We start from the raw sequence: 70,147 nt of genomic DNA on the forward strand, positions 1-70,147 counted from the left end.
TAAAAATAAAAATAAAAATAAAAATAAAAATAAAAATAAAAATAAAAATAAAAATAAAAATAAATAAAATAAAAATAAAAATAAAAATAAAAATAAAGGAAATTGGCTGTGGAAGTTTTGCCTATGGAAACTGAGAAGGAAGCTAACTGGAGGATGCCTACTCTGATGGACAGGGACTGACCGTGGCTTCTCTCTGCTCTGCCTTAGCACCGGAAGCAAACAGCTGTATCTGTACAACGCAGTGCAGCAGTGCGTGGGAGCAGAGTTGTGCCACTCTGGCAGACAGGAGTGGGGTGCTTCACCCTCATCTCTCCTGGAAAGTGATGCAAAAAAACGTACCTCTGTCTGCACCCATGCATATGGGTCTGCCTATTTCCTCATCTAAAGAGACTTGGGAAGAGCTTGCTACCTCCTAGGAAACATGGTCCCAGCCCAGATTGACTCACGCCGGCAGCAGACTCTGGGAGGGGTTTCTGGGCCAGATGACAGCTCCCCATCAGCCAAGCTGTGGGCTCCCAGGCAGCACAGCAGGACCTCACAGCCTGAGGAAAGAGCTCCTGTGCATGGCAGGGCTTCACAGCGCTCCAGCAGAGAGGAATTAGCATGCTTTAACCTCACCCCCCTCTCTTCTTTATTAAATGGACATATACACAGACTGTAAATAAAAGAATTCACCAGGGAAATTACTTTCTGTGTCACTAACTTTTCTACAGACTCTCTTTCCAAAGGCCTGAAAAGACTGATACTGAGCAAACAGGCAAAAATAATTAACCTCTTTGCCCTTCCAATTGATCAGCTGTGACCATCCTCCCTTTTCTTTCGCTAGTCATTTTTGAAATGTAAAGTAAACTTTCTTATAGTTTACTGCTGGTTGCTGCATGGGAAATGATGAGAACTATTGATGAAGAAAGAGCTTATAATTAATGATCTGAGATCTTCAAAAAGCCAAGCCAAAGGGTCAGAGACGCAATCTCAGCCCTTAACATATGTCCAGTAAAAGTGACCAGCTCAGGGACAGAGCCCAGCATCCCACTGGCAACAATCTGCTCTGGCAGGATTAAACCCTTAATCATTAAATATTTTGCATGCAGAAAATCAGTTCCTATGCTAAAATGAAACAGTTTGAACAAATACAGGTTTGTGTTTCTAGTGACCCAGCTGCACAGCTTTGTAGATATTCACAGGTAACATGCAATGTACTTCTGCCTGTACTCTATATCCCTTTTAACACTGCTTATTAAAGCGGGGGTGGAGCTAGTTCTAAACTTGTGTTAAAAATAAACCTCTCAAGATGCCATAGATCTCTCAGTATTCAAAAAAAAAAAAGACATTTTCATTCCAAAATCTTCTTCTGAAGATTTTAACCAATGAATTGTGGAAAAGGTTGGAAAGTATTTTATAATAATTGTTTCATATGAAATTTAATGCTCTTTCACTGATGGTTATGTGCTATGACCTAGGCTGATCTGTTGTGTATCATCTTAGTTAAAAAACCTACATGAATGATAGCTCCATTCTTCCAATACCGCCTTGACAGTTCACAGAAATATTCTGCATCCAGTTTCTAGCCAGAGAAAAGGCAGAGAAAATCAGAGGTCATATAGACAACTGTGATGACAGCAGGGTTTTGCTTGATGTCCCACATCTCTCAGATGGTAATGGCACTAAGCATTTTGGACCGTAAGGGCTGCTGAAGTGAGGAGGGAAATGGAGCCTTGCTTAGGGTCACAGGCAATGCTACTTTCTGGAAGCAGAAGGGGTAACCATGGCAAGCAAGAAGCTTAGCCATGACCATGGAAATTACTTTCCTGAGAGTGTATCACAGGTCCTGTCTGCAGATCTGAGGAAAATGGTCTTGGAGAAAAGAGACAAGGGGAGTGTAGATTTGGATGATTTGTTATCTAGGTTGTGTGGTTGTCTGTCAATCAGGGCAGGGACATAGGAATGTCATGTCAGCCACTCCTCCCAGCTTTGTGTCGTCAGCGTACTTGCTGAGGGCAGACACTATTCCCTCATCAAGGTCGTCGATGAAGATGTTGAACAAGAGCGGACCCAGCACCGACCCCTGGGGAACACCGCTAGTCACAGGCCTCCAAACGGACTCTGCGGCGCCAATCACCACCCTCTGAGCTCGGCCAGTCAGCCAGTTCTCAACCCACCTAACTGTCCACTCCTCTATCCCACACTTTCTCAGCTTTGCTATCAGGATATCATGGGAGACAGTATCGAAAGCCTTGCTAAAGTCAAGGTAGATGACATCCACTGCTCTCCCCGCATCTACCCAGCTGGTGATGCCATCATAGAAGGCAACAAGGTTGGCTGAGCACAATTTCCCCTTGGTGAATCCACGCTGACTACTCATAACCTTCTTCTCTTCCAGTTGCTTGGAGATGACATCCAGAACAAGCTGTTCCAACGCCTTTCCAGGGGCAGAGGTGAGACTGACTGGCCTGTAGTTTCCCAGATCCTCCTCCTCGCCCTTCTTGAAGACCAGAGTGACATTGGCTATCCTCCAGTCTTCAGGCACCTCACCTGTTCTCCAAGACCTTTCAAAGATGATAGAGAGCGGTTTGGCGATCACCTCTGTTAACTCCCTCAGCACACATGGATGCATCCCATCAGGGCCCATGGATTTGTGTGCATTGATCCCACTCAGACACTCCCGAACTACTCCCTTGTCAACCATAGGGGAGCTCTCCATTTCCCAGACTCTTTCTCCTCCCTCCAGGGTCCAGGAGTCCTGGGGGTGAGTCTTTGAAGCAAAGACCAAAGCAAAGAAAGCATTCAGTATCTCCACCTTCTCAGCGTCCCCCATTACCAGGACACCCCCCTCGTTCCGCAGGGGACCCACATTATCTCTAGTCTTCCTTTTACTGTTCACTTTTTTTTTTTTTACATTTAAAAAAAAAAAAAAACTTCTTATTATCCTTTATCTCTTTTGCAGGCTTCATCTCCACGTAGGCTTTAGCCTTGCTCGTCACATCACTGCAGGTCCTGACAACACTCCTATACTCCTCCCAAGAGGACTGGCCCTTTTTCCAAATTTCCTAGACCTTCCTCTTCCTTTTGATCTTGTCAATGAGTTCCTTGCTCATCCATGCAGGTCTCCTGCCCCTCCTTCCTGATTTCCTACTCTTAGGGATGCACTGATCCTGAGTTTGGAAGTACTGTTAAAAAGGAGTGGTCAACCAAGTTAAAAATCAAGAAATATCAAAATGTATTAAGCTGATGCTACATAATATGGGAATATAGTGTTTCTTTAGCAGACATGCTGGTTCACCCACATCTGGCTCTCACCAGAACTACGGAAAACAAGCATATACATAATTTACAAATACGACTCTCCAGAGGGAACTTGAGTAATTCAGCTACCTAGCTAGTGTTCTGAAGGCTAGGGTGGGACACAGCTAAGCCAAAGCCTTCTGCAGACACAGGGCTGAACAAGGCAGACAAACACTATAGCAATAAACACAAGCAGCCTTGTGAAGAGGCCGACTATAGCCATCAGTACCTGAGTACACCAGGATTCACTACTGACCCACGCTGTGTCACCCGGAGCTGCAAAGCACAGAGGGGAGTCTTTTGATGTGTGAATCACAGAATCATAGAATACCCGGAGTTGGAAGGGACCCACAAGGATCATCGAGTCCAATGTGATATTACTTTAAGATGGGTATGTTATCTGTGATAAGCAAGGCACGTTGGCTATACTGCTTTGGCTTTAACGTAAGAAAAAAACACCCTTACCCCCATATTGAACAAGGAGAAAAAAATATTATTTTCTGGATTTGATCCTCAGTGAGTTAGAATTAATTCTAACAATTGCAACACTGGAACTGTAGTCCCAAATTACAGGAAACAGGAAGGACAAAAGAAGTTGTAATCACGAATTACAGAAAAGGAGAAGGACAAAGTAAATTGTAATCCCAAACTACAGGAAATGGGAAGCAGGAAAGGAAGAATCACAGAATCACAAAATCACAGAACGTTAGGGATTGGAAGGGACCTTGAAATATCATCTAGCCCAATCCCCCTGCCGGCGCAGGAACACTTAGATCTGGTCACACAGGAACACATCCAGGTGGGTTTTGAAAGTCTCCAGAGAAGGAGACTCCACAACCCCCCTGGGTAGCCTGTTCCAGTGTTCTGTCACCTTCACCGTAAAAAAGTTTTGTCTCATATTTAAGCAGAACCTCCTATGTTCCAGCTTGCACCCATTGCCCTTTATCTTATCATTGGGTGTCATCGAGAAGAGCCTGGCTCCATCCTCCTGACACTCACCCTTGTCCTGGTTTCAGCTAGGACAGAGTTAATTTTCTGCCTAGTAGCTGGTAGGGTGCTGTGTTTTGGATTTAGGATGAGAATAATGTTGATAACACACTGATGTTTTAATTGTTGCAGAGCAGTGTTTACACCAGGCCAAGGACTTTTCAGCTTCTCGCTCTGTCCTGCCAGCGAGCAGGCTGGGGGTGCAGCAGGAGCTGGGAGGGGACAGACCCAGGACAGCTGACCCAAACTGGCCAAAGGGGTATTCCATACCATCTGATGTCATGCTAAACAATATATAGGGGTGGCTGGCCAGAGTGGGGGGACCAGCTGCTTGGGGATAGGCTGGGCATCAGTCAGCGGGTGGTCAGCAATTACATTGTGCATCACTTGTTTCGTACACATTAGTAGTAGCAGTACTACTACTACTACTATTATTATTATTATTATTACTATTATTATTATTATTATTGTTATTATTATTATTATTAGTGTTTTCTTTTCTGTCCTAATAAACTGTCTCTATCTCAACCCACAGGCTTCATTTTCCTGATTATCTCCCCCCTCCCAAAGAGGGAGGGGGGAGGGTGACTGAGCGGCTGTGTGGTGCTTAGCTGCCGGCCGGGTTAAACCACAACAGTCCTTTTTGGTGCCCAACGTGGGACATGAAGGGTTGAGATAATAACAGATCTGACCAGAGTGTGTTAAAACAAGATTCTTATAAGCATTACATCAGTTTAATAGTTGTTAATCACAATGCCGATTTTTGTGATCTCAAGTCTGCTGTGTCTGCTTTCCGAACTGAGTTATATAGCACATTACTTTGTGTTTGTGTTCCCTGTTGTGTTGCTTATTACTTCTGGGGGTTGGTACAGGGTTACTGTTTTGCTGTACTGTGTAACACTGGCTTACAATATGATAAAATTACCAGCCAAGAGACTAATCTGGTATTTGTACTCAGCATTGTCGTCAACTCCATACTTTGGGAACCCTACCTCAGAAACTATTAATAATTACACCTTTCATGCTTTTTCTTCAGGGAGCCAATCTATGGAGGGGTCAGGGGAAGATGTTTTTACCCACTTGTTCACTCTCACATTCTTCTCCTCCAGGCGAGTTATGGTAGGTTTCCAAAACTTCGAATATCCTTGGGATGTTCAGATCAGCATGTTCTTATTGTTATGTCTCCTGAATGCACCTCAGGTTTTGTCTAAGGTTAAACAAATACTTAAGATTGTCATCCAGAGATCTGTCCTGAGGCAGGATAGTTATGAGTGGCAGGGAGAATGGGAGGATATGGGCAGGCATCTAGAGCAGTGGGCACCTCCAGTGCTTTGGAAATTCACCCCTGAACAACTGAAAAATCCTAAAAAACTGATAGAGTGCTTGAAAAATGTGTGTCCTCACTCTGGCAGTACCAGACATACAGAAATCACTGCAACATGCTGGGGCTTGGCCTATGCTTACCGGGCTGCATTCAATGCCAATATAAACCCAGTGACAGACCCTGTGGCCACTTCCACCCCTAAGACAGGCCCAGTGGCCACTCCAAGCCCTAAAACAGGCCCCAAGGCTGGGCCAGAGAAACAAACTGTACCAGTGTCAGTTGCACCTCTAACCAAGATGAAAAAATGGGTTATAGGATCAGATCATTTAGAACGCAAACTCCTGCTAAGACTAGGTATGGAGAAGACAAGGCCAGGCCATCAGAGGAACAAGAGGATGAAGATGAAGACGTCGCAAAAACAACAGTAACTACCCGAAACCTATACCAGCATGAGCTACGAGATGTGCAAAAAGATTTTGGTCGTTGTATAGGCGAGCACCTTGTCACCTGGCTGCTCCAGTGCTGGGACACTGGAGCCAATAGTCTGGAATTAGAGGGCAGGGAAGCCGGGCGGCTGGGATCCCTTGCTAGAGATGCAGGTATTGACAAAGAAATTGGAAATGGAGCACCAGGCTACAGCCTCTGGAGGCATCTCCTGTTAGCTGTGAAGGAAAGGTATCCCTTCAAGGAAGAACTTGTATGTCTACCAGGCAAGTGGACCACTATGGAAAAGGGAATCCAGTACCTGAGGGAATTAGCCATACAGGTGGTTATTTATAGGGACCTAGACAATGAACAAATATCCACGGATCCAGATGAAGTCAAGTGTACATGACCCATGTGGCGGAAGTTTGTACGGAGTGCACCATCATCATATGCCAGCTCATTGGCCGTAATGACCTGGAAAGACCATGAGGAACCCACGGTGGAGGAATTGGCTAAACAACTCCAGCAGTACGAAGAAAGTCTCTCCTCTTCCCTACAGGTCTGCGTCTCAGCTGTGGAGAAACTCTCTGCAGAGGTCCACCAACTTAAAAATAATTTATCTTCCTCCCCACCTGTGCAAACCAGTGTCTCAGCTATCAGGGGTAAGTGTCCTTCTGTGCAAGGAAGACGATATAGTGGGTACACACCCCGTGCCACCCTGTGGTTTTACCTACATGATTGTGGAAAGGACATGAGAAAATGGGATGGAAAATCTACCTCAACCCTAGAGGCATGGGTATGTGAGCTGCAGAGGGAAACAATCAGAAAAAAAAAGGCATTCTCTGAGAAACTTGCTGCTCCAACTTCCAACGGGCAGTCCTCCAGACAAAGAAATGAAGATTCTGGCCAGGATTAGAGGGGCTGTGCCTCCAGCCAGGGGGAGGAAAGGGACAATCGAGTTTATTGGACTGTGTGGATTCAATGGCCTGGCACATCATATGCACAGAAGTATAAGGCTTTAGTAGGCACCTGTGCACAGTGTACTGTAATGCTATCAAGCTATAAAGGACGAGAATGGACACATCTGTATTCATGGGGTGACGGGGGGTTCCCAGCAGTTAACTGTATTGGAGGCTGAAGTGAGTCTAACTGGGTATGAGTGGCAGAAGCACCGTATTGTGACTGGCCCGGATGCTCCACACATCCTTGGCATAGACTGTCTCAGGAGAGGATATTTCAAGGACCCAAAAGGGTTCCACTAGGCTTTTGGCATACCTGCCTTAGAGACAGAGGACATTAAACAGTTGTCTACCTTGCCCGGTCTCTCGGAGGACCCTTCTGTTGTGGGGTTGCTGGTTGTCGAAGAACAGCTGGTGCCAATCGCTACCACAACTGTGCACCAGCAGAAATATCGCACCAACCGAGACTCCCTGATTCCCATCCATAAGCTAATTTGTCAACTGGAGAGCCAAGGAGTGATCAGAAAGACTCACTCACCCTTTAATAGTCCCATATGGCCAGTGCGAAAGTCTAATGGTGAGTGGAGACTAACAGTGGACTATCGTGGCCTGAACGAAGTCATGCCGCCGCTGAGTGCTGCAGTGCCAGACATGCTAGAATTCCCGTACGAACTGGAATCAAAGGCAGCCAAGTGGTACAGCACAACTGATATCACTAATGCATTTTTCTCCATCCCTTTAGCAGCAAAGTGCAGGCCACAGTTTGCCTTTACTTGGAGGGGAGTCCAATACACCTGGAATCTGCTGCCCCAGGGGTGGACACACAGCCCTACCACTTGCCATGGACTGATCCAGTTTGCACTGGTGCAGTGGGAAGCTCCTGAACACCTGCAGTACATCAATGACATCATTGTGTGGGGTGACACAGCAGAGGAAGTTTTTGAGAAAGGGAAGAAAATAGTCCAAATCCTTCTAAAGGCTGGTTTTGCCATAAAACAAAATAAAGTCAAAGGACCTGTACAAGAGATCCAGTTTTTAGGAATAAAATGGCAAGACGGACGTCATCAAATCCCAAAGGATGTGATCAACAAAATAACAGCTATGTCTCCACCAATTAGCAAAAATGAAATACAAACTTTCCTAGGTGTCGTGGGGTTTTGGAGACTGCACATTCCAAATTACAGTCTGATTGTAAACCTGCTCTACCAAGTAGCCCATAAGAAGAATGATTTCAAATGGGGCTGCAAGCAACAACAAGCCTTTGAAAAAATTAAGCAGGAAATAGCTCATGCAGTAGCCTTTGGGCCAGTCCAAATAGGACCAGGTGTAAAGAATGTGCCCTACACTGCAGCTGGGGAGAATGGCCCCACCTGGAGCTTCTGGCAGAAAGAGCTTGGAGAAACTCGAGGTCGACCCCTAGGGTTCTGGAGTTGGTGATACAGAAGATCTGAGGCCCGCTACACTCCAACCAAAAAAGACTTGCCCTTTACAAATTTATAAACATTAATAAGTTCACCCCTCACTCTCCTCTTCTCCAAGCTAGAGAGACCCATCTGCCTCAGCAGTCTCTCAAGCTCCAAGGCCTCAAACCTGTTGCATAAGGCGAGGCTGGTAGGGAGGGGGGTTGCCCGCAACGCCAAGCAGGGACCTGCTTCTATTCCTCTTCTTCTCCTAGGTCCCCTCCATCTTCCCGACAGTGACAGGGCAGGGGGGTCCACCACTATTTGGGGTGCCTCATCCCGGTGCCTTTCTTTCAGGCCTGGCAGGTAGTTGCTCCATCAGTCTATCTCCTGCTCACACTCCCTGATAGCCCTTAACCACTCCACCTCCTCCTTGAGCTCTGCCACCAGGCTGACCAGGCCATCCACCTGCTCACACCTCACACACACGGTGTCTCTGCCACCCTCTGATGGCAGGAACAGGCTCAGGCACTTCCTGCATTCAGAGACCTGAACTGCCACATTTTTGAGTGGGAAGTCAGTCTGGGTTGCCACAGTCTTCCTAGAAAGAGCTTTCTGCCTAGTGCAGACCATGGCTGGTTTAGCTATAGGTAGACAGCCGGTAGATGAGCCATTCTCCCTGTCCGAGTGCGCCCTGCCTCCGTGCACTGCTGTGCGAACTGATGTGCCATGCCCTGACTGACATGCCACGCCCTGTTTGCCTGTCCTGGCAGGGGCTCCACCACCCTCTGGGGGGCATCCCCCCAGCGCCATTCCCTCTGGCACACCAGGTAGTTACTCCACCAGGCAATCTCCTGCTCACACGCCCTGATGCTCCTGTGGTGGTTTTACTTGGGTGGGCAGCCAAGTTCCACCATGGCCGCTCTCTCACTCCCCCTCCATAAAGAGGAAGGTGGAGAAAACACACAAATTGCTCAAGGTTTGAGGTAAGGATGATTTAATTAAAGGGAAAAGGGAGAGGGAAAAAAAAAAAAAAAGGCTGCACAGAAGCACAGAGAGAGGAAAAAAAAGTTACACTCTACTTCCCATCAACGAGCAATGTTCGGCCACATCCTGGGAAGTAGGGCCTCAATACCTGTAACAGTTGTTCAGGAGGACAGGCCCTTCCACCACAAGAGCCCCCCTTTTTATTGCTGAGTGTGACATCATGTGGTATGGAATATCCCTTTGGCCAGTTTAGGTCAGCTGCCCTGGTGATGTCCCCTCCCCATCACTTGCCCACCCCCAGCCTGTTTGCTCTTGGGGGCTTGGAGGGAGTCCTGATGCAGTGCCAGTATTGTGCAGCAATAGACACAACACTGGAGTGATACCAGTGCTGTTCTAGCTACAAGTTCAGAGCACAGAACTGCATGGGCTGCTGCAGGGAAAGTTATCTCCATCCCAGAGATCCCAGAACAGCTCCTGTGTCCCAGCACAGCTCCTCAGTCTCTCCACCTCCTCCTTGAGCTCAGCCACCATGGCGAGCAGACCTTCCACCTGAGAACAGGCGGTCTCCCCGCTGTCCTCCCCCGGCAGTGGCAGGCTCAGGCACTCCTTGCAGCCATAGGTCTGAAGAGCCACGTCTCTGGTCAGGCCCTTCATCTGGGTTGCCACAGTCTTTTTGGAGTGAGCTCTCTGTCTAGTGGACACCATGGTAGCTGGGTGATCTCGCACACTGTCAAGAGTTGGTGCAGAGCTCCCACACCCTGCCACAGCAGTGTGTACTCACTGCTGACCCCTCCCTCCTCACAGGAGACCAACGTGTCGCTGCCCTCCTGGAGGCGTTTTCTAGGCATGGGCACAGTCACCGTTTCCCTGGCAATGCCCACTCCCTGTCAGCCCGTCTTTCAACTGGCAGGTGCTGCCTGGTTGCGCTGCTGTCCCAGGCCAGTCCTGGTGAAGCAAGGGCCAGAGATCCCCCTGAACTCATGGTTCGGTACTGCGGCTGCTGCTGCACCGGCCCCGAGGTGGCTGACCTTGACTACTGAATGTTGTGGTTTAACCCGGCTGGCAGCTAAACACCACACAGCCGTTCGCTCACCCTCCCCCCTCCCTCTCTGGGATGGGGGGGAGAGAAACGGGAAAGTGAAGCCGGTGAGTTGAGATAAAGACAGTTTATTAAGACAGGAATATAATAATAACAATAATAATAATAATAGTGATAATGATAATAGTATTAATAATAATAATGTGTAAGAAAACAAGTGATGTACAATGTAATTGCTCACCACCCGCTGACCGATGCCCAGCCTATCCCCGAGCAGCCGGCCCCCCACCCCGGCCAGCCACCCCTATATATTGTTTAGCATGACGTCAGATGGTATGGAATACCCCTTTGGCCAGTTTGGGTCAGCTGTCCTGGGTCTGTCCCCTCCCAGCTCCTGCTGCACCCATAGCCTGCTCGCTGGCAGGACAGAGCGAGAAGCCGAAAAGTCCTTGGCCTGGTGTAAACACTGCTCTGCAACAATTAAAACATCAGCATGTTATCAGCGCTCTTCTCATCCTAATCCAAAACATAGCACCCTACCAGCTACTATGAGGGAAAATTAACTCTGTCCTAACTGGAACCAGGACACTGAAAAAGAATGAGGAAGTGACTGGAAGGGAACCACCACACTGTAACCTTTATACTCATTAAGGCTAATTAACATTTTAAAAATCACTCCCACCTATAGGGAAATGATACAACAGCTGCCCCCAAATCTATAATCTTCTGATCCCGTAATTCCCTTGCCTAGAAGAGATAAATTATGCCGATCAGAACAACCAATCAGAAACTGTAAAAGGAAGTAATTTTGCAAACAGCTATGTATAAATAACCATGCTTCTAGCTGAGAGTGTGCTTGCTTTGCGAAAGATTGCTAAGAACCTAATTCTGAATTAGAATTCAGGGCGGAATTAGAATAAAGACCTTCATGTGGATTCTGACTCCATGTGCTTTTTGGCTAGGTGAACCAGGCACGAACCTATTCCCTACTAGCGATAATAGAATTGCTTGGCCCTTTACAAAGAAGGAAAGAGATTTTTCCTAAGTAGTCTACAGCCAGAATTCCTCTGAAAACAGGTAAAGTTCACAGAATAATGGGATCATAGAATATCCTGAGTTGAAAGAGATCCATAAAGATTGTTGCATCCTCTCAGTGAAAAACCTTTTCCCAACTCCCAGCCTGACCCTCCCCTGTCCCAGCTCCATGCCATTCCCTCGGGTCCTGTCACTGTCCCCAGAGAGCAGAGCTCAGCGCCTGCCCCTCCACTCCCCTTGTGAGGGAGATGCAGGCTTCCCCTCAGCCTCCCCTCCTCTCGTCTGAACAAACTAAGTGACTTCAGCCACTCCTCATACATCTTCCTCTCTGGACCCTTTGCCATCTTTGTAGTCCTCCTTTCTACACTCTCTGATAGTTTTATGTCCTTCTTATATGGAGGTGCCCAAAGCTGCACACAGTGCTTGAGTTAAGTCCGCGCCAGCACAGAGCAGAGTGGAACAATCCCTTCCCTTGACCAGCTAGCAGTGCTGTGCCTGATGCACTCCACGGTACAGTTGGCTGCCAAGGCATACTGTTGGCTCATATGCAATTTGCTGTTGACCAAAACCCCCAATCTCTTTCTGTGGGGCTGCTCTCCAACCTATCATCTCCCAGTCTATACATATAGCCAGGGTTGCCCCTTCCCAGGTGCAGAATCCAGCCCATGCTCTTGTTAAACTTCTTATTGTTGGTGATTGCCAAGATGTCTAATTTGTCAAGATCTTTCTGCAAAGCCTCTCTACCCTAGACAATTATATTATATACTTGTCAAGATGGACCTTTTGCCCAAAATGAATGGTGAGAAACCATACCAAAATCTTTAATGGAATAAATATATAGATATATCAACTGGCTTCCTGTGATCAGTTAGGTGGGTGACCTTGTCATAAAAGGAAATAAAGTTAATTTTAAGAAGGACCTTTCCCTCATGAACCCCTGTTGACTGTGACCAGTGACCACATTGTCCTTCAGAAGTTTTTCAATAACTCACAAAATAGTTTTCTTCATAATTACCTGGCACTGAATTGAGACTGACAGGCCTGTAACTACCAGGATCTTCTTTCTTGCCCGTCTTGAAAACCGGAAAAACGTTTGCCATCTTCAGACAACTGGGACCTCTCCATATTCTGAAGACAGTTGAAAAATAATTGAGAGAACTCTCGCAATGACGTCGACCAGCTCTCTGAGTACCCTCAGATGAATCAATCGGGCCCCATGGGCTTATATGCATTTAGATGGCACAGCAAATTCCATGCAAGTTTGGAGTTGGCTGAGAGTTTATCGTTACCACAGTCATGGTCCTCCAACTCAGAGCCCATCACTGATGTTGAAGACAGAGGCAAAGAAGGCATTAAACAACTTTTTTACCTATGTCCCTCTTTGTAAGGTGACCACCCTCATCAAGTAAAGGACCAATGTTTTCTCAGGTCCTCCTCTTGCTGTTAACATATTAAAAAAAAAAAAAGAAACTTTTTTATTGTATTCCATAGTACTGGCCAGCTTCACCTCTAATTGAGTTTTGGCTGCATGAATTTTCTTCCTACAAAGGCGAAGAGCATCTCTGTAGTCCTCCAGTGTCACCTGACCTCACTTCCTGCAGTCATACACTTTCTTTTTCCACCTAAGCTCTAGATGAAGATCCCTAATCAGCCTGCTTGACTTCCAACAATTTGGAATTGCCTGAACCTGTGCTCTTAAGAGGCGGTACTTGAGAAGTGACCAGTACTGATGGACCTTCAAAAACAGGTTTCTTGGAGACTTTACTAACTAGTTCCCTGAGTAGCCTGAAGTCTATTCTCCTCAGTGCATTGAATTTTTGGTGGCAGCTTTCCTGTTATCATTAAAGACTTTAAATTCAACTACTTCATGGTCACTATGGCCAAGATGGCCACCAATCACCATTTCACCCATGAGACCCTTTCTGTTCACAAGCAGAAGATCTAGGAGGGCTACAGTTTGTATTCTAATGCTAGTTAACACATTTTAAACAGCCTAACATTTTATATATACATGCTTATTCAACTATATATGTGCATATGTGTGTATATAAAGAAAGCAACAAATAGAATAATAGAATCATAGAATACTGCAAGGCATTTACAGAGGACCACTGTATTTTGAAATACATAGAAAAGAAGCTCCAATCTTTGAAATTGAGAAAAACATGACTGATTTGTGACTACTCCCTTAAAAACCTCCCTAGTGGAAACTAAACAGACAAAAAAAGTAAATATATGGCATAGCAATGGTACCCAGAGATAGAACAAAGAAATGCAAACAATTATTTCATATAATTTAAATGTTATTATTCTTAGACTATTAATATTTTTATTACCAAAATTAATCCTTTCATTAGCTCATGTAAGATTCATACCCCATATTTTTTTTTCTTTCTTTAGCATAAGATTTTTCTGAGTTATCTGCAACTACAGAAATCAATACTTTTAAACACCTAATGCTGCAAAACAAATTTAACCTACACTTTCCAGTCTTTATATTGCATGGATGATTATTTGTTTACCTGCCTTTTAATTACATTAAAAATGCAATGACCAATGGCAATCCTGCATTTTAGGGAGATGTTGCAATTTCATTAAACACCTTAAAATTTATTGCTTATTTGCCTCTTACTGTAGTTACTGAAAAGATAGTTGTTCTTCAGTAATTACTGGTAGGCCAATAAAAGCCTGTTTTTCCTCTAGTTATGGGTCAAAGTTTTATACAGAAAATTAAAAAAATAATAATAAAAAAAAGTTATATATGCAGTACAACTCTCCCTGCCTTTTGCAGAAAGATCTGTACAGACACTGCAAGCCAATTTGCTATTTAAATGTGAGATGAGAAACAAGTGCTTGTAACAACTGCCAGGTGCCAGAATAGGGAAGGGTGGTAAAAAAGAGCTAACTGCATTCAGCAAACTGTTCAATACCAACCCTATCCACTCACCACCACCACCCAAAAAAAAAAAAAAAAAAAAAGAGTAACTGGCTTGTTCTGTAAATAACAGATGCAGCCAGTCAACCACCAGCCGCAGAGAAAGTGTTACCTTACCATTTCTAGCTACTCATTTTAATTAGTTATAAAAAGGCCTCACTTGAAGAGAATAGTTTCTTTAGATCACTCTTCTTTATGTCACTCTTATAGCTACCTGGCAGTTTCTCAGCTTCTCTCAGATGTTTAAAGGACCATTATTATGGGCAATAGCAATAACAGAAGGCTGAGTCTTAAACCACTACAAGGCTTAATTATTAAATGAGCCTTTTACTTTCATTCTATGATATTAAAATTTTAAACTAAGCACACTGAAAATTATTTGTAAGGGAAGATGGTCTCAAGAGTACTGGAAACCACAACCCTTAGACCCAAGACACAACTGAATTTCAAACCTTCCCCCCACCCCCACTGCCAAATTAAAACAAAACAAACAAACAAACAAACAAAACCATTAGAGCATTGTTCCTTAATAATATTACACCACTTAAAGATAAGGAAAGAGTTCTCTCCCCAGCTTGGTACAGTACATAACCCTGTTCTACAGTAAAAAGCAGGTAAAATGGGGTTCATGAGATGTTGCAGGCAATCTGGCTTACTTGCTGGGACTACTTATGTGGGTTTACATATATCATTTATATTTGTTGGATTCATTATGTATTAGCAAATTAACTCTTCAATTTATTATGATTCTATGATTATGAAAGATTTAGTACCTCAGTAATAAAATATACATTCAGATTATCTTTGTTATTGGAATCCTTTTTCTTCCTCTCTTTTCTAGCTTTTTAAAAATTCAAATCCAGTTCTTGTCTTGGAGCAATAGATTTTTAAAAATAAAATGCATACCCCAAGAAGGAGCACAGAAAAGACACAAAATTCTTCATGTTGTATTGCATTCAGGCTATGACTATTCACTCCTCTTGGATTCTACTGGAGTGAAGACTTGCCACTTTCAAGTTCTGGTTACTGACTCTATCTCGGAATTACTATCCTACAGCTCCATGTAATCAGAGAGTACTTTTGCAAACAACAGCCAAGTATCTCCACCTAAAGTTATTACAGAGTATGTGAATTATTTTGTGTAGTGCTTCCTCATCAGCTTCAGGCAAAAAAAGCAGTTGATCACTTTAAAAGGCAAAGCCCATAGAGAATGCTTACATGAACCTCAGAAGTGAAAGCCAGCCCCTTTTAGTCTGAGTAGAAGGCAGTAACAAGCAGCTGGTGGCAAAATCATCCTAAATCACCACAGATGCTTACTAAATAAACATGTATCAACTAGACATCTGGAAGTGGTGTAACAATTGGGCAGCAGCCATTTGTGAAGTTTCCATGAGGGGAAAGCAATTTAGCAGGTTTCACACATGTTCCGTGAGAGAGGTGAGCCACTGGAGCTCAGTGGGAAAACTGCTCTGTAGACACAACAAATGAGGTGGGATTAAGGGTCTGTTCTTATGGCATATTTATGAATAGGGTGAAAATACTGCTAAACAAGCTCACTTCCTTATAAGAGCAAATCTAGCTATGGGAACATAATCTAATTGTGCTAAGAAAGCTGTACTACCATGCAAGGTAGTACCTTTGTTCGCTATCTCTGGTGCAGTGCTACTTTGAGCTGGGATTTTAATAGTGCCTCTGACTAGACTGTCTACTGCACAGTGCTTATATACCTTGGGAAACAAAACCTGCTATTTTCTTAGAAAAATGCATTATCAGAAAAGCCTGATTATCAAAGGTAAGCATTGCGTAGCATTTTATCAGATGCTATAACCTACTGGAAAATAGTTGGCTATTTCAGTGCTGTTCTGCAAGATTGCTCCTGAGGGTTGCTCCAGTAAAGCTGCTTTGATAAAAGTCTGCTCTGAGGTAACTTTTTCGGGAAATCAGGACATTTCTGAAACACTCCATGAACATATATACTTTATGGCATGTCTACTCCTGTGTGTGAAATCAGTCCCACTTAGGACGTGTGCTATAGCCTTTTAGCACATACCATCCATGCCGATACTTACTAATGGGAGGATCATAACATTTTTCAGATGTGAGGTGACCAACATCAGACATCTAATTTATGGATACAAAAAGACACTTATCATAGCCTCACAACAGAAACTGCCATCAACAAAGCCAAAATAATTTCCAAGATATATATACTGTTTCAAAAGTGGGTGAAAGCTCAGGAAGGTGGCTACATATGATCCTCTAAAACTACCTGAAAGAAAGTTGTAGCAAGGTGGGTGTCTCTCTTATCAGGTGACAAGTGATAGGGTAGAAGGAAGTAGCCTCAAGTTGCACCAGGGGAGGATTAGATTGGGTATTAGGAAGAACTTCTTAATGGAAATGGTGGTTAGGCATTGGAATGGGCTGACCAGGGAAGTGGTGAAGTCCCTGTCTCTGCAGGTATTTAAGAGATGTGTGAATATGATGCTTAGGGACATGGCATAGAGGTGGACTTGGTAGTGTTATGTGATGGTTTGAGTTGATGATTTTAGAGGTCTTTTCGAACCTAAATGATTCCATGCCAGGAGGACTGGAACTAGATGATCATTAAGGTCCCTTCCACCCCAAGCAATTTTTATGGATTTTATGAATCTCTTAAATTCTTGTAAAGCAATTTGGCATCAGTTCCCTGGAGCTGGTTTAGCTACCTGCACAACACAGGTGCTGCATTTCAGAGATGCAGCATGCCTAACTGTTCTGGGGCTCATCTATGGAATAAACAATGGAATTTTGAGTATCCCTGTGGTTTTGACAGAGGATATTTTCCCAGACTGACCGTTCAAGAAAACCTAGTCTCCTGAACCCTTCTTCACAGCAGTACGGTTAGTACCCTGAATGGATAGATGCACCTTGCTGCTTGATGAAGGACTCCAACAGCAAGGACAGATTATTTTTTATTGTATAAACAAGGTGTAATCTTTAGAGGCAAATGGTAAAGCAACATGCTGTGCCACTAGGTGGCAAAAAGTGCACATGGAAAGCAGCAACACGTTTCTGAGAGGACAGCTACTCTCTTTACTGAAAGGAATTTGTTCCTTCTTGGGCAGCACAGGCTGGAAGGAAACAAGGCGGTGTGAAAGTCCTGTCCAAGCATGAACTGGTCTTTTGAAAAATCTCTGCCTAATTATGCACCTCTCTCTGCACAGAGCTGGGTTTCTCTTGACTAAGGACCTTGTTCTAATCTTAACAGAAACATTGAACATGGGAAATATAAAACAACTCATGTTGTAAAACTATCTACCACAAAAGTTTAAAAAAGCCTGCAGGTGGACCTGCCACGGAGGTCATGGTGAAGCTTCAAAGACAGGGCACAGCAGAGATAGAGAAACTGTAAGAGACTGTGAAACTCTATGGAGGGAGCAAAAGAAGGGGGCAGGGGGAAGTTCTCATCCCCTGTGAAGGAGTTACTTTGCAAGACCCCTTGTTTGCCTATGGAGTGACTGTGGGACACACCTCTGTGGTGGTTTTACTCAGGTGGGCAGCTGAGCTCCATCACAACCGCTCACTCACTCCCACTCCTCAAAGGGAAAAGGGGGAGAAAATACGATGAAAAGGGCTCAAGGGTTGAGACAAGAACAGGGAGTTCACTCAACAGTTATTGTGAAGGGCAAAACAAACTCAGAGTATGGAAATTAGTAAAATCTATTGGCTATTACTAACAAGCCAGAGAAGTGAGAAACAAAGGAAAGAAACAAAACCAACTTCGTCCCACCCACCCTCTTCCACCTCCTCCCCCTGAGCGGCAGGGGGGAATGGGGGCTGCAATCAGTCCCTGATACTTCGTCTCTGCCGCTCCTTCACCGTCACTCTCTGCCCCTGCTCCATGCGGGGTCCCTCCCATGGGATGCCGTCCTTCTGTCCTGGTTTCAGTTAGAATAATTTTCCTCCTTGTACCTGGTATATTGCTGTGTTTTGGATTTAGGATGAGAATAATGTTGATAACACACTGATGTTTTAATTGTTGCAGAGCAGTGCTTACACTAAGCCAAGGACTTTTCAGCTTCTCGCTCTGTCCTGCCAGCGGGCAGGCTGGGGGTGCAGCAGGAGCTGGGAGGGGACAGACCCAGGACAGCTGACCCCAACTGGCCAAAGGGGTATTCCATACCATCTGATGTCATGCTAAACAATATATAGGGGTGGCTGGCCAGGGTGGGGGGACCAGCTGCTTGGGGATAGGCTGGGCATCGGTCAGTGGCTGGTGAGCAATTTCATTTGAATCACTTGTTTTGTATACATTAGTAGTACTACTACTATTACCATTACTATTTTCCTTTCTTTTCTGTCCTAATAAACTGTCTCAATCTCAACCCACAGGCTTCATTTTTTTCTGATTCTCTCCCCTATCCCATGGAGGGAAGGGCATAGGGTGAGTGAATGGCTGTGTGGTGCTTGGGTGCTGGCCAGGTTTCAACACAACACCTTCCCAAACTGAGGCCACAGCTTCCTCCAGGCCACATCCACCTGCTCCACCGGGGGCTCCTCCACCCATGGGCTACAGGGGGACAGCCTGCTCCGTCGGGGGCCTCTCCATAGGCCACAGGGGAACTTCAGCTCTGGCACCTGCAGCACCTCCTGCCCTCCTTCTGCACTGAGCTTGGTGTCTGCAGGGCTGGTTCTCACTCCTCCCTCTCCCAGCTGATGTTGTTCCACAGTTTTGTTTGTTTGTTTGTCTTCCCTTTCTTAAATATGCTTTCACAGATGCACAAACAGCAATTTTTGGCTCATCTCTGGCCAGCATATGGTCCCTTTGGAGCCAACGGAATCTGGCCCTTATCTAACATGGGGCATCTTCTGGACTCTTCTCACAGAGGCTACCCCTGCAGCGCCCTGCAGATAAAACCTTGCTATGTAAACCCAATACTCCTATAGGAAGAGATCTTCTGCCATTCCTCTGGCAAATTTGGGGAGGGCCCTCTGCACCCACACGGCCTGGAGCACGGGGACACCTTCAGCCGCTGTCACCAACCCAGCGACAGCACTGTGGCAGCACAAGTGAAGAATGGCCCCGCAGGAGCTGGACGTCAGGGGGGACCTGTCCCTGGATGTGGGTACGGTGCTGCCCTGTGCCCGGGAGAGTGTCGGGGTGAGCTAGGACAGCTGCCAGATCAACCACAGCCATGCGGAAGTAATGCTGTGCCCCTGCCAGCGGCGGGAATTAGAGGGAACGGTCAAATGAGTAGGGGAGGGGAGAAGCAAACCCCGGAAGGGAGAAGAAGATGAAGACCCGCACTACATGACATGGTTTATTAAATGCCAAGGTGGGTGACAGAACTTGGAATTAAAGGCAGGCTGTTATGTGCACAGAACCGCCGCATTCATGCCAGCATGGCGGGGCCAATGACTGCTCTTGCTCACTGCCTGGAAACTGCCCGAATTACGGGGCAGAAGGCAAGTGCTCGCAGTCTACTTCCATCTTGGTAGAACTATGGCTTGTTTTCTGGACTGGGACTTCGTCTGCTCCACCTTCATCTGATCACTAATGATATCCAGCTGTGAAAATAGGGAAACGCACAATAAGAGGGGAATGCTGAAGGAAGGAACACGTTTTCACCTCCAACTACAAGCATTTCAGAAGTTACTGAAAGAAATTCCACAGGCTACACACAGAACATCTAAAGGGAACCTGCAAAGGACTATTGCACACCAGTGTTAGACTTAGTCCTCTGCAGCCCTCTTCATCCTCAAGTGTCCCTACTCCCTAAACATTCAAACTAGGCATTTTTTTGAAAACTACTCCTAAAATACAGCTAAAACTACTCCTAAAATACAGAAGGCCCTGCAGAGTGACCTGGACAGGATGGTTCGATGGGCAGAGGCCGATGGGATGAGGTTCAACATGGCTAAGTGCCGGGTCCTGCATTTTGGCCACAACAACCCCATGCAGCACTACAGGCGTGGGGGAGAGTGGCTCAAGAGCTGTGCAGAGGAAAAGGATCTGGGGGTGTTGGTCGATGCTCGCCTGAACGTGAGCCAGCAGTGTGCCCAGGTGTCCAAGAAGGCCAACGGCATCCTGGCTTGTATCAGGAAAAGTGTAGCCAGCAGCACCAGGGAGGTGATTTTTTCCCTGTACTCTGCTCTGGTGAGGCTGCACCTTGAGTACTGTGTTCAGCTTTGGGCTCCTCAGTGCAAGAAGGACATCAAGGCCCTGGAACGTGTCCAGAAAAGGGCTATAAAGCTGGTGAGACCTCAGGGGAGACCTTATTGCTGTCTACAACTACCTGAAAGGAAGGTGTGGGGAGCTGGGGGTCCACCTCTTCTCTCAGGTAACTAGTGACAGGATTGGAGGGAATGGCCTCAAGTTGCACCAGGGGAGGATAAGGTTATAAATGAGGAGACATTTCTTCTCAGAAAGAGCAGTCAGACATTGGAGCTGGTTGCCCAGGGAGGTGGTGGCGTCACCGTCCCTGGAGGTGTTCAAGGAAAGGTTGGACCTGGCGCTTAGGGACGTGGGTTAGTGAGTGACATTGGTAGTAGGGTGATGGTTGGACCAGTGATCTTGAAGGTCTCTTCCAGCCTTAATGATTCTATGATTCTATGATTCTGTACCAGTGCAGAGAACAACACTATATGGGCTGCCGCAGGGAATGTTAACTCCATCCCAGACAGACCCAGTACAACTGGGGCAGGTGCCAGCTCAACCATGGCCACAGGGAAGTAATGCAGTGCCCCTGCCAGCCAGGCACGTTCTCGATGCCTCCTGAGGAGCCCTGCCCCATCGCATGGCCCGAGATCCCCATCCACGCTGCGGAAGAACGTCAACTGAGGCACAAAGAGCTCTTAAGGCAGGAGCCAGAAAGTGCCGCAGTCACTGCTGGACTGTGGGGGGGTGTGGCCCTCCAACTTAAGAGGACACTTGTGACGCCCCTGGTGATGCCCATTGTGACACAATGTGCCACCATCGCTGAGACGCAGTGTATGTGCACCCCTGCCAGCAGGAGTGCTCAGTGCTGTTGCCTCTGCTGTGGGAGCAACAGCGCTGCCCTGGCTGGGAGCCTCGGTGCGTCCCTGCCCTGCCTGGGAGCACCAGGCCACAGCCGCTGCTCGGGGCTCGGCTCCCCTGCCCCTGCGCCTGTCCGTGTCGGACCCAAGCAGGGCCCGCAGGGCTCTGGTGGCCCCAGGTGGGCTTGTGCCCACATCCTTGCTGCAGCATGCAGAGGCTCCTGGGGCTCCTCCACCGGGGCCAGGAGCATCCGATGCCCAGCAGCACTTCCCTGTCCAGAGACAGCGATGCCCACCAGCTGCCAGAGGAGGGCCTGCACGGGCTGCACCGCGCGGCCGCCCGTGGCGACCTGGCCCGGCTGAGGCGGCACTGGTGGCTGAGGAAACGAGGCAAAAACCGTCGAGACCAGGCAAAGCGGTGAGGGGCTGGGGGGTGCGCTTAAAGGCTTGGGGTGGGATCGCTCTCCCGTGGCGTGCGAGCTTCAGCCTGGTGCCGCTGCGTACGCGGCTCTGGCACCAACCCTCCTTCTGCAGCAGGTGTCAGCAAGAGCTGAGGCGATGGAGGGCTGAGGCTGGGCGTTGTCCGGCCAGGCAGCCTCTCGCCCTGAAGTCAGTGGCACTGGACATAGTCGGGAGCACATGCTCCTACCAGCCCTTGGCAAAGCCTTCAGCCCCGTGCAGAGAGACGGCTGAAGCCCAGGGCAGAGTCAGGAGCACGGCAGCAAGGGCACCGCCTCCTCTGGAACCCTGGGTCAGAGCTTATGGGTGTGACCCGTTCAGTGACAAACTGGATCTGATTGATACAGCAGTGCGCGACGGGTTAAGAAGAAGGTTACTCAGAGGCATAGAGTGGTAACCAGGCTAGAGTAAGAGAAAGTGGGAACCACTAAGGAGGAGTTGTTAGGCTCGGATGGGCCTATAGAGGGCTACGCGTGATCAAAAGGAATGCACCAACCAGAAGTCTGTAACTATGTTTGCCAGCCACGTGCAGCGCGTGGAGGGGCTCAGAAAAACTATGTAAGATCTGGCATTGGGACAATAAAGGGTCTCCATTTCTCGACTATCTTGGAGCCCGTGTCGTCATTCCCTTCAAGAGCTGATCACTGAGAGGGCTTTTCCCTCTCAGCTGGCAGAGGGGAACAATCCAGCTTTGCTTGGAATTGCTGGGGCGGCTCGAGCGCTGCTTGAAGGGTGTGCTGCCGACCGCCACTGCCCTGTCCTCTCCCTGTGGGGTTGTTTAGCAGCCGCTCGGGCATTAGCAGTTCTCTCCTGTCCTGTGGGTGATCAGCGTCAGGGCATTCACCGCCCTTCTGCCGCTCGAGTGATTGTGGAAAAACTTGGAGACTTACACTGACTTCGCACTCTTCATGGAGTTCCACAGCCTCCAAAGCTTACGTTCTGCTTGGCATTGGCAAGTGGAGACTTGTGGCCCTGCGCGTGTTCCACAGCCAGAAGTGATTTGGGGCATTGCCTGCCTGTGGAAAGCTAATTTATTTTGGTTTTAGGACACCGCTGCACCTTGCTTGTGCGAACGGCCATGCAGACGTTGTTCGATTCCTGGTGCAAGAGAAGTGCCTGCTGAACCTTTGTGACAACACTGGCAGATCGCCACTCATGATGGTATGTGGAACACGTTACTCTGCTCTAAGTGGGGCTTTATCAATTGTGCTTCAAATGACAAGTGTCTTGCCGCATTCTTCACACCGACCTGTAGAGAAACATGAAAGTTGTAATCGGCACGTAATAGGCATACACTAGCTCATCTCGGAAGACGCTCTTATCTTCCAGCACTGGGAAGCTGCTGTAGCTGTGACAGAGTGAAACACGGCACAAGTCCTTCCTTTTCTTTGTGTTGTTTGCAGGCAGTGGAGAGCCAGCATGAAGAATGCGTGGCGATTCTGCTAGAGCACCGTGCCGACCCAAACCTGGAAGGTTACAGAGGCAAGTCTGCCCTTCACCTGGCTGCCGCAGCTCCTAACACGTCTCTAGCAGAGATGTTAGTTGAGCATGGTGCACACCTTGAAGCAAAGGACTGGGTAAGTTTTGAATTTGGGCAGCACTGCTCTTTGGGAAAGGCACTTAATTCGTCTGGGTTGTTCTGACGGGCATTCTTTATCCTTTCAGGAGGGAAATACCCCGCTTCTTCTTGCCATCTCCAGCCATCATAAAGAGATGGTAAAGTTTCTTCTTCAAAAAGGAGCGAAGTCGTGTGATAAAAATGAGTTTGGAAGGTGAGGCATTGCTCCAAAGTGCATGTGGCTCTCCTTAGCATTGTCACTGGAATGAACAGGAGAAGGAGAGTCAGTGTTGTCCAAGAGACAATGGGCATCAAGTGAAACAAGAGGCCTTCCCACAGCTGCTTAGGAGAAACCCTCTCAGCATGAGGAAGGTTAATCAGGGGAGCAGGTGGCACCAGGGGTTTGAGCAGCCTCCATCCTATGAGGCTTTGAAGAGCAGAGTGGAAGAAGCCTTGAGCAACGTGCTCTGGCCTCGTGGCTGAGTCTGCTCTGGGGAGGCGGCTGGCCAGGAGCTGTCTGGAGGTGCCTTCCAGCCTCAGTCCTCCAGCACTCCCCTGTGTGTGGCTTTGCTTTCCCTGTGCTTGTAGGAATCGGGGAGGGAATTGTTTGGGGAGGAAACAGGGATTAGAATAACAACAACACAGAGCCTGCAAATGCTGCTATGTTTCATACCATCTTTTGGATGCTTTAGGACTGCTCTTATGCTTGCCGCTTCTGCTGGGGAAATGGATGTAATAGAGCTACTTCTTTCCTACGGTGCCAACATTACTTGCAAAGATATCGCTGGCTACACGGCGGTGGATTATGCTCTCCAGTCAGGACACGTTGGGTGAGTGTTTTGTATGTCGCTGTTAGAGCGGCTGAGTTGTCAGAGTGTCCGTGCTGATTTGTCACCCTCTGCGGTAGCTGCAGAAATTTTAATGAAAAGAAAATTAGAAATCCTGCTTGTGTTACTACACCCAGTTCCACACCACTGAAAAGGAAAGAGGCACTTTTTCTTTCAGTGTTACGTCACTGTTAGAGCGGCTGAGTTGTCAGAGTGTCCGTGCTGATTTGTCACCCTTTGTGATAGATGCACAAAGGCTTAACGATATCTTCAGACCTTTCTTGAAGCTGGGCTCGGTGATGTCTTCTCATAAATCACCTTCCCAAGTCAAGAGAGGATTTGGAAGTAGAGGAGAACTTCCACCCACAAGGCTTTCTTAGAAATCCCGCTTGTGTTGCTAAGCCCGATTCCGCTCCACTGACCAGGAAAGAGGCACCTTTTCTTTCAGTGGGGATCTTACCAGTGTCCCTTTAGATAAACCCTCAAAGAGATCCCTGGTGGTGTAGCAGGTCCACCATCATGGGGAGACTGACACCGCACACAGACAGTTCTGAACTGGTTCCAAGTCAGTTGCTGTCCTAGGCAAGAGCAAGGATACTAGGCAAGGATGTTTTGGATCTGACTGCCTGTATGTTCTCTCTTTCTGCGTGTAGCCTTTGCAAGAAACTGGTAGAACATGCACGCTGTGAAAAGACGGGACAAGCTTCTGCTGGCGCTGCACAAGACACAGCAGTCCCCAGCAGATTCTGCTCTCTGAGGACTGAGCGTTTTTTATTGAGCGCACTTGCTTTGGATGGAGAAGGTAGGATCCTGAAGTGTGGAAGAGCTGATGAGGACAACTAATGTGGCCTGATGTCAGACCGCTTCCCGTATTTGGGGGCAGGGCTTGACTGGCAGGGAAAAGCAGAGTGCCAGGAATGCTCACACTGTCTCGCTTCGTCCATCCCTTGTAGGTGCCCTGCCAGCTGTAGGAGCAGAGCAGGAGGAAGAGGCTGAATTGCCCTGGGATCGCAAGGTACTTTCTGTGAAGGACCCACTGGGCTCCCATTTGGCTCGCTTACTTTGGGGCAAGTTTACCTCTGGGCTCGCTTACCTCTGTTGCTGCCTCTGCCACTTGTTTGTGACTGGGGCCCTTGAACTACTTGTGCTCCAGCCCAGCTGCTCAGTTTGCACTGGGTTGGTGAAACTGCTGGGAGAACTGGGTCTCGCTGCAGCTGGCCTTTCAGTTAGAGTTCCAGTCTAGGGGAAGCATATTCTACATAATGAAGCAGCAAAGATTATTCCTGCTGCTTAAAATCTTCTGAGCTTCTCAAAGGAACTGGCCTTGAGTGGATTATTGCTTTTGACCATATGCCACCAGCCTTCCAATAACCTTTAGATGGACGATTTTTAGGCCAACAACCAAGGGATACTAGAGAATAGCTCATACAAAGAGCTGCTGATCGTTGAAGCTAAGAAAAATGGGGAGGGTTTCCCAGCTGTGCAGATGCCTGGTACTGGTGTGCTTCCGACCCTTCATTTCACTCAGAAGACTAACCTAATAGTAGAACGAAAACTAAAAGCATGGCTCATATTCTCATGTTCTCACTGACTTTTTTACACCCACGGAACCCCCTTTCTTTAGGATCAAGACAGACAGCTGCAGCTAGAGCTTCCTGATGTTCTTCAGAGACTATTCATGTCAGAAGCCACACCTGAATATCCTGAGAGCCAGCACAGTGATATGGAGAAAGGCATACAATGCTTGCGAGCGCAACTGAACAGACTTAAAGCTGAGGTATGGAAAGACTGCACTATAGGGATAAATCTCAGCGTGGTTGCCCTTTCTCTTCCCTTCTTCCCCTCTCTGCTGGTGACCAACACAATGGGCTCTTTGGGGAGCTTTTCACAAGCAGGAGGGGCAAGGCCGTGCATTAGGAGCCACCTTCTGGTGGGTAGGTATGACCAGAGTAGTTTACTGTCTGTAAAAACTGGCTTCTAACAAAGGTTGGTCAAGCTCCTAGGAGACCTGGGCCTCGCTGCAGCTGGCCTTTCAGTTAGAGTTCCAGTCTAGGGGAAGCATATTCTACATAATGAAGCAGCAAAGATTATTCCTGCTGCTTAAAATCTTCTGAGCTTCTCAAAAGGGCTGGCCGGGAGTGGACTGTTGCTTTTCACCATACTTCACCAGTGCTCTGGTAACCTCTATGTGGCAATTCTTAACGCCAACAACGAAGAGATACCAGAGAATAGCATTGAGGGCTTGCAGCTCTGCTTTCAGCGTGCATTCCTTGGCCGCGAGCATGTTCTCAGAAGCAGCAGGGAGATTCCAGGCCATGCTTAAGCTCTGGCAGAACGAAGTCTGGCTTCTGCTTTACAACTGCTGAAATGCCATTGGAGGCAACAATAGTTCTGCAGATTCCATTCTCCACTGCCCGCCTTTATGCGTAGGTAGAAAGCCCCTGCCCAGTCTCTCAGGCTATGTTCCAAGAAGAGAAAAAACGTTAAGCCTTCCCTCTGTTTTAAGAAACAGAAACCCTCACAAAGAGCTGCTGATAGTTGAGGCTAAGAAAGATGGAGAGAGGTCCCCAGCTGTGCCTGGTGGTGGTGCACTTCCAATCCTTTGTTTCAGTCAGAAGACTGACCTAGTTGTAGAACCTAATGAGTAAAAGCACAGCTCATATTCCCATGTTCTCACTGACTTTGTCATGCTCGACCACTCTCTTGGTGAAGAACCTTTTCCTGATAGGTGTTTTCCTGATAGACAGCCTGAACCACCCCTGTCGCAGCCTCAGGTCCAATCGCTGGTCACCACAGACAAGAGATCGGCGCCTGGCTCTTTGCTCCCCCTCATGAGGAAGTTGTAGACCATGATGAGATATCCCCTCAGTTTCCTCTTCTCCAGGCTGAACAATCCAAGTGACTTCAGCCACTTCTCATACGTCTTCCCCTCTCGACCCTTTACCATCTTTGTTGCCCTCCATTGGACACTAACAGCTTTATATCTTTCTTATACTGTGGCGCGCAAAACTGCACACAGTGCTCAACATGAGGCCTCGCCAGCGCAGAGCAGAGCAGGACAATCAGTTCCCTTGACTGGCTAGCAAGGCCGTTCTTGATGTGCCCCAGGATGCGGTTGGCCTTCCTGGCCACCAAGGCACACTGCTGGCTCATGTTCAGCTTGCTGTCGATCAAAACCCCGATATCCCTTTCTGCGGGGCTGCCCTCCAGCATCTTTTCCCCGGTCTGTATGTATAGCCAGGGTTGCCCCTTCCCAGGTGCATAATCCAATGCTTGCTCTTGTTGAACTTCACATTCTTGATGATTGCCCAGCTCTCTAATTTCTCCAGATCTCTCTGCAAGGCCTCACCTCTCTTGACAGTCAACAGTTCCACCTGATTTGGTATCATCCGTGAACTTGCTCAAAAGAACTTCAAGTCCTTAATCCAAGTCATTTATAAAAAAATTGAAGAGGACTGGTCCTAAAATGGAGCCTTGGGGAACTTCACTAGTAACAGATCTCCAGCCTGATTATGCAATGTATCTCTTCTGTTTTGAAAGTGTCAGTGTGAGAGATCGGAAGAGAAGAAGCTGATCGAGTTGAAATGCCCAGTCGAAGTGCGCCTCGAGCAGGAAATGAAAAGAAACAGCGAACTGCAGAGAGAATGTCACAGGTATGGCATGTTAGCACTTTAAAGAGAGATCCCATAGAGTAGAAATCAAGCTTCATGGAGGCTGAATGTAAAAATAGGTGAGGGTAACTGTCTGTGAGCAAATTCAAGCCTCACGCTAGGTCTTACAAGGCTCTTCTGTACACGTGCCTATGGTTTTACAGAGCTGCCAAAAGAACTTCAAGTGCAGGTTGCCCTGCAATTCTCCTGGGAGGGCAGGAAGTCCCTTCTCCATTTATTCCTCCGTTCAGGTGCAAGGTGGACCCTCCAAGTGATCTGTGGCACTGGAATGCTGTTTTTTCTCATTAACTCCTGGTCTGTCAAGCGTGTTAAAGAAGAAGCAAGGCTTCTCTATGCTGTTTATGTCTGAGAATGTGAAACAGGCTGGTAGTTCCTTCACCTCCTACCTCATTGTTTTCTTGACTAATTTGCTGCACAGGTTAAGGAGGCTTCTGAACGGAGCTCTGCAGAAACTAAGAGAATATGAGGCCAGAGAAAGAGAGCCCCAGTTCACTACTGCAAGAGACATGATGAGCAGCTGCTCTGAAGGGGCCAGTGAAGCTGATAAATTAACAGCAAAGGTGAGCTCTGGATTCTGCAGGATTTTGTGGTTTCTTTTTTTGTCTGTTAATGTCCATACCTCTGTTGTTCTTTTCTATGCTCCTTCTTGTATTGTGAGATGTCTGTTCTCTACTTGATGCTCCTTCTGTTGTCATACATAGCAGGTATTGCAGAAGGAGTCAAGTGCCCTTGTGGTGGCTCATTCTTAGTCCAAAGGCTCGTAGCATTCTCGTGGCTTCACTGCCATTAGAAGAGTTCTCTTAAATGACAGGGAATGGCATTGTGTTTAGGCAGTGTAAAATGAAGATTAAGTTTCCGGGTTTTTGTTTGTTTTTATTTTTTGTTTGTGTTTGTTTTGAGGGATTTTTGTTTGTTCGTTTTCTATCTATTTATAAAAGGCAGGAACCTCCCGAGTGTATTTTTAGAAGGTGTAGAAAAGGTGTATTTCTGGGGGAGAAGAGTAAGACAGCATCACAGCTGGCCTTTGGGACTTAATGGGACATCTGCTATATCCTCCGTATCCTTGCAACTAAACATCAGCTTTGACCTAGAGAGAAAATGCCTTCCTCCAGCAGTTCTGTCAAAGTGGCCTCCTGAGGCACTGTTTCCAAAGCTTTCAGAGTAAGGGCAGGAAGAGTATTTGTTGCTCGTGCCTAGTCCGTTCTGCACTGCAGCGCTTCCCTCCACACACAATAGGCATTCTTTCTGGTGTCTGGGTAGAGGTGTGTTTGATGTCCCATGAGCAGAGGAGCATTTTGGGCAAGAGCGTCCCTAGCAAAAGAACCGAGGAAGGATGGAAACTTGGGGAATCCTGTCAGCAAAGATCTTAAAGCTGTTCTTCTCTTAAAAGACGAGCCTGCCTTTACTTTGCTTTTAATACCGAGTCAGAAGGTGACAAAGACCATCTTGACGCCCTACCCCTTTATGCATTGCTCTCCACAGCTCAATGAACTTTCGCAGCAGCTGGAGATGGAGTCTGGAAAACGCAGGCAGCTAGAAGCACAAAATTGCGACCTGCAAGAAGAGCTGTCTGCTCTGCGTGGGTCTCAGGAAAAACTGGAGAAGAGCAATGGCCAGCTGCAAGAAGAGGTGGCATGCATCAAAGCTCTTCTGAAGACTTACAAGGTGGGTCACAGGCAAAAGCAACAGCATGAGACAGAGATAAGAAAGAGCCTGACAAGGAACAAGTGCTCGGACCAGAAGTCGCAGGTGATGTTTGTATTTGGGGTCTTGCCCCTCATTCTTTCTGTGAGGCGTTGTTCTCCACAGGCACAGAAGTCCCTGTGAATTGTGTATGGAGCCTTTGGAAAAGGCTTACAAGCAGAGGACTGTCTTACAGAGACAGAAGTGTCTTAGCACTGACTCTGAAGTAAGAACAGAGTGCTGAGAACTGGTGTCCTCCAGACTAAAATGAATGGTTGACCTGTGGGAGTTTCCGGCTTCTGCCTTCACTGCTGGTGGTAGTGAGGAGGCAAGTGGCCTCCCCTGAGTGAGGCTGGGCCCTTGAAACTGGCTATGCAAAAGGTAAAGGTGAGCTCTGGATTCTGCACGCTTTTGTGATTTCTTTTTTTGTCTATTCATGTCCATACCTCTGTTGTTCTTTTCTATGGTCCTTCTTGTATTGTGAGTTGTCTGTTCTCTCCTTGATGCTCCTTCTGTTGTCATACATAGCAGGTGAACGCAGAGCAGTTGTCATTGTGGGTCAAAATGAACGTGCAGAGCAGTATCTGCAAGGGCACACTGAGGGCAGGCTGCTCTGTGGAGGAAGGACGAGCTGAGAGTCACAGCAAGGATGGCGGGCTCAGTGGCTTCACAGGCCATGGCACAGGTCCACAGCATTTTCCGGGTCTGGCAGGTGGAACTCCACCTGTCTGAAGTTGGCTTTGCCCAAGATCACTTCCATAGCCCTGTCTTAGGAGTTGAGCCAGTGATGCTTTTGTAACTTACCGCTCACCAGCAGCTGTCTCAACCCGTCTTTCCCTAGCCATGGGCACCCTGAAGTAGAGGTCCAAGAAGTGCTTTTGAGCTGCCGTGGGTGTCTTGTTCAGGTGCATGGAACCCTTGATCTAGATTTCCCCTGGTTACTGAGAGGTGCTGCTAAGGCACACATGTGCTTTAGAAGGTATTGTAGAAGGAGTCAAGTGCCCTTGTGGTGGCTCATTCTTAGTCCAAAGGCTCGTAGCATTCTCGTGGCTTCACTGCCATTAGAAGAGTTCTCTTAAATGACAGGGAATGGCATTGTGTTTAGGCAGTGTAAAATGAAGATTAAGTTTCCGGGTTTTTGTTTGTTTTTTATTTTTTGTTTGTGTTTGTTTTGAGGGATTTTTGTTTGTTCGTTTTCTATCTATTTATAAAAGGCAGGAACCTCCCGAGTGTATTTTTAGAAGGTATAGAAAAGGTGTATTTCTGGGGGAGAAGACTAAGACAGCATCGCAGCTGGCCTTTGGGACTTAATGGGACATCTGCTATATCCTCCGTATCCTTGCAACCAAACATCAGCTTTGACCTAGAGAGAAAATGCGTTCCTCCAGCAGTTCTGTCAAAGTGGCCTCCTGAGGCACTGTTTCCAAAGCTTTCAGAGTAAGGGCAGGAAGAGTATTTGTTGCTCGTGCCTAGTCCGTTCTGCACTGCAGCGCTTCCCCACACACACAATAGGCATTCTTTCTGGTGTCTGGGTAGAGGTGTGTTTGATGTCCCATGAGCAGAGGAGCATTTTGGGCAAGAGCGTCCCTAGCAAAAGAACCGAGGAAGGATGGAAACTTGGGGAATCCTGTCAGCAAAGATCTTAAAGCTGTTCTTCTCTTGAAAGACGAGCCTGCCTTTACTTTGCTTTTAATACCGAGTCAGAAGGTGACAAAGACCATCTTGATGCCCTACCCCTTTATGCATTGCTCTCCACAGCTCAATGAACTTTCGCAGCAGCTAGAGATGGAGTCTGGAAAACGCAGGCAGCTAGAAGCACAAAATTGCGACCTGCAAGAAGAGCTGTCTGCTCTGCGTGGGTCTCAGGAAAAACTGGAGAAGAGCAATGGCCAGCTGCAAGAAGAGGTGGCATGCATCAAAGCTCTTCTGAAGACTTACAAGGTGGGTCACAGGCAAAAGCAACAGCATGAGACAGAGATAAGAAAGAGCCTGACAAGGAACAAGTGCTCGGACCAGAAGTCGCAGGTGATGTTTGTATTTGGGGTCTTGCCCCTCATTCTTTCTGTGAGGCGTTGTTCTCCACAGGCACAGAAGTCCCTGTGAATTGTGTATGGAGCCTTTGGAAAAGGCTTACAAGCAGAGGACTGTCTTACAGAGACAGAAGTGTCTTAGCACTAACTCTGAAGTAAGAACAGAGTGCTGAGAACTGGTGTCCTCCAGACTAAAATGAATGGTTGACCTGTGGGAGTTTCCGGCTTCTGCCTTCACTGCTGGTGGTAGTGAGGAGGCAAGTGGCCTCCCCTGAGTGAGGCTGGGCCCTTGAAACTGGGTATGTGTGACTGATGGGGGGATGGTTCTCTTCTTCTTTGTGGTGATGGAAATTTCATTATCTGCTTCAGACACGGGCAGCCTCTCCAGACATGCAAGAACTGACAAGATCCCCTCCTTGTGCTTCTCTGAGAAAGAACCTAAAGCACAGAAGCAGAGATGCTGACTCTGAAGAGGAGGATGGAGGGAGAAAGACACCACAAGAGCATACTTTTCCAGATGAGTCCATTCAGGCAAAACTGGAAAGGTACAAGCGCTACTATCTGGAGGAACAAAAGCTCAGAGAAGGTCTAGAAAATGACCTGCAAAGGTATGTCCAGACTGGGTTTTGGAGTGAAAGCAAGATGCTGCTTTTTCCTTGTACGTTCTCCTCCTAAAATCCCTCTTGTATACCTGACCAACATTACGTCAGTAAATATGCCTATAGTCACTCTCATAGTCACTCTCTGCCTGGGGCCTGCTCCTGCGGGGGCTCTCCATGGGCCGCAGCCTCCTCCAGGCCACATCCACCTGCTCCACCGGGGGCTCCTCCACAGGCTGCAGCATGGAGATCCTGGACTCTTCTCACAGAGGCCAACCCTGCAGCCCGTTACAGCCAAAACCTTGCCACGTACACCCAGTACAGCGATGTAAGGCAGAAAAGAGGAACTGCATGTCCTATTGTCATGACAACAAACTAAGAATGCTTAAAGAAGTAGGAGCCTTCTAGATAGTAGAATCTGATTCTGTGAAGTCTACGGCTTTGGCTGCCATTTCAGCAGCATGTCTGAGATTTGAGATTTCCTTAGGCAGGGGAGGATATCCCTGACTCTTTATGCAGGTGATGCATCTTCCAGAAGAAGCCACATAAATACACAGCATTGGCGGTACTTTTCCACAATGGATGCAAGCTCTCCAAAAACCTCAAATCAAATGATGTTTTTGTGTTTAGATGCCATTAATCCCTTCCACTCTCAGAAGTCGAATGTTGGTCAAAGACCTGGAGAGTAGCTTTGCCAAACTGTAACCAAATATAATTCTTGCATGCATCTGACTTTTTCAGAGCTCGTCAGCGTCTAGACGAAAACAACGCTAAGCTCCACCGGAAGCACCACTGAAGCCTGCGTGGCTCAGGTCAGCATTCATAAATGTTATTCTCAACCCCTCTTAAAGCATATCTGTGAGCAAGCTTACGCTTCTGAGCCTCAAGTTAGAATCCCTTTGTGGTTCCAAAACACACCTTCTTTATGCTAAAACAACTGCTAAGCATCAGAAGAGTACACAACTGTATGGGGGCGGGCTGAAGACCTCTGGTCATTGGGGGGTGTGCAAAATACAGAGTGCCCTTCTTCTTGGCACTGGCACTGGAACCAACTTGGCACTGGAAATGCTTGGCACTGGAACCAACTTGGCACTGGAAATGCTGTGCATTTCCAATTACCAGCACACTGGTAATTGGAGGTGAAAAGGTGTTCCTGCCTTGTGCATTTTCTTCTTATTGTGTGTTTCCCTGTTTTCACAGTTGGATATCATTACTGATCAGATGAAGGCGGAGCAGACAAAGTCCCAGTCCAGAAAACAAGCCATAGTTCTACCAAGATGGAAGATGACTGCCAACACTTGCCTTCTGCCCCATAATTCGGGCAGTTTCCAGGCCGTGAGCAAAAGCAGCCATTGCCCCCACCACGCTGGCAAGAACGCAGCGGTTCTGTGCAGATAACAGCCTGCCTTTAATTCCAAGTTCTGTCGCCCGCCTTGGCATTTAATAAACCATGTCATGTAGTGTGGGTCTTGTCTGTTCCCTTCTCCCTTACGGACTTTGCTTCTTCTCTCCCATGCCCATGTGACTGTTCCCTCTGATTCCTTCTGCTCGTCTCTCTTACTGACCAGGAGCATCCTGTGAACATCAAATGTATTATTTCCGTTGTGGGAAGCAGACCAACCCTCTTGCAGATGTGTCCTGTGAGTTACACAGTACCAAGGGAAACTCCTGGGTGAACTAGGGACAAGGGCTTGGGATGGAAAAAGGGAGAAAACACAAAGACAGAGGTGTCATTTGCCTCTTGTGGCTGGAAATGGTTCCCTTGCAAAAGGGATAGCCCACGACAAGCGGGGGACCTCAACCACACTGTCCATGAGGCTGGCAGAGAGCTTTAATGCTGCGGCCAGATTTCTGAATGCAGGGGAAATGATTTGTAGGCTTCAAACCAGCATCCTCTGAGACCCGGGCTCCCCCATATAAAGAGATCTTCTGCCACTCATCTGGCAAATTCAGGGAGGGCTGAAGGCAGAGGAAAACACCACCTGCGCACCCACTCCATCCAGCAATTGCCCCAATCCCCTGAAGTCCCTTTTGATAGTCTCCAGGCTTCTCTCAGCAGTTTCATCACTGCCACCCTGAATTCTCACTAATGGGTAATAATCGGAGGGGGGCTAACGAGGTCAGGAAGTTTCCTGGTAATGTCCTTGACCCGAGCCCCAGGTAGGCTGCAGACTTCCCTACGGGTAGGGTCTAGCTGACATATGGGGCCCTCTGTTCCCTTCAGAAGGGAGTCACCTACAACCATTACCCTTCTTTCCTTCTTGTTGGAGGAAGTCTTGAGGCGTGGAGTCAACTTGCTGGGTCCTTGCGGCTCCCTTGACTGCCTCCAGCGGCCTCGATGCGGAAAATCGCCTGCCCGCCGCGATCCACTCTCCGCAACAGCACGCGACTGCCTTGGACTGCAAACCTCTACGGAGGGAGCAAAAGAAGGGGGCAGGGGGAAGTTCTCATTCCCTGTGAAGGAGTTACTTTGCAAGACCCCTTGTTTGCCTATGGAGTGACTGTGGGACACACCTCTGTGGTGGTTTTACTCAGGTGGGCAGCTGAGCTCCATCACATCCGCTCACTCACTCCCACTCCTCAAAGGGAAAAGGGGGAGAAAATACGATGAAAAGGGCTCAAGGGTTGAGACAAGAACAGGGAGTTCACTCAACAGTTATTGTGAAGGGCAAAACAAACTCAGAGTATGGAAATTAGTAAAATCTATTGGCTGTTACTTAGTAACAAGCCAGAGAAGTGAGAAACAAAGGAAAGAAACCAAAGCCAACTTCGTCCCAGCCACCCTCTTCCACCTCCTCCCCCTGAGCGGCACGGGGGAATGGGGGCTGCGGTCAGTCTGAAGCCAGGGATAGAAGAATGGGGGCTTGCTTAATCATATTAATGATTAGTGATTAAAGGATTTATCTGTGAAAGCAACACAATTGACGCTCAGGACGTATGTCTTGACACTGAGCAAGGTGTTTTCCACTTTGAAATTCATCCAAATACTAGTCAAAAGACTGTGCTTATTTATTGGTCAAGGCTGTGTGTGTTTAAGAACTGCTTGTGCTTTTGCAGAAGTAGATAAGGAGAATATTACTCTCCCTAGCAAAAATCATTCTAACTTTTGTATCTGTAACTTTGTTAGAATTGTCGGGTGTGATTTTTATATTTGGCACCAGTGGTATCCCACCAGTTGATCAAGTCTAACAATACAATATAAACAAGGTGCTGGTCATCACTGGTGGGACACAATCTTCGGGTGGTCACCAACGGCAAATGGCATTCTCAATACATTGTGTCACCCGATCATAGTCATATTGACCTTAGTTGGTATGAGTCTTGTATTGTATGTAATTATACTACTCTGGAACGGGAGAATGTTATACCGCATAGCCATGCTGACTTCTTTGTTGCACGTCCATGGTATGGCATTAAGTGATCAGTACCAAGTTGGGAATCTTTGCTGCGAGTAAAAGAATTTACTAATCTTCTAGAAAGGGGGGACTGAAGCCAGGGATAGAAGAACGCGGGCTTGCTTGATCGTATTAATGATTTCTAAATAAAACAATTGTAATAATTAAAGCCAGGAATGAAAGAAAGGGGGCTTGCTTAATTGCTTTAAAATAGATATTGCTGCGTGTCTTTGCTTACTGCTGTGCAAATTAATCGAAACAAGGAGTCTTGGGGCCCCTCACAGAAGATGTTTCCTGACAAAAATGGGGAACCTGTCTCAAAAACCAGCTGAGACCGACCTTGTGGTTTGGACAAGAGCCAAGGGGCAGCTGAGTCTGTACAAAGGCACGGGGTCAACTAGTGGTGATGAAGAGGAGTTATCGGACTTCATCCCCACGACCCCCCGACGAGCACCACCAGAAGGCACTGCGCAGGCGCAGATGGGAGGGGTTTATGGAAATGACTTCTTGGAGCTAATTTTAATACAAAGCGGGGATAGGTTAGGCATACGCATAAGCGTATTGGGAAACTTCATGCATATGTAACTTTTTACTGCATATAACCAAGGCAAGTTGCCGCGTTAAGGTGCGCGTGCCTTTGGGGGCTATCCCGCATGTGACCGGCGCCAAAATAAATAATAATAAATAAATAATAAATAATAAAATAAATAATAAACCTGCTTTATAACTTATTTGTGTTGAGTTATAGTCTTCTTCCATGAACCAAGTCCCTGATGCTTTGTCTCCACCGCTCCTTCACGGTCACTCTCTGCCCCAGCTCCATGTGGGGTCCCTCCCATGAGATGCCATCCTTCCAGAACTGAGCAGGACTGCTGCCCACAGGCAGCAACTCTTCAAGAACTGCTCCAACGTTGGTCCGTATCATGGGGTCCATCCCCCAGAAGCAAACTGCTCCAACCTCAGTCCCCCACGGGCGGCAGCTCCCCCCAGACCCCCTGCTCCTGCGTGGGCTCCTCTCCACGGGGTGCAGCTCCGGCCCGGGGCCTGCTCCTGCGGGGGCTCTCCACGGGCCGCAGCCTCCTCCAGGCCACATCCACCTGCTCCACCGGGGGCTCCTCCACGGGCTGCAGCGTGGAGATCTTTTCCATGTGGGACCCATGGGCTGCAAGGGGACAGCCTGCTCCACCAGGGGCCTCTCCATAGGCCACAGGGGAACTTCAGCTCTGGCACCTGCAGCACCTCCTGCCCTCCTTCTGCACTGAGCTTGGTGTCTGCAGGGCTGGTTCTCACTCCTCCCTCTCCCAGCTGATGTTGTTCCACAGTTTTGTTTGTTTGTCTTCCCTTTCTTAAATATGCTTTCACAGATGCACAAACAGCAATTTTTGGCTCATCTCTGGCCAGCATCAGGTCCCTTTGGAGCCAACGGAATCTGGCCCTTATCTAACATGGGCATCTTCTGGACTCTTCTCACAGAGGCTACCCCTGCAGCGCCCTGCAAATAAAACCTTGCTATGTAAACCCAATACTCCTATAGAAAGAGATCTTCTGCCATTCCTCTGGCAAATTCGGGGAGGGCCCTCTGCACCCAGACGGTCTGGAGCACGAGGACACCTTCAGCCGCTGTCACCAACCCAGCGACAGCACTGTGGCAGCACAAGTGAAGAATGGCCCCGCAGGAGCTGGACGTTGTGGTGTTTGAAGCATGTTTGTTCATTATTTCCCATGGCTGTATTACGGCTATAACATTGGCAACGTTAATAATTTTGGGAGGCACCAGGGTGGGCACTGGAATGGCCTCTCTGGTCAGACAGAGTCAGGAGTTTACCTCCCTACGTGTGGCTGTAGATGAGGACTTAACTCGAATTGAACAGTCAATTACTGCCCTGGAAAAATCGGTACGGTCACTATCAGAAGTTGTTTTGCAAAATCGTAGAGGATTGGATCTGGTGTATTTACAACATTATGGATTATGTGCCGCCTTGAAAGAAGAATGCTGTGTATATGCAGACCACACTGGAGTAGTGAGGGATACAATGATGAAGCTCATTGAAGGCTTAGAGAAAAGAAGACGAGAAAATGAGGCTAAGCAGAATTGGTACGAATCTTGGTTTAATTATTCACCCTGGCTTACAACCTTACTGTCGACAATAGCGGGACCTTTGTTGTTACTAATATTGAGTCTAACTTTTGGACCATGTATTCTTAATCGAGTAATCACGATTGTAAAAAAACGTTTGGAGGCAGCACATCTGATGCATATCAGTGCCAAATACGAACCCATAACCACGAGTGAGGATGCTGAATCTCTAAGGCTCAGCAGTCAGGCATACCAGGAATTAATGAACAAAATAACTAACTAAAAGAAAGAGGAGGGATTGTGGTGTATGAAGCATGTTTGTTCATTATTTCCCATGGCTATATTAAGAAGGAACAAAGGGAGTCACCAGGTGGCTGTAAGGACCTTGAGGCTCCCTGCCTGTTGCTGTCTCGGACGGAAAGTTGAGAGAACTTTGTGTAAATACTATAACTGCAAAATTGATAACCCACTGTCCTATCTTAAGACAAACCAGCATGACCGGTTAAGGAGGGAAAATCACCACATACCAAGCGGAGGAAGACTACGGCCTTCATCCGTGCGACCACCAGAGGGACCGAAGACGACCCCCTAGCAACAGTCGACGCAGCTGCAGTAGCAGAAAGGGGCGCTACGTAACCCTGGAAGAACTCAGTGATATAAGGGACTGTGAAAGGGGGCGGGCACGCGCCATTTGAGGAGCACGGACTCCCCGGCCGCCCAGAGCTGTTTTGCTTGTTGATCACTTACTCAATAAACTAATTCTATCTGGCTAAAGGAGTAATTTTTAACAGACGTCAGGGGGGACCTGTCCCTGGATGTGGGTACGGTGCTGCCCTGTGCCCGGGAGAGTGTGGGGGTGAGCTAGGACAGCTGCCAGATCAACCACAGCCATGCGGAAGTATTGCTGTGCCCCTGCCAGCGGCGCGAATTAGAGGGAACGGTCAAATGAGTAGGGGAGGGGAGAAGCAAACCCCGGAAGGGAGAAGAAGACGAAGACCCGCACTACATGACATGGTTTATTAAATACCAAGGAGGGTGACAGAACTTGGAATTAAAGGCAGGCTGTTATGTGCACAGAACCGCCGCATTCTTGCCGGCATGGCGGGGCCAATGACTGCTCTTGCTCACTGCCTGGAAACTGCCCGAATTACGGGGCAGAAGGCAAGTGCTCGCAGTCTACTTCCATCTTGGTAGAACTATGGCTTGTTTTCTGGACTGGGACTTCGTCTGCTCCACCTTCATCTGATCACTAATGATATCCAGCTGTGAAAATAGGGAAACGCACAATAAGAGGGGAATGCTTAAGGAAGGAACACGTTTTCACCTCCAACTACAAGCATTTCAGAAGTTAGTGAAGGAAATACCACAGGCTACACACAGAACATCTAAAGGGAACCTGCAAAGGACTATTGCACACCAGTGTTAGACTTAGTCCTCTGCAGCCCTCTTCATCCTCAAGTGTCCCTACTCCCTAAACATTCAAACTAGGCATTTTTTTGAAAACTACTCCTAAAATACAGCTAAAACTACTCCTAAAATACAGAAGGCCCTGCAGAGTGACCTGGACAGGATGGTTCGATGGGCAGAGGCCGATGGGATGAGGTTCAACATGGCTAAGTGCCGGGTCCTGCATTTTGGCCACAACAACCCCATGCAGCACTACAGGCGTGGGGGAGAGTGGCTCAAGAGCTGTGCAGAGGAAAAGGATCTGGGGGTGTTGGTCGATGCTCGCCTGAACGTGAGCCAGCAGTGTGCCCAGGTGTCCAAGAAGGCCAACGGCATCCTGGCTTGTATCAGGAAAAGTGTAGCCAGCAGCACCAGGGAGGTGATTTTTCCCCTGTACTCTGCTCTGGTGAGGCTGCACCTTGAGTACTGTGTTCAGCTTTGGGCTCCTCAGTGCAAGAAGGACATCAAGGCCCTGGAACGTGTCCAGAAAAGGGCTATAAAGCTGGAGAGACCTCAGGGGAGACCTTATTGCTGTCTACAACTACCTGAAAGGAAGGTGTGGGGAGCTGGGGGTCCACCTCTTCTCTCAGGTAACTAGTGACAGGATTGGAGGGAATGGCCTCAAGTTGCACCAGGGGAGGATAAGGTTATAAATGAGGAGACATTTCTTCTCAGAAAGAGCAGTCAGACATTGGAGCTGGTTGCCCAGGGAGGTGGTGGCGTCACCGTCCCTGGAGGTGTTCAAGGAAAGGTTGGACCTGGCGCTTAGGGACGTGGGTTAGTGAGTGACATTGGTAGTAGGGTGATGGTTGGACCAGTGATCTTGAAGGTCTCTTCCAGCCTTAATGATTCTATGATTCTATGATTCTGTACCAGTGCAGAGAACAACACTATATGGGCTGCCGCAGGGAATGTTAACTCCATCCCAGACAGACCCAGTACAACTGGGGCAGGTGCCAGCTCAACCATGGCCACAGGGAAGTAATGCAGTGCCCCTGCCAGCCAGGCACGTTCTCGATGCCTCCTGAGGAGCCCTGCCCCATCGCATGGCCCGAGATCCCCATCCACGCTGCGGAAGAACGTCAACTGAGGCACAAAGAGCTCTTAAGGCAGGAGCCAGAAAGTGCCGCAGTCACTGCTGGACTGTGGGGGGGTGTGGCCCTCCAACTTAAGAGGACACTTGTGACGCCCCTGGTGATGCCCATTGTGACACAATGTGCCACCATCGCTGAGACGCAGTGTATGTGCACCCCTGCCAGCAGGAGTGCTCAGTGCTGTTGCCTCTGCTGTGGGAGCAACAGCGCTGCCCTGGCTGGGAGCCTCGGTGCGTCCCTGCCCTGCCTGGGAGCACCAGGCCACAGCCGCTGCTCGGGGCTCGGCTCCCCTGCCCCTGCGCCTGTCCGTGTCGGACCCAAGCAGGGCCCGCAGGGCTCTGGTGGCCCCAGGTGGGCTTGTGCCCACATCCTTGCTGCAGCATGCAGAGGCTCCTGGGGCTCCTCCACCGGGGCCAGGAGCATCCGATGCCCAGCAGCACTTCCCTGTCCAGAGACAGCGATGCCCACCAGCTGCCAGAGGAGGGCCTGCACGGGCTGCACCGCGCGGCCGCCCGTGGCGACCTGGCCCGGCTGAGGCGGCACTGGTGGCTGAAGAAACGAGGCAAAAACCGTCGAGACCAGGCAAAGCGGTGAGGGGCTGGGGGGTGCGCTTAAAGGCTTGGGGTGGGATCGCTCTCCCGTGGCGTGCGAGCTTCAGCCTGGTGCCGCTGCGTACGCGGCTCTGGCACCAACCCTCCTTCTGCAGCAGGTGTCAGCAAGAGCTGAGGCGATGGAGGGCTGAGGCTGGGCGTTGTCCGGCCAGGCAGCCTCTCGCCCTGAAGTCACTGGCACTGGACATAGTCGGGAGCACATGCTCCTACCAGCCCTTGGCAAAACCTTCAGCCCCGTGCAGAGAGACGGCTGAAGCCCAGGGCAGAGTCAGGAGCACGGCAGCAAGGGCACCGCCTCCTCTGGAACCCTGGGTCAGAGCTTATGGGTGTGACCCGTTCAGTGACAAACTGGATCTGATTGATACAGCAGTGCGCGACGGGTTAAGAAGAAGGTTACTCAGAGGCATAGAGTGGTAACCAGGCTAGAGTAAGAGAAAGTGGGAACCACTAAGGAGGAGTTGTTAGGCTCGGACGGGCCTATAGAGGGCTACGCGTGATCAAAAGGAATGCACCAACCAGAAGTCTGTAACTATGTTTGCCAGCCACGTGCAGCGCGTGGAGGGGCTCAGAAAAACTATGTAAGATCTGGCATTGGGACAATAAAGGGTCTCCATTTCTCGACTATCTTGGAGCCCGTGTCGTCATTCCCTTCAAGAGCTGATCACTGAGAGGGCTTTTCCCTCTCAGCTGGCAGAGGGGAACAATCCAGCTTTGCTTGGAATTGCTGGGGCGGCTCGAGCGCTGCTTGAAGGGTGTGCTGCCGACCGCCACTGCCCTGTCCTCTCCCTGTGGGGTTGTTTAGCAGCCGCTCGGGCATTAGCAGTTCTCTCCTGTCCTGTGGGTGATCAGCGTCAGGGCATTCACCGCCCTTCTGCCGCTCGAGTGATTGTGGAAAAACTTGGAGACTTACACTGACTTCGCACTCTTCATGGAGTTCCACAGCCTCCAAAGCTTACGTTCTGCTTGGCATTGGCAAGTGGAGACTTGTGGCCCTGCGCGTGTTCCACAGCCAGAAGTGATTTGGGGCATTGCCTGCCTGTGGAAAGCTAATTTATTTTGGTTTTAGGACACCGCTGCACCTTGCTTGTGCGAACGGCCATGCAGACGTTGTTCGATTCCTGGTGCAAGAGAAGTGCCTGCTGAACCTTTTTGACAACACTGGCAGATCGCCACTCATGATGGTATGTGGAACACGTTACTCTGCTCTAAGTGGGGCTTTATCAATTGTGCTTCAAATGACAAGTGTCTTGCCGCATTCTTCACACCGACCTGTAGAGAAACATGAAAGTTGTAATCGGCACGTAATAGGCATACACTAGCTCATCTCGGAAGACGCTCTTATCTTCCAGCACTGGGAAGCTGCTGTAGCTGTGACAGAGTGAAACATGGCACAAGTCCTTCCTTTTCTTTGTGTTGTTTGCAGGCAGTGGAGAGCCAGCATGAAGAATGCGTGGCGATTCTGCTAGAGCACCGTGCCGACCCAAACCTCAAAGTTTACAGAGGCAAGTCTGCCCTTCACCTGGCTGCCGCAGCTCCTAACACGTCTGTAGCAGAGATGTTAGTTGAGCATGGTGCACACCTTGAAGCAAAGGACTGGGTAAGTTTTGAATTTGGGCAGCACTGCTCTTTGGGAAAGGCACTTAATTCGTCTGGGTTGTTCTGACGGGCATTCTTTATCCTTTCAGGAGGGAAATACCCCGCTTCTTCTTGCCATCTCCAGCCATCATAAAGAGATGGTAAAGTTTCTTCTTCAAAAAGGAGCGAATGTGTGTGCTCAAAGTTTCTTTGGAAGGTGAGGCATGGCTCCAAAGTGCATGTGGCTCTCCTTAGCATTGTCACTGGAATGAACAGGAGAAGGAGAGTCAGTGTTGTCCAAGAGACAATGGGCATCAAGTGAAACAAGAGGCCTTCCCACAGCTGCTTAGGAGAAACCCTCTCAGCATGAGGAAGGTTAATCAGGGGAGCAGGTGGCACCAGGGGTTTGAGCAGCCTCCATCCTTGGAGGCTTTGAAGAGCAGAGTGGAAGAAGCCTTGAGCAACGTGCTCTGGCCTCGTGGCTGAGTCTGCTCTGGGGAGGCAGTTGGCCAGGAGCTGTCTGGAGGTGTCTTCCAGCCTCAGTCCTCCAGCACTCCCCTGTGTGTGGCTTTGCTTTCCCTGTGCTTGTAGGAATCGGGGAGGGAATTGTTTGGGGAGGAAACAGGGATTAGAATAACAACAACACAGAGCCTGCAAATGCTGCTATGCTTCATACCATCTTTTGGATGCTTTAGGACTGCTCTTATGCTTGCCGCTTCTGCTGGGGAAACAGATGTAATAGAGCTACTTCTTTCCTACGGTGCCAACGTTACTTGCAAGGATATTGCTTGCGATACAGCTGTGGATTATGCTCTCCGGTCGGGACATTTTGAGTGAGTGTTTTGTACGTCACTTTTAGAGCGGCTGAGTTGTCAGAGTGTCCGTGCTGATTTGTCACCCTTTGTGATAGATGCACAAAGGCTTAACGATATCTTCAGACCTTTCTTGAAGCTGGGCTCGGTGATGTCTTCTCATAAATCACCTTCCCAAGTCAAGAGAGGATTTGGAAGTAGAGGAGAACTTCCACCCACAAGGCTTTCTTAGAAATCCCGCTTGTGTTGCTAAGCCCGATTCCGCTCCACTGACCAGGAAAGAGGCACCTTTTCTTTCAGTGGGGATCTTACCAGTGTCCCTTTAGATAAACCCTCAAAGAGATCCCTGGTGGTGTAGCAGGTCCACCGTCATGGGGAGACTGACACCGCACACAGACAGTTCTGAACTGGTTCCAAGTCAGTTGCTGTCCTAGGCAAGAGCAAGGATACTAGGCAAGGATGTTTTGGATCTGACTGCCTGTATGTTCTCTCTATCTGCGTGTAGCCTTTGCAAGAAACTGGTAGAACATGCACGCTGTGAAAAGACGGGAGAAGCTTCTGCTGGCGCTGCACAAGACACAGCAGTCCCCAGCAGATTCTGCTCTCCGAGGACTGAGCGTTTTTTATTGAGCGCACTTGCTTTGGATGGAGAAGGTAGGATCCTGAAGTGTGGAAGAGCTGATGAGGACAACTAATGTGGCCTGATGTCAGACCGCTTCCCGTATTTGGGGGCAGGGCTTGACTGGCAGGGAAAAGCAGAGTGCCAGGAATGCTCACACTGTCTCGCTTCGTCCATCCCTTGTAGGTGCCCTGCCAGCTGTAGGAGCAGAGCAGGAGGAAGAGGCTGAATTGCCCTGGGATCGCAAGGTACTTTCTGTGAAGGACCCACTGGGCTCCCATTTGGCTCGCTTACTTTGGGGCAAGTTTACCTCTGGGCTCGCTTACCTCTGTTGCTGCCTCTGCCACTTGTTTGTGACTGGGGCCCTTGAACTACTTGTGCTCCAGCCCAGCTGTTCAGTTTGCGCTGGGTTGGTGAAACTGCTGGGAGAACTGGGTCTCGCTGCAGCTGGCCTTTCAGGTAGAGTTCCAGTCTAGGGAAAGCATGTTCTACATAATGAAGCAGCAAAGATTATTCCTGCTGCTTAAAATCTTCTGAGCTTCTCAAAGGGGCTGGCCGGGAGTGGACTGTTGCTTTTCACCATACTTCACCAGTGCTCCGGTAACCTTTATGTGGCAATTTTTAACGCCAACAACGAAGAGATACCAGAGAATAGCATTGAGGGCTTGCAGCTCTGCTTTCAGCGTGCATTCCTTGGCCGCGAGCATGTTCTCAGAAGCAGCAGGGAGATTCCAGGCCATGCTTAAGCTCTGGCAGAACGAAGTCTGGCTTCTGCTTTACAACTGCTGAAATGCCATTGGAGGCAACAATAGTTCTGCAGATTCCATTCTCCACTGCCTGCCTTTTTGCGTAGGTACAAAGCCCCTGCCCAGTCTCTCAGGCTATGTTCCAAGAAGAGAAAAAACGTTAAGCCTTCCCTCTGTTTTAAGAAACAGAAACCCTCACAAAGAGCTGCTGATAGTTGAGGCTAAGAAAGATGGAGAGAGGTCCCCAGCTGTGCCTGGTTGTGGTGCACTTCCAATCCTTTGTTTCAGTCAGAAGACTGACCTAGTTGTAGAACCTAATGAGTAAAAGCACAGCTCATATTCCCATGTTCTCACTGACTTTGTCATGCTCACGGAACCCCATTTCTTTAGGATCAAGACAGACAGCTGCAGCTTGAGCTTCCTGGTGCTCCTGAAAGTCTGCCCATGTCAGAAGCCCCACCTGAAGCTACTGAGAGCCAGCTCAGTGACACTGAGAAAGACGCAGAGCGCTTGCAAGAGGAATTGGAGATGGTTAAAGCTAAGGTATGGAAAGGCTGCACTATAGGGATAAATCCAAGGGTGGTTGTCCTTTCTCTTCCCTTCTTCCCCCTCTCTGCTGGTAACCAACACAACGGGCCTTTTCAGCTTTAAATAAGCTGGAGGTGCAAGGCAGTGTGTAAGGAGCCACCTCGTTGCGGGTAGATAGAAGCATAGAATGATAGAATTTCTGAGTTGGTGTGGATCCACAAGAGATCTCCCCTCATTTTACTCTTCTCCAGGCTGAACAATCCAAGTGACTTCAGCCACTTCTCATACGTCTTCCCCTCTCGACCCTTTACCGTCTTTGTTGCCCTCCATTGGACACTAACAGCTTTATATCTTTCTTATACTGTGGCGCGCAAAACTGCACACAGTGCTCAACATGAGGCCTCGCCAGCGCAGAGCAGAGCAGGACAATCAGTTCCCTTGACTGGCTAGCAAGGCCGTTCTTGATGTGCCCCAGGATGCGGTTGGCCTTCCTGGCCACCAAGGCACACTGCTGGCTCATGTTCAGCTTGCTGTCGATCAAAACCCCGATATCCCTTTCTGCGGGGCTGCCATCCAGCATCTTTTCCCCGGTCTGTATGTATAGCCAGGGTTGCCCCTTCCCAGGTGCATAATCCAATGCTTGCTCTTGTTGAACTTCACATTCTTGATGATTGCCCAGCTCTCTAATTTCTCCAGATCTCTCTGCAAGGCCTCACCTCTCTTGACAGTCAACAGTTCCACCTGATTTGGTATCATCCGTGAACTTGCTCAAAAGAACTTCAAGTCCTTAATCCAAGTCATTTATAAAAAAATTGAAGAGGACTGGTCCTAAAATGGAGCCTTGGGGAACTTCACTAGTAACAGATCTCCAGCCTGATTATGCAATGTATCTCTTCTGTTTTGAAAGTGTCAGTGTGAGAGATCGGAAGAGAAGAAGCTGATCGAGTTGAAATGCCCAGTCGAAGTGCGCCTCGAGCAGGAAATGAAAAGAAACAGCGAACTGCAGAGAGAATGTCACAGGTATGGCATGTTAGCACTTTAAAGAGAGATCCCATAGAGTAGAAATCAAGCTTCATGGAGGCTGAATGTAAAAATAGGTGAGGGTAACTGTCTGTGAGCAAATTCAAGCCTCACGCTAGGTCTTACAAGGCTCTTCTGTACACGTGCCTATGGTTTTACAGAGCTGCCAAAAGAACTTCAAGTGCAGGTTGCCCTGCAATTCTCCTGGGAGGGCAGGAAGTCCCTTCTCCATTTATTCCTCCGTTCAGGTGCAAGGTGGACCCTCCAAGTGATCTGTGGCACTGGAATGCTGTTTTTTCTCAGTAACTCCTGGTCTGTCAAGCGTGTTAAAGAAGAAGCAAGGCTTCTCTATGCTGTTTATGTCTGAGAATGTGAAACAGGCTGGTAGTTCCTTCACCTCCTACCTCATTGTTTTCTTGACTAATTTGCTGCACAGGTTAAGGAGGCTTCTGAACGGAGCTCTGCAGAAACTAAGAGAATATGAGGCCAGAGAAAGAGAGCCCCAGTTCACTACTGCAAGAGACATGATGAGCAGCTGCTCTGAAGGGGCCAGTGAAGCTGATAAATTAACAGCAAAGGTGAGCTCTGGATTCTGCAGGATTTTGTGGTTTCTTTTTTTGTCTGTTAATGTCCATACCTCTGTTGTTCTTTTCTATGCTCCTTCTTGTATTGTGAGATGTCTGTTCTCTACTTGATGCTCCTTCTGTTGTCATACATAGCAGGTATTGCAGAAGGAGTCAAGTGCCCTTGTGGTGGCTCATTCTTAGTCCAAAGGCTCGTAGCATTCTCGTGGCTTCACTGCCATTAGAAGAGTTCTCTTAAATGACAGGGAATGGCATTGTGTTTAGGCAGTGTAAAATGAAGATTAAGTTTCCGGGTTTTTGTTTGTTTTTATTTTTTGTTTGTGTTTGTTTTGAGGGATTTTTGTTTGTTCGTTTTCTATCTATTTATAAAAGGCAGGAACCTCCCGAGTGTATTTTTAGAAGGTGTAGAAAAGGTGTATTTCTGGGGGAGAAGAGTAAGACAGCATCACAGCTGGCCTTTGGGACTTAATGGGACATCTGCTATATCCTCCGTATCCTTGCAACTAAACATCAGCTTTGACCTAGAGAGAAAATGCCTTCCTCCAGCAGTTCTGTCAAAGTGGCCTCCTGAGGCACTGTTTCCAAAGCTTTCAGAGTAAGGGCAGGAAGAGTATTTGTTGCTCGTGCCTAGTCCATTCTGCACTGCAGCGCTTCCCTCCACACACAATAGGCATTCTTTCTGGTGTCTGGGTAGAGGTGTGTTTGATGTCCCATGAGCAGAGGAGCATTTTGGGCAAGAGCGTCCCTAGCAAAAGAACCGAGGAAGGATGGAAACTTGGGGAATCCTGTCAGCAAAGATCTTAAAGCTGTTCTTCTCTTAAAAGACGAGCCTGCCTTTACTTTGCTTTTAATACCGAGTCAGAAGGTGACAAAGACCATCTTGACGCCCTACCCCTTTATGCATTGCTCTCCACAGCTCAATGAACTTTCGCAGCAGCTGGAGATGGAGTCTGGAAAACGCAGGCAGCTAGAAGCACAAAATTGCGACCTGCAAGAAGAGCTGTCTGCTCTGCGTGGGTCTCAGGAAAAAATGGAGAAGAGCAATGGCCAGCTGCAAGAAGAGGTGGCATGCATCAAAGCTCTTCTGAAGACTTACAAGGTGGGTCACAGGCAAAAGCAACAGCATGAGACAGAGATAAGAAAGAGCCTGACAAGGAACAAGTGCTCGGACCAGAAGTCGCAGGTGATGTTTGTATTTGGGGTCTTGCCCCTCATTCTTTCTGTGAGGCGTTGTTCTCCACAGGCACAGAAGTCCCTGTGAATTGTGTATGGAGCCTTTGGAAAAGGCTTACAAGCAGAGGACTGTCTTACAGAGACAGAAGTGTCTTAGCACTGACTCTGAAGTAAGAACAGAGTGCTGAGAACTGGTGTCCTCCAGACTAAAATGAATGGTTGACCTGTGGGAGTTTCCGGCTTCTGCCTTCACTGCTGGTGGTAGTGAGGAGGCAAGTGGCCTCCCCTGAGTGAGGCTGGGCCCTTGAAACTGGCTATGCAAAAGGTAAAGGTGAGCTCTGGATTCTGCACGCTTTTGTGATTTCTTTTTTTGTCTATTCATGTCCATACCTCTGTTGTTCTTTTCTATGGTCCTTCTTGTATTGTGAGTTGTCTGTTCTCTCCTTGATGCTCCTTCTGTTGTCATACATAGCAGGTGAACGCAGAGCAGTTGTCATTGTGGGTCAAAATGAACGTGCAGAGCAGTATCTGCAAGGGCACACTGAGGGCAGGCTGCTCTGTGGAGGAAGGACGAGCTGAGAGTCACAGCAAGGATGGCGGGCTCAGTGGCTTCACAGGCCATGGCACAGGTCCACAGCATTTTCCGGGTCTGGCAGGTGGAACTCCACCTGTCTGAAGTTGGCTTTGCCCAAGATCACTTCCATAGCCCTGTCTTAGGAGTTGAGCCAGTGATGCTTTTGTAACTTACCGCTCACCAGCAGCTGTCTCAACCCGTCTTTCCCTAGCCATGGGCACCCTGAAGTAGAGGTCCAAGAAGTGCTTTTGAGCTGCCGTGGGTGTCTTGTTCAGGTGCATGGAACCCTTGATCTAGATTTCCCCTGGTTACTGAGAGGTGCTGCTAAGGCACACATGTGCTTTAGAAGGTATTGTAGAAGGAGTCAAGTGCCCTTGTGGTGGCTCATTCTTAGTCCAAAGGCTCGTAGCATTCTCGTGGCTTCACTGCCATTAGAAGAGTTCTCTTAAATGACAGGGAATGGCATTGTGTTTAGGCAGTGTAAAATGAAGATTAAGTTTCCGGGTTTTTGTTTGTTTTTTATTTTTTGTTTGTGTTTGTTTTGAGGGATTTTTGTTTGTTCGTTTTCTATCTATTTATAAAAGGCAGGAACCTCCCGAGTGTATTTTTAGAAGGTATAGAAAAGGTGTATTTCTGGGGGAGAAGACTAAGACAGCATCGCAGCTGGCCTTTGGGACTTAATGGGACATCTGCTATATCCTCCGTATCCTTGCAACCAAACATCAGCTTTGACCTAGAGAGAAAATGCGTTCCTCCAGCAGTTCTGTCAAAGTGGCCTCCTGAGGCACTGTTTCCAAAGCTTTCAGAGTAAGGGCAGGAAGAGTATTTGTTGCTCGTGCCTAGTCCGTTCTGCACTGCAGCGCTTCCCCACACACACAATAGGCATTCTTTCTGGTGTCTGGGTAGAGGTGTGTTTGATGTCCCATGAGCAGAGGAGCATTTTGGGCAAGAGCGTCCCTAGCAAAAGAACCGAGGAAGGATGGAAACTTGGGGAATCCTGTCAGCAAAGATCTTAAAGCTGTTCTTCTCTTGAAAGACGAGCCTGCCTTTACTTTGCTTTTAATACCGAGTCAGAAGGTGACAAAGACCATCTTGATGCCCTACCCCTTTATGCATTGCTCTCCACAGCTCAATGAACTTTCGCAGCAGCTAGAGATGGAGTCTGGAAAACGCAGGCAGCTAGAAGCACAAAATTGCGACCTGCAAGAAGAGCTGTCTGCTCTGCGTGGGTCTCAGGAAAAACTGGAGAAGAGCAATGGCCAGCTGCAAGAAGAGGTGGCATGCATCAAAGCTCTTCTGAAGACTTACAAGGTGGGTCACAGGCAAAAGCAACAGCATGAGACAGAGATAAGAAAGAGCCTGACAAGGAACAAGTGCTCGGACCAGAAGTCGCAGGTGATGTTTGTATTTGGGGTCTTGCCCCTCATTCTTTCTGTGAGGCGTTGTTCTCCACAGGCACAGAAGTCCCTGTGAATTGTGTATGGAGCCTTTGGAAAAGGCTTACAAGCAGAGGACTGTCTTACAGAGACAGAAGTGTCTTAGCACTAACTCTGAAGTAAGAACAGAGTGCTGAGAACTGGTGTCCTCCAGACTAAAATGAATGGTTGACCTGTGGGAGTTTCCGGCTTCTGCCTTCACTGCTGGTGGTAGTGAGGAGGCAAGTGGCCTCCCCTGAGTGAGGCTGGGCCCTTGAAACTGGGTATGTGTGACTGATGGGGGGATGGTTCTCTTCTTCTTTGTGGTGATGGAAATTTCATTATCTGCTTCAGACACGGGCAGCCTCTCCAGACATGCAAGAACTGACAAGATCCCCTCCTTGTGCTTCTCTGAGAAAGAACCTAAAGCACAGAAGCAGAGATGCTGACTCTGAAGAGGAGGATGGAGGGAGAAAGACACCACAAGAGCATACTTTTCCAGATGAGTCCATTCAGGCAAAACTGGAAAGGTACAAGCGCTACTATCTGGAGGAACAAAAGCTCAGAGAAGGTCTAGAAAATGACCTGCAAAGGTATGTCCAGACTGGGTTTTGGAGTGAAAGCAAGATGCTGCTTTTTCCTTGTACGTTCTCCTCCTAAAATCCCTCTTGTATACCTGACCAACATTACGTCAGTAAATATGCCTATAGTCACTCTCATAGTCACTCTCTGCCTGGGGCCTGCTCCTGCGGGGGCTCTCCATGGGCCGCAGCCTCCTCCAGGCCACATCCACCTGCTCCACCGGGGGCTCCTCCACAGGCTGCAGCATGGAGATCCTGGACTCTTCTCACAGAGGCCAACCCTGCAGCCCGTTACAGCCAAAACCTTGCCACGTACACCCAGTACAGCGATGTAAGGCAGAAAAGAGGAACTGCATGTCCTATTGTCATGACAACAAACTAAGAATGCTTAAAGAAGTAGGAGCCTTCTAGATAGTAGAATCTGATTCTGTGAAGTCTACGGCTTTGGCTGCCATTTCAGCAGCATGTCTGAGATTTGAGATTTCCTTAGGCAGGGGAGGATATCCCTGACTCTTTATGCAGGTGATGCATCTTCCAGAAGAAGCCACATAAATACACAGCATTGGCGGTACTTTTCCACAATGGATGCAAGCTCTCCAAAAACCTCAAATCAAATGATGTTTTTGTGTTTAGATGCCATTAATCCCTTCCACTCTCAGAAGTCGAATGTTGGTCAAAGACCTGGAGAGTAGCTTTGCCAAACTGTAACCAAATATAATTCTTGCATGCATCTGACTTTTTCAGAGCTCGTCAGCGTCTAGACGAAAACAACGCTAAGCTCCACCGGAAGCACCACTGAAGCCTGCGTGGCTCAGGTCAGCATTCATAAATGTTATTCTCAACCCCTCTTAAAGCATATCTGTGAGCAAGCTTACGCTTCTGAGCCTCAAGTTAGAATCCCTTTGTGGTTCCAAAACACACCTTCTTTATGCTAAAACAACTGCTAAGCATCAGAAGAGTACACAACTGTATGGGGGCGGGCTGAAGACCTCTGGTCATTGGGGGGTGTGCAAAATACAGAGTGCCCTTCTTCTTCTGCAAAGCCGTAAGGGAAAGAGTGAAGGGAAAGAAAGGGAGAATAGACAAAATAACCGTACAAATGGTAATAGGAGAACAGGCACCAGACAAAGACATGCCGCACTGAAGGCTGCGTTAGGGCCAGGCTGCAGCAGGAAGATGTTTGCCTTTTCAAAGGCAGATCCTTTTCAACGTTTTCAAGGTGAATGCAGAAGCTGTATTTTAGGAGTAGTATTCCAAAGAATGCCCAGTTTGAATGCTTAGAGAGTAGGGACACTTGAGGATGAAGAGGGCTGCAGAGGACTAGAGTCTAACACTGATGAGCAAGAGTCATTTGCAGGTTCCCTCACAACGTTCTGTGTGTAGCCTGTGGTATTTCCTTCACTAACTTCTGGAATACTGGTAATTGGAGGTGAAAAGGTGTTCCTGCCTTGTGCATTTTCTTCTTATTGTGTGTTTCCCTGTTTTCACAGCTGGATATCATTACTGATCAGATGAAGGCGGAGCAGACAAAGTCCCAGTCCAGAAAACAAGCCATAGTTCTACCAAGATGGAAGATGACTGCCAACACTTGCCTTCTGCCCCATAATTCGGGCAGTTTCCAGGCCGTGAGCAAAAGCAGCCATTGCCCCCACCACGCTGGCAAGAACGCAGCGGTTCTGTGCAGATAACAGCCTGCCTTTAATTCCAAGTTCTGTCGCCCGCCTTGGCATTTAATAAACCATGTCATGTAGTGTGGGTCTTTGTCTGTTCCCTTCTCCCTTACGGACTTTGCTTCTTCTCTCCCATGCCCATGTGACTGTTCCCTCTGATTCCTTCTGCTCGTCTCTCTTACTGACCAGGAGCATCCTGTGAACATCAAATGTATTATTTCCGTTGTGGGAAGCAGACCAACCCTCTTGCAGATGTGTCCTGTGAGTTACACAGTACCAAGGGAAACTCCTGGGTGAACTAGGGACAAGGGCTTGGGATGGAAAAAGGGAGAAAACACAAAGACAGAGGTGTCATTTGCCTCTTGTGGCTGGAAATGGTTCCCTTGCAAAAGGGATAGCCCACGACAAGCGGGGGACCTCAACCACACTGTCCATGAGGCTGGCAGAGAGCTTTAATGCTGCGGCCAGATTTCTGAATGCAGGGGAAATGATTTGTAGGCTTCAAACCAGCATCCTCTGAGACCCGGGCTCCCCCATATAAAGAGATCTTCTGCCACTCATCTGGCAAATTCAGGGAGGGCTGAAGGCAGAGGAAAACACCACCTGCGCACCCACTCCATCCAGCAATTGCCCCAATCCCCTGAAGTCCCTTTTGATAGTCTCCAGGCTTCTCTCAGCAGTTTCATCACTGCCACCCTGAATTCTCACTAATGGGTAATAATCGGAGGGGGGCTAACGAGGTCAGGAAGTTTCCTGGTAATGTCCTTGACCCGAGCCCCAGGTAGGCTGCAGACTTCCCCACGGGTAGGGTCGAGCTGACATATGGGGCCCTCTGTTCCCTTCAGAAGGGAGTCGCCTACAACCATTACCCTTCTTTCCTTCTTGTTGGAGGAAGTCTTGAGGCGTGGAGTCAACTTGCTGGGTCCTTGCGGCTCCCTTGACTGCCTCCAGCGGCCTCGATGCGGAAAATCGCCTGCCCGCCGCGATCCACTCTCCGCAACAGCACGCGACTGCCTTGGACTGCAAACCTCTACGGAGGGAGCAAAAGAAGGGGGCAGGGGGAAGTTCTCATTCCCTGTGAAGGAGTTACTTTGCAAGACCCCTTGTTTGCCTATGGAGTGACTGTGGGACACACCTCTGTGGTGGTTTTACTCAGGTGGGCAGCTGAGCTCCATCACATCCGCTCACTCACTCCCACTCCTCAAAGGGAAAAGGGGGAGAAAATACGATGAAAAGGGCTCAAGGGTTGAGACAAGAACAGGGAGTTCACTCAACAGTTATTGTGAAGGGCAAAACAAACTCAGAGTATGGAAATTAGTAAAATCTATTGGCTGTTACTTAGTAACAAGCCAGAGAAGTGAGAAACAAAGGAAAGAAACCAAAGCCAACTTCGTCCCAGCCACCCTCTTCCACCTCCTCCCCCTGAGCGGCACGGGGGAATGGGGGCTGCGGTCAGTCTGAAGCCAGGGATAGAAGAATGGGGGCTTGCTTAATCATATTAATGATTAGTGATTAAAGGATTTATCTGTGAAAGCAACACAATTGACGCTCAGGACGTATGTCTTGACACTGAGCAAGGTGTTTTCCACTTTGAAATTCATCCAAATACTAGTCAAAAGACTGTGCTTATATATTGGTCAAGGCTGTGTGTGTTTAAGAACTGCTTGTGCTTTTGCAGAAGTAGATAAGGAGAATATTACTCTCCCTAGCAAAAATCATTCTAACTTTTGTATTTGTAACTTTGTTAGAATTGTCGGGTGTGATTTTTATATTTGGCACCAGTGGTATCCCACCAGTTGATCAAGTCTAACAATACAATATAAACAAGGTGCTGGTCATCACTGGTGGGACACAATCTTCGGGTGGTCACCAACGGCAAATGGCATTCTCAATACATTGTGTCACCCGATCATAGTCATATTGACCTTAGTTGGTATGAGTCTTGTATTGTATGTAATTATACTACTCTGGAATGGGAGAATGTTATACCGCATAGCCATGCTGACTTCTTTGTTGCACGTCCATGGTATGGCATTAAGTGATCAGTACCAAGTTGGGAATCTTTGCTGCGAGTAAAAGAATTTACTAATCTTCTAGAAAGGGGGGACTGAAGCCAGGGATAGAAGAACGCGGGCTTGCTTGATCGTATTAATGATTTCTAAATAAAACAATTGTAATAATTAAAGCCAGGAATGAAAGAAAGGGGGCTTGCTTAATTGCTTTAAAATAGATATTGCTGCGTGTCTTTGCTTACTGCTGTGCAAATTAATCGAAACAAGGAGTCTTGGGGCCCCTCACAGAAGATGTTTCCTGACAAAAATGGGGAACCTGTCTCAAAAACCAGCTGAGACCGACCTTGTGGTTTGGACAAGAGCCAAGGGGCAGCTGAGTCTGTACAAAGGCACGGGGTCAACTAGTGGTGATGAAGAGGAGTTATCGGACTTCATCCCCACGACCCCCCGACGAGCACCACCAGAAGGCACTGCGCAGGCGCAGATGGGAGGGGTTTATGGAAATGACTTCTTGGAGCTAATTTTAATACAAAGCGGGGATAGGTTAGGCATACGCATAAGCGTATTGGGAAACTTCATGCATATGTAACTTTTTACTGCATATAACCAAGGCAAGTTGCCGCGTTAAGGTGCGCGTGCCTTTGGGGGCTATCCCGCATGTGACCGGCGCCAAAATAAATAATAATAAATAAATAATAAATAATAAAATAAATAATAAACCTGCTTTATAACTTATTTGTGTTGAGTTATAGTCTTCTTCCATGAACCAAGTCCCTGATGCTTTGTCTCCACCGCTCCTTCACGGTCACTCTCTGCCCCAGCTCCATGTGGGGTCCCTCCCATGAGATGCCATCCTTCCAGAACTGAGCAGGACTGCTGCCCACAGGCAGCAACTCTTCAAGAACTGCTCCAACGTTGGTCCGTATCATGGGGTCCATCCCCCAGAAGCAAACTGCTCCAACCTCAGTCCCCCACGGGCGGCAGCTCCCCCCAGACCCCCTGCTCCTGCGTGGGCTCCTCTCCACGGGGTGCAGCTCCGGCCCGGGGCCTGCTCCTGCGGGGGCTCTCCACGGGCCGCAGCCTCCTCCAGGCCACATCCACCTGCTCCACCGGGGGCTCCTCCACGGGCTGCAGCGTGGAGATCTTTTCCATGTGGGACCCATGGGCTGCAAGGGGACAGCCTGCTCCACCAGGGGCCTCTCCATAGGCCACAGGGGAACTTCAGCTCTGGCACCTGCAGCACCTCCTGCCCTCCTTCTGCACTGAGCTTGGTGTCTGCAGGGCTGGTTCTCACTCCTCCCTCTCCCAGCTGATGTTGTTCCACAGTTTTGTTTGTTTGTCTTCCCTTTCTTAAATATGCTTTCACAGATGCACAAACAGCAATTTTTGGCTCATCTCTGGCCAGCATCAGGTCCCTTTGGAGCCAACGGAATCTGGCCCTTATCTAACATGGGCATCTTCTGGACTCTTCTCACAGAGGCTACCCCTGCAGCGCCCTGCAAATAAAACCTTGCTATGTAAACCCAATACTCCTATAGAAAGAGATCTTCTGCCATTCCTCTGGCAAATTCGGGGAGGGCCCTCTGCACCCAGACGGTCTGGAGCACGAGGACACCTTCAGCCGCTGTCACCAACCCAGCGACAGCACTGTGGCAGCACAAGTGAAGAATGGCCCCGCAGGAGCTGGACGTTGTGGTGTTTGAAGCATGTTTGTTCATTATTTCCCATGGCTGTATTACGGCTATAACATTGGCAACGTTAATAATTTTGGGAGGCACCAGGGTGGGCACTGGAATGGCCTCTCTGGTCAGACAGAGTCAGGAGTTTACCTCCCTACGTGTGGCTGTAGATGAGGACTTAACTCGAATTGAACAGTCAATTACTGCCCTGGAAAAATCGGTACGGTCACTATCAGAAGTTGTTTTGCAAAATCGTAGAGGATTGGATCTGGTGTATTTACAACATGATGGATTATGTGCCGCCTTGAAAGAAGAATGCTGTGTATATGCAGACCACACTGGAGTAGTGAGGGATACAATGATGAAGCTCATTGAAGGCTTAGAGAAAAGAAGACGAGAAAATGAGGCTAAGCAGAATTGGTACGAATCTTGGTTTAATTATTCACCCTGGCTTACAACCTTACTGTCGACAATAGCGGGACCTTTGTTGTTACTAATATTGAGTCTAACTTTTGGACCATGTATTCTTAATCGAGTAATCACGATTGTAAAAAAACGTTTGGAGGCAGCACATCTGATGCATATCAGTGCCAAATACGAACCCATAACCACGAGTGAGGATGCTGAATCTCTAAGGCTCAGCAGTCAGGCATACCAGGAATTAATGAACAAAATAACTAACTAAAAGAAAGAGGAGGGATTGTGGTGTATGAAGCATGTTTGTTCATTATTTCCCATGGCTATATTAAGAAGGAACAAAGGGAGTCACCAGGTGGCTGTAAGGACCTTGAGGCTCCCTGCCTGTTGCTGTCTCGGACGGAAAGTTGAGAGAACTTTGTGTAAATACTATAACTGCAAAATTGATAACCCACTGTCCTATCTTAAGACAAACCAGCATGACCGGTTAAGGAGGGAAAATCACCACATACCAAGCGGAGGAAGACTACGGCCTTCATCCGTGCGACCACCAGAGGGACCGAAGACGACCCCCTAGCAACAGTCGACGCAGCTGCAGTAGCAGAAAGGGGCGCTACGTAACCCTGGAAGAACTCAGTGATATAAGGGACTGTGAAAGGGGGCGGGCACGCGCCATTTGAGGAGCACGGACTCCCCGGCCGCCCAGAGCTGTTTTGCTTGTTGATCACTTACTCAATAAACTAATTCTATCTGGCTAAAGGAGTAATTTTTAACAGACGTCAGGGGGGACCTGTCCCTGGATGTGGGTACGGTGCTGCCCTGTGCCCGGGAGAGTGTGGGGGTGAGCTAGGACAGCTGCCAGATCAACCACAGCCATGCGGAAGTATTGCTGTGCCCCTGCCAGCGGCGGGAATTAGAGGGAACGGTCAAATGAGTAGGGGAGGGGAGAAGCAAACCCCGGAAGGGAGAAGAAGACGAAGACCCGCACTACATGACATGGTTTATTAAATACCAAGGAGGGTGACAGAACTTGGAATTAAAGGCAGGCTGTTATGTGCACAGAACCGCCGCATTCTTGCCGGCATGGCGGGGCCAATGACTGCTCTTGCTCACTGCCTGGAAACTGCCCGAATTACGGGGCAGAAGGCAAGTGCTCGCAGTCTACTTCCATCTTGGTAGAACTATGGCTTGTTTTCTGGACTGGGACTTCGTCTGCTCCACCTTCATCTGATCACTAATGATATCCAGCTGTGAAAATAGGGAAACGCACAATAAGAGGGGAATGCTTAAGGAAGGAACACGTTTTCACCTCCAACTACAAGCATTTCAGAAGTTAGTGAAGGAAATACCACAGGCTACACACAGAACATCTAAAGGGAACCTGCAAAGGACTATTGCACACCAGTGTTAGACTTAGTCCTCTGCAGCCCTCTTCATCCTCAAGTGTCCCTACTCCCTAAACATTCAAACTAGGCATTTTTTTGAAAACTACTCCTAAAATACAGCTAAAACTACTCCTAAAATACAGAAGGCCCTGCAGAGTGACCTGGACAGGATGGTTCGATGGGCAGAGGCCGATGGGATGAGGTTCAACATGGCTAAGTGCCGGGTCCTGCATTTTGGCCACAACAACCCCATGCAGCACTACAGGCGTGGGGGAGAGTGGCTCAAGAGCTGTGCAGAGGAAAAGGATCTGGGGGTGTTGGTCGATGCTCGCCTGAACGTGAGCCAGCAGTGTGCCCAGGTGTCCAAGAAGGCCAACGGCATCCTGGCTTGTATCAGGAAAAGTGTAGCCAGCAGCACCAGGGAGGTGATTTTTCCCCTGTACTCTGCTCTGGTGAGGCTGCACCTTGAGTACTGTGTTCAGCTTTGGGCTCCTCAGTGCAAGAAGGACATCAAGGCCCTGGAACGTGTCCAGAAAAGGGCTATAAAGCTGGAGAGACCTCAGGGGAGACCTTATTGCTGTCTACAACTACCTGAAAGGAAGGTGTGGGGAGCTGGGGGTCCACCTCTTCTCTCAGGTAACTAGTGACAGGATTGGAGGGAATGGCCTCAAGTTGCACCAGGGGAGGATAAGGTTATAAATGAGGAGACATTTCTTCTCAGAAAGAGCAGTCAGACATTGGAGCTGGTTGCCCAGGGAGGTGGTGGCGTCACCGTCCCTGGAGGTGTTCAAGGAAAGGTTGGACCTGGCGCTTAGGGACGTGGGTTAGTGAGTGACATTGGTAGTAGGGTGATGGTTGGACCAGTGATCTTGAAGGTCTCTTCCAGCCTTAATGATTCTATGATTCTATGATTCTGTACCAGTGCAGAGAACAACACTATATGGGCTGCCGCAGGGAATGTTAACTCCATCCCAGACAGACCCAGTACAACTGGGGCAGGTGCCAGCTCAACCATGGCCACAGGGAAGTAATGCAGTGCCCCTGCCAGCCAGGCACGTTCTCGATGCCTCCTGAGGAGCCCTGCCCCATCGCATGGCCCGAGATCCCCATCCACGCTGCGGAAGAACGTCAACTGAGGCACAAAGAGCTCTTAAGGCAGGAGCCAGAAAGTGCCGCAGTCACTGCTGGACTGTGGGGGGGTGTGGCCCTCCAACTTAAGAGGACACTTGTGACGCCCCTGGTGATGCCCATTGTGACACAATGTGCCACCATCGCTGAGACGCAGTGTATGTGCACCCCTGCCAGCAGGAGTGCTCAGTGCTGTTGCCTCTGCTGTGGGAGCAACAGCGCTGCCCTGGCTGGGAGCCTCGGTGCGTCCCTGCCCTGCCTGGGAGCACCAGGCCACAGCCGCTGCTCGGGGCTCGGCTCCCCTGCCCCTGCGCCTGTCCGTGTCGGACCCAAGCAGGGCCCGCAGGGCTCTGGTGGCCCCAGGTGGGCTTGTGCCCACATCCTTGCTGCAGCATGCAGAGGCTCCTGGGGCTCCTCCACCGGGGCCAGGAGCATCCGATGCCCAGCAGCACTTCCCTGTCCAGAGACAGCGATGCCCACCAGCTGCCAGAGGAGGGCCTGCACGGGCTGCACCGCGCGGCCGCCCGTGGCGACCTGGCCCGGCTGAGGCGGCACTGGTGGCTGAAGAAACGAGGCAAAAACCGTCGAGACCAGGCAAAGCGGTGAGGGGCTGGGGGGTGCGCTTAAAGGCTTGGGGTGGGATCGCTCTCCCGTGGCGTGCGAGCTTCAGCCTGGTGCCGCTGCGTACGCGGCTCTGGCACCAACCCTCCTTCTGCAGCAGGTGTCAGCAAGAGCTGAGGCGATGGAGGGCTGAGGCTGGGCGTTGTCCGGCCAGGCAGCCTCTCGCCCTGAAGTCAGTGGCACTGGACATAGTCGGGAGCACATGCTCCTACCAGCCCTTGGCAAAGCCTTCAGCCCCGTGCAGAGAGACGGCTGAAGCCCAGGGCAGAGTCAGGAGCACGGCAGCAAGGGCACCGCCTCCTCTGGAACCCTGGGTCAGAGCTTATGGGTGTGACCCGTTCAGTGACAAACTGGATCTGATTGATACAGCAGTGCGCGACGGGTTAAGAAGAAGGTTACTCAGAGGCATAGAGTGGTAACCAGGCTAGAGTAAGAGAAAGTGGGAACCACTAAGGAGGAGTTGTTAGGCTCGGACGGGCCTATAGAGGGCTACGCGTGATCAAAAGGAATGCACCAACCAGAAGTCTGTAACTATGTTTGCCAGCCACGTGCAGCGCGTGGAGGGGCTCAGAAAAACTATGTAAGATCTGGCATTGGGACAATAAAGGGTCTCCATTTCTCGACTATCTTGGAGCCCGTGTCGTCATTCCCTTCAAGAGCTGGTCACTGAGAGGGCTTTTCCCTCTCAGCTGGCAGAGGGGAACAATCCAGCTTTGCTTGGAATTGCTGGGGCGGCTCGAGCGCTGCTTGAAGGGTGTGCTGCCGACCGCCACTGCCCTGTCCTCTCCCTGTGGGGTTGTTTAGCAGCCGCTCGGGCATTAGCAGTTCTCTCCTGTCCTGTGGGTGATCAGCGTCAGGGCATTCACCGCCCTTCTGCCGCTCGAGTGATTGTGGAAAAACTTGGAGACTTACACTGACTTCGCACTCTTCATGGAGTTCCACAGCCTCCAAAGCTTACGTTCTGCTTGGCATTGGCAAGTGGAGACTTGTGGCCCTGCGCGTGTTCCACAGCCAGAAGTGATTTGGGGCATTGCCTGCCTGTGGAAAGCTAATTTATTTTGGTTTTAGGACACCGCTGCACCTTGCTTGTGCGAACGGCCATGCAGACGTTGTTCGATTCCTGGTGCAAGAGAAGTGCCTGCTGAACCTTTTTGACAACACTGGCAGATCGCCACTCATGATGGTATGTGGAACACGTTACTCTGCTCTAAGTGGGGCTTTATCAATTGTGCTTCAAATGACAAGTGTCTTGCCGCATTCTTCACACCGACCTGTAGAGAAACATGAAAGTTGTAATCGGCACGTAATAGGCGTACACTAGCTCATCTCGGAAGACGCTCTTATCTTCCAGCACTGGGAAGCTGCTGTAGCTGTGACAGAGTGAAACATGGCACAAGTCCTTCCTTTTCTTTGTGTTGTTTGCAGGCAGTGGAGAGCCAGCATGAAGAATGCGTGGCGATTCTGCTAGAGCACCGTGCCGACCCAAACCTCAAAGTTTACAGAGGCAAGTCTGCCCTTCACCTGGCTGCCGCAGCTCCTAACACGTCTGTAGCAGAGATGTTAGTTGAGCATGGTGCACACCTTGAAGCAAAGGACTGGGTAAGTTTTGAATTTGGGCAGCACTGCTCTTTGGGAAAGGCACTTAATTCGTCTGGGTTGTTCTGACGGGCATTCTTTATCCTTTCAGGAGGGAAATACCCCGCTTCTTCTTGCCATCTCCAGCCATCATAAAGAGATGGTAAAGTTTCTTCTTCAAAAAGGAGCGAATGTGTGTGCTCAAAGTTTCTTTGGAAGGTGAGGCATGGCTCCAAAGTGCATGTGGCTCTCCTTAGCATTGTCACTGGAATGAACAGGAGAAGGAGAGTCAGTGTTGTCCAAGAGACAATGGGCATCAAGTGAAACAAGAGGCCTTCCCACAGCTGCTTAGGAGAAACCCTCTCAGCATGAGGAAGGTTAATCAGGGGAGCAGGTGGCACCAGGGGTTTGAGCAGCCTCCATCCTTGGAGGCTTTGAAGAGCAGAGTGGAAGAAGCCTTGAGCAACGTGCTCTGGCCTCGTGGCTGAGTCTGCTCTGGGGAGGCAGTTGGCCAGGAGCTGTCTGGAGGTGTCTTCCAGCCTCAGTCCTCCAGCACTCCCCTGTGTGTGGCTTTGCTTTCCCTGTGCTTGTAGGAATCGGGGAGGGAATTGTTTGGGGAGGAAACAGGGATTAGAATAACAACAACACAGAGCCTGCAAATGCTGCTATGCTTCATACCATCTTTTGGATGCTTTAGGACTGCTCTTATGCTTGCCGCTTCTGCTGGGGAAACAGATGTAATAGAGCTACTTCTTTCCTACGGTGCCAACGTTACTTGCAAGGATATTGCTTGCGATACAGCTGTGGATTATGCTCTCCGGTCGGGACATTTTGAGTGAGTGTTTTGTACGTCACTTTTAGAGCGGCTGAGTTGTCAGAGTGTCCGTGCTGATTTGTCACCCTTTGTGATAGATGCACAAAGGCTTAACGATATCTTCAGACCTTTCTTGAAGCTGGGCTCGGTGATGTCTTCTCATAAATCACCTTCCCAAGTCAAGAGAGGATTTGGAAGTAGAGGAGAACTTCCACCCACAAGGCTTTCTTAGAAATCCCGCTTGTGTTGCTAAGCCCGATTCCGCTCCACTGACCAGGAAAGAGGCACCTTTTCTTTCAGTGGGGATCTTACCAGTGTCCCTTTAGATAAACCCTCAAAGAGATCCCTGGTGGTGTAGCAGGTCCACCGTCATGGGGAGACTGACACCGCACACAGACAGTTCTGAACTGGTTCCAAGTCAGTTGCTGTCCTAGGCAAGAGCAAGGATACTAGGCAAGGATGTTTTGGATCTGACTGCCTGTATGTTCTCTCTATCTGCGTGTAGCCTTTGCAAGAAACTGGTAGAACATGCACGCTGTGAAAAGACGGGAGAAGCTTCTGCTGGCGCTGCACAAGACACAGCAGTCCCCAGCAGATTCTGCTCTCCGAGGACTGAGCGTTTTTTATTGAGCGCACTTGCTTTGGATGGAGAAGGTAGGATCCTGAAGTGTGGAAGAGCTGATGAGGACAACTAATGTGGCCTGATGTCAGACCGCTTCCCGTATTTGGGGGCAGGGCTTGACTGGCAGGGAAAAGCAGAGTGCCAGGAATGCTCACACTGTCTCGCTTCGTCCATCCCTTGTAGGTGCCCTGCCAGCTGTAGGAGCAGAGCAGGAGGAAGAGGCTGAATTGCCCTGGGATCGCAAGGTACTTTCTGTGAAGGACCCACTGGGCTCCCATTTGGCTCGCTTACTTTGGGGCAAGTTTACCTCTGGGCTCGCTTACCTCTGTTGCTGCCTCTGCCACTTGTTTGTGACTGGGGCCCTTGAACTACTTGTGCTCCAGCCCAGCTGTTCAGTTTGCGCTGGGTTGGTGAAACTGCTGGGAGAACTGGGTCTCGCTGCAGCTGGCCTTTCAGGTAGAGTTCCAGTCTAGGGAAAGCATGTTCTACATAATGAAGCAGCAAAGATTATTCCTGCTGCTTAAAATCTTCTGAGCTTCTCAAAGGGGCTGGCCGGGAGTGGACTGTTGCTTTTCACCATACTTCACCAGTGCTCCGGTAACCTTTATGTGGCAATTTTTAACGCCAACAACGAAGAGATACCAGAGAATAGCATTGAGGGCTTGCAGCTCTGCTTTCAGCGTGCATTCCTTGGCCGCGAGCATGTTCTCAGAAGCAGCAGGGAGATTCCAGGCCATGCTTAAGCTCTGGCAGAACGAAGTCTGGCTTCTGCTTTACAACTGCTGAAATGCCATTGGAGGCAACAATAGTTCTGCAGATTCCATTCTCCACTGCCTGCCTTTTTGCGTAGGTACAAAGCCCCTGCCCAGTCTCTCAGGCTATGTTCCAAGAAGAGAAAAAACGTTAAGCCTTCCCTCTGTTTTAAGAAACAGAAACCCTCACAAAGAGCTGCTGATAGTTGAGGCTAAGAAAGATGGAGAGAGGTCCCCAGCTGTGCCTGGTTGTGGTGCACTTCCAATCCTTTGTTTCAGTCAGAAGACTGACCTAGTTGTAGAACCTAATGAGTAAAAGCACAGCTCATATTCCCATGTTCTCACTGACTTTGTCATGCTCACGGAACCCCATTTCTTTAGGATCAAGACAGACAGCTGCAGCTTGAGCTTCCTGGTGCTCCTGAAAGTCTGCCCATGTCAGAAGCCCCACCTGAAGCTACTGAGAGCCAGCTCAGTGACACTGAGAAAGACGCAGAGCGCTTGCAAGAGGAATTGGAGATGGTTAAAGCTAAGGTATGGAAAGGCTGCACTATAGGGATAAATCCAAGGGTGGTTGTCCTTTCTCTTCCCTTCTTCCCCCTCTCTGCTGGTAACCAACACAACGGGCCTTTTCAGCTTTAAATAAGCTGGAGGTGCAAGGCAGTGTGTAAGGAGCCACCTCGTTGCGGGTAGATAGAAGCATAGAATGATAGAATTTCTGAGTTGGTGTGGATCCACAAGAGATCTCCCCTCATTTTACTCTTCTCCAGGCTGAACAATCCAAGTGACTTCAGCCACTTCTCATACGTCTTCCCCTCTCGACCCTTTACCGTCTTTGTTGCCCTCCATTGGACACTAACAGCTTTATATCTTTCTTATACTGTGGCGCGCAAAACTGCACACAGTGCTCAACATGAGGCCTCGCCAGCGCAGAGCAGAGCAGGACAATCAGTTCCCTTGACTGGCTAGCAAGGCCGTTCTTGATGTGCCCCAGGATGCGGTTGGCCTTCCTGGCCACCAAGGCACACTGCTGGCTCATGTTCAGCTTGCTGTCGATCAAAACCCCGATATCCCTTTCTGCGGGGCTGCCATCCAGCATCTTTTCCCCGGTCTGTATGTATAGCCAGGGTTGCCCCTTCCCAGGTGCATAATCCAATGCTTGCTCTTGTTGAACTTCACATTCTTGATGATTGCCCAGCTCTCTAATTTCTCCAGATCTCTCTGCAAGGCCTCACCTCTCTTGACAGTCAACAGTTCCACCTGATTTGGTATCATCCGTGAACTTGCTCAAAAGAACTTCAAGTCCTTAATCCAAGTCATTTATAAAAAAATTGAAGAGGACTGGTCCTAAAATGGAGCCTTGGGGAACTTCACTAGTAACAGATCTCCAGCCTGATTATGCAATGTATCTCTTCTGTTTTGAAAGTGTCAGTGTGAGAGATCGGAAGAGAAGAAGCTGATCGAGTTGAAATGCCCAGTCGAAGTGCGCCTCGAGCAGGAAATGAAAAGAAACAGCGAACTGCAGAGAGAATGTCACAGGTATGGCATGTTAGCACTTTAAAGAGAGATCCCATAGAGTAGAAATCAAGCTTCATGGAGGCTGAATGTAAAAATAGGTGAGGGTAACTGTCTGTGAGCAAATTCAAGCCTCACGCTAGGTCTTACAAGGCTCTTCTGTACACGTGCCTATGGTTTTACAGAGCTGCCAAAAGAACTTCAAGTGCAGGTTGCCCTGCAATTCTCCTGGGAGGGCAGGAAGTCCCTTCTCCATTTATTCCTCCGTTCAGGTGCAAGGTGGACCCTCCAAGTGATCTGTGGCACTGGAATGCTGTTTTTTCTCAGTAACTCCTGGTCTGTCAAGCGTGTTAAAGAAGAAGCAAGGCTTCTCTATGCTGTTTATGTCTGAGAATGTGAAACAGGCTGGTAGTTCCTTCACCTCCTACCTCATTGTTTTCTTGACTAATTTGCTGCACAGGTTAAGGAGGCTTCTGAACGGAGCTCTGCAGAAACTAAGAGAATATGAGGCCAGAGAAAGAGAGCCCCAGTTCACTACTGCAAGAGACATGATGAGCAGCTGCTCTGAAGGGGCCAGTGAAGCTGATAAATTAACAGCAAAGGTGAGCTCTGGATTCTGCAGGATTTTGTGGTTTCTTTTTTTGTCTGTTAATGTCCATACCTCTGTTGTTCTTTTCTATGCTCCTTCTTGTATTGTGAGATGTCTGTTCTCTACTTGATGCTCCTTCTGTTGTCATACATAGCAGGTATTGCAGAAGGAGTCAAGTGCCCTTGTGGTGGCTCATTCTTAGTCCAAAGGCTCGTAGCATTCTCGTGGCTTCACTGCCATTAGAAGAGTTCTCTTAAATGACAGGGAATGGCATTGTGTTTAGGCAGTGTAAAATGAAGATTAAGTTTCCGGGTTTTTGTTTGTTTTTATTTTTTGTTTGTGTTTGTTTTGAGGGATTTTTGTTTGTTCGTTTTCTATCTATTTATAAAAGGCAGGAACCTCCCGAGTGTATTTTTAGAAGGTGTAGAAAAGGTGTATTTCTGGGGGAGAAGAGTAAGACAGCATCACAGCTGGCCTTTGGGACTTAATGGGACATCTGCTATATCCTCCGTATCCTTGCAACTAAACATCAGCTTTGACCTAGAGAGAAAATGCCTTCCTCCAGCAGTTCTGTCAAAGTGGCCTCCTGAGGCACTGTTTCCAAAGCTTTCAGAGTAAGGGCAGGAAGAGTATTTGTTGCTCGTGCCTAGTCCATTCTGCACTGCAGCGCTTCCCTCCACACACAATAGGCATTCTTTCTGGTGTCTGGGTAGAGGTGTGTTTGATGTCCCATGAGCAGAGGAGCATTTTGGGCAAGAGCGTCCCTAGCAAAAGAACCGAGGAAGGATGGAAACTTGGGGAATCCTGTCAGCAAAGATCTTAAAGCTGTTCTTCTCTTAAAAGACGAGCCTGCCTTTACTTTGCTTTTAATACCGAGTCAGAAGGTGACAAAGACCATCTTGACGCCCTACCCCTTTATGCATTGCTCTCCACAGCTCAATGAACTTTCGCAGCAGCTGGAGATGGAGTCTGGAAAACGCAGGCAGCTAGAAGCACAAAATTGCGACCTGCAAGAAGAGCTGTCTGCTCTGCGTGGGTCTCAGGAAAAAATGGAGAAGAGCAATGGCCAGCTGCAAGAAGAGGTGGCATGCATCAAAGCTCTTCTGAAGACTTACAAGGTGGGTCACAGGCAAAAGCAACAGCATGAGACAGAGATAAGAAAGAGCCTGACAAGGAACAAGTGCTCGGACCAGAAGTCGCAGGTGATGTTTGTATTTGGGGTCTTGCCCCTCATTCTTTCTGTGAGGCGTTGTTCTCCACAGGCACAGAAGTCCCTGTGAATTGTGTATGGAGCCTTTGGAAAAGGCTTACAAGCAGAGGACTGTCTTACAGAGACAGAAGTGTCTTAGCACTGACTCTGAAGTAAGAACAGAGTGCTGAGAACTGGTGTCCTCCAGACTAAAATGAATGGTTGACCTGTGGGAGTTTCCGGCTTCTGCCTTCACTGCTGGTGGTAGTGAGGAGGCAAGTGGCCTCCCCTGAGTGAGGCTGGGCCCTTGAAACTGGCTATGCAAAAGGTAAAGGTGAGCTCTGGATTCTGCACGCTTTTGTGATTTCTTTTTTTGTCTATTCATGTCCATACCTCTGTTGTTCTTTTCTATGGTCCTTCTTGTATTGTGAGTTGTCTGTTCTCTCCTTGATGCTCCTTCTGTTGTCATACATAGCAGGTGAACGCAGAGCAGTTGTCATTGTGGGTCAAAATGAACGTGCAGAGCAGTATCTGCAAGGGCACACTGAGGGCAGGCTGCTCTGTGGAGGAAGGACGAGCTGAGAGTCACAGCAAGGATGGCGGGCTCAGTGGCTTCACAGGCCATGGCACAGGTCCACAGCATTTTCCGGGTCTGGCAGGTGGAACTCCACCTGTCTGAAGTTGGCTTTGCCCAAGATCACTTCCATAGCCCTGTCTTAGGAGTTGAGCCAGTGATGCTTTTGTAACTTACCGCTCACCAGCAGCTGTCTCAACCCGTCTTTCCCTAGCCATGGGCACCCTGAAGTAGAGGTCCAAGAAGTGCTTTTGAGCTGCCGTGGGTGTCTTGTTCAGGTGCATGGAACCCTTGATCTAGATTTCCCCTGGTTACTGAGAGGTGCTGCTAAGGCACACATGTGCTTTAGAAGGTATTGTAGAAGGAGTCAAGTGCCCTTGTGGTGGCTCATTCTTAGTCCAAAGGCTCGTAGCATTCTCGTGGCTTCACTGCCATTAGAAGAGTTCTCTTAAATGACAGGGAATGGCATTGTGTTTAGGCAGTGTAAAATGAAGATTAAGTTTCCGGGTTTTTGTTTGTTTTTTATTTTTTGTTTGTGTTTGTTTTGAGGGATTTTTGTTTGTTCGTTTTCTATCTATTTATAAAAGGCAGGAACCTCCCGAGTGTATTTTTAGAAGGTATAGAAAAGGTGTATTTCTGGGGGAGAAGACTAAGACAGCATCGCAGCTGGCCTTTGGGACTTAATGGGACATCTGCTATATCCTCCGTATCCTTGCAACCAAACATCAGCTTTGACCTAGAGAGAAAATGCGTTCCTCCAGCAGTTCTGTCAAAGTGGCCTCCTGAGGCACTGTTTCCAAAGCTTTCAGAGTAAGGGCAGGAAGAGTATTTGTTGCTCGTGCCTAGTCCGTTCTGCACTGCAGCGCTTCCCCACACACACAATAGGCATTCTTTCTGGTGTCTGGGTAGAGGTGTGTTTGATGTCCCATGAGCAGAGGAGCATTTTGGGCAAGAGCGTCCCTAGCAAAAGAACCGAGGAAGGATGGAAACTTGGGGAATCCTGTCAGCAAAGATCTTAAAGCTGTTCTTCTCTTGAAAGACGAGCCTGCCTTTACTTTGCTTTTAATACCGAGTCAGAAGGTGACAAAGACCATCTTGATGCCCTACCCCTTTATGCATTGCTCTCCACAGCTCAATGAACTTTCGCAGCAGCTGGAGATGGAGTCTGGAAAACGCAGGCAGCTAGAAGCACAAAATTGCGACCTGCAAGAAGAGCTGTCTGCTCTGCGTGGGTCTCAGGAAAAACTGGAGAAGAGCAATGGCCAGCTGCAAGAAGAGGTGGCATGCATCAAAGCTCTTCTGAAGACTTACAAGGTGGGTCACAGGCAAAAGCAACAGCATGAGACAGAGATAAGAAAGAGCCTGACAAGGAACAAGTGCTCGGACCAGAAGTCGCAGGTGATGTTTGTATTTGGGGTCTTGCCCCTCATTCTTTCTGTGAGGCGTTGTTCTCCACAGGCACAGAAGTCCCTGTGAATTGTGTATGGAGCCTTTGGAAAAGGCTTACAAGCAGAGGACTGTCTTACAGAGACAGAAGTGTCTTAGCACTAACTCTGAAGTAAGAACAGAGTGCTGAGAACTGGTGTCCTCCAGACTAAAATGAATGGTTGACCTGTGGGAGTTTCCGGCTTCTGCCTTCACTGCTGGTGGTAGTGAGGAGGCAAGTGGCCTCCCCTGAGTGAGGCTGGGCCCTTGAAACTGGGTATGTGTGACTGATGGGGGGATGGTTCTCTTCTTCTTTGTGGTGATGGAAATTTCATTATCTGCTTCAGACACGGGCAGCCTCTCCAGACATGCAAGAACTGACAAGATCCCCTCCTTGTGCTTCTCTGAGAAAGAACCTAAAGCACAGAAGCAGAGATGCTGACTCTGAAGAGGAGGATGGAGGGAGAAAGACACCACAAGAGCATACTTTTCCAGATGAGTCCATTCAGGCAAAACTGGAAAGGTACAAGCGCTACTATCTGGAGGAACAAAAGCTCAGAGAAGGTCTAGAAAATGACCTGCAAAGGTATGTCCAGACTGGGTTTTGGAGTGAAAGCAAGATGCTGCTTTTTCCTTGTACGTTCTCCTCCTAAAATCCCTCTTGTATACCTGACCAACATTACGTCAGTAAATATGCCTATAGTCACTCTCATAGTCACTCTCTGCCTGGGGCCTGCTCCTGCGGGGGCTCTCCATGGGCCGCAGCCTCCTCCAGGCCACATCCACCTGCTCCACCGGGGGCTCCTCCACAGGCTGCAGCATGGAGATCCTGGACTCTTCTCACAGAGGCCAACCCTGCAGCCCGTTACAGCCAAAACCTTGCCACGTACACCCAGTACAGCGATGTAAGGCAGAAAAGAGGAACTGCATGTCCTATTGTCATGACAACAAACTAAGAATGCTTAAAGAAGTAGGAGCCTTCTAGATAGTAGAATCTGATTCTGTGAAGTCTACGGCTTTGGCTGCCATTTCAGCAGCATGTCTGAGATTTGAGATTTCCTTAGGCAGGGGAGGATATCCCTGACTCTTTATGCAGGTGATGCATCTTCCAGAAGAAGCCACATAAATACACAGCATTGGCGGTACTTTTCCACAATGGATGCAAGCTCTCCAAAAACCTCAAATCAAATGATGTTTTTGTGTTTAGATGCCATTAATCCCTTCCACTCTCAGAAGTCGAATGTTGGTCAAAGACCTGGAGAGTAGCTTTGCCAAACTGTAACCAAATATAATTCTTGCATGCATCTGACTTTTTCAGAGCTCGTCAGCGTCTAGACGAAAACAACGCTAAGCTCCACCGGAAGCACCACTGAAGCCTGCGTGGCTCAGGTCAGCATTCATAAATGTTATTCTCAACCCCTCTTAAAGCATATCTGTGAGCAAGCTTACGCTTCTGAGCCTCAAGTTAGAATCCCTTTGTGGTTCCAAAACACACCTTCTTTATGCTAAAACAACTGCTAAGCATCAGAAGAGTACACAACTGTATGGGGGCGGGCTGAAGACCTCTGGTCATTGGGGGGTGTGCAAAATACAGAGTGCCCTTCTTCTTCTGCAAAGCCGTAAGGGAAAGAGTGAAGGGAAAGAAAGGGAGAATAGACAAAATAACCGTACAAATGGTAATAGGAGAACAGGCACCAGACAAAGACATGCCGCACTGAAGGCTGCGTTAGGGC

The 70,147-nt window shown here is 48.7% G+C and overlaps 3 protein-coding genes and 1 long non-coding RNA gene across 4 annotated transcripts in view; all 4 read left to right on the plus strand.

Annotated features, from left to right (window-relative positions):
• The first annotated feature begins 15,732 nt into the window (after window positions 1–15,732).
• On the plus strand, window positions 15,733–33,215 carry LOC310885887 (uncharacterized protein). The gene is made up of 13 exons (XM_083809688.1): window positions 15,733–15,811; window positions 18,746–18,797; window positions 22,876–22,990; window positions 23,233–23,406; window positions 23,495–23,601; window positions 24,080–24,217; window positions 24,868–25,016; window positions 25,168–25,229; window positions 25,839–25,991; window positions 27,755–27,867; window positions 28,304–28,445; window positions 29,368–32,206; window positions 32,939–33,215. The coding sequence occupies exons 3-12, from the start codon at window positions 22,985–22,987 to the stop codon at window positions 29,710–29,712; spliced, it is 1,389 nt and encodes a 462-aa protein (XP_083665814.1). The 5' UTR covers window positions 15,733–15,811; window positions 18,746–18,797; window positions 22,876–22,984; the 3' UTR covers window positions 29,713–32,206; window positions 32,939–33,215.
• Window positions 33,216–45,016: 11,801 nt separating this feature from the next.
• Window positions 45,017–49,569, plus strand: LOC310892576 (uncharacterized protein; the record flags this gene model as incomplete). The annotated part of the gene is made up of 4 exons (XM_083820487.1): window positions 45,017–45,115; window positions 46,008–46,120; window positions 46,557–46,698; window positions 47,621–49,569. The coding sequence occupies 4 exons, from the start codon at window positions 45,017–45,019 to the stop codon at window positions 47,963–47,965; spliced, it is 699 nt and encodes a 232-aa protein (XP_083676613.1). The 3' UTR covers window positions 47,966–49,569.
• Window positions 49,570–49,611: 42 nt separating this feature from the next.
• On the plus strand, window positions 49,612–52,197 carry LOC310885893. The gene is made up of 3 exons (XR_014575004.1): window positions 49,612–50,459; window positions 51,192–51,262; window positions 51,938–52,197. It is a non-coding gene; the product is annotated as an uncharacterized lncRNA (long non-coding RNA).
• Window positions 52,198–63,557: 11,360 nt separating this feature from the next.
• Window positions 63,558–70,147, plus strand: part of LOC310892578 (uncharacterized protein) — a gene marked incomplete at its 5' end in the record, with an annotated part of 7,181 nt that continues 591 nt past the window's right edge. The window contains 5 exons of the mRNA XM_083820488.1: window positions 63,558–63,656; window positions 64,549–64,661; window positions 65,098–65,239; window positions 66,162–69,000; window positions 69,733–69,803. Coding sequence (XP_083676614.1) covers window positions 63,558–63,656; window positions 64,549–64,661; window positions 65,098–65,239; window positions 66,162–66,506 — 699 coding nt within the window. The 3' untranslated portion in view covers window positions 66,507–69,000; window positions 69,733–69,803. The remainder of the gene's footprint in view (window positions 63,657–64,548; window positions 64,662–65,097; window positions 65,240–66,161; window positions 69,001–69,732; window positions 69,804–70,147) is intronic.

This window comes from Anser anser (genome assembly GCF_964211835.1).
Source record: "Anser anser genome assembly, chromosome: 1".
Taxonomy (NCBI): Eukaryota; Metazoa; Chordata; class Aves; order Anseriformes; family Anatidae; genus Anser; species Anser anser.

What these genes read in the sequence shown, in the direction of transcription:
- LOC310885887 (XM_083809688.1), top strand. An exon ending in CTCCAGTCAGGACACGTTGG is followed by an intron (nt 24,218 to 24,867) that starts GTGAGTGTTTTG and finishes TTCTGCGTGTAG; the next exon opens with CCTTTGCAAGAAACTGGTAG. An exon ending in CTGATAAATTAACAGCAAAG is followed by an intron (nt 28,446 to 29,367) that starts GTGAGCTCTGGA and finishes TGCTCTCCACAG; the next exon opens with CTCAATGAACTTTCGCAGCA.